The 60,666-nt window shown below is 36.6% G+C and overlaps 2 protein-coding genes across 8 annotated transcripts; both read right to left on the bottom strand.

Moving 5' to 3' along the window:
- Positions 1 to 1,415: 1,415 nt before the first annotated feature.
- Positions 1,416 to 10,138, bottom strand: LOC111144953 (MSS51 mitochondrial translational activator). 2 transcript variants are annotated; one of them, XM_022499575.1, is made up of 7 exons: positions 10,120 to 10,138; positions 5,449 to 5,691; positions 5,016 to 5,171; positions 3,810 to 3,934; positions 3,044 to 3,610; positions 2,632 to 2,725; positions 1,416 to 2,293 (listed from the first exon to the last, which is right to left on the bottom strand). In XM_022499575.1, exons 2-7 carry the CDS (start codon positions 5,667 to 5,669, stop codon positions 2,074 to 2,076), a joined length of 1,383 nt encoding a protein of 460 aa, XP_022355283.1. In that variant the 5' UTR covers positions 5,670 to 5,691; positions 10,120 to 10,138; the 3' UTR covers positions 1,416 to 2,073. The 2 variants fall into 2 exon arrangements, with proteins under 2 accessions (XP_022355283.1, XP_022355282.1); XM_022499574.1 differs by lacking the exon at positions 10,120 to 10,138 and having other exon boundaries at positions 5,449 to 5,858.
- A 2,664-nt stretch (positions 10,139 to 12,802) lies between these two features.
- Positions 12,803 to 60,151, bottom strand: LOC111144797 (protein phosphatase 3 catalytic subunit beta). 6 transcript variants are annotated; one of them, XM_022499269.1, is made up of 15 exons: positions 60,067 to 60,151; positions 50,960 to 51,160; positions 50,149 to 50,273; positions 46,854 to 46,965; positions 44,645 to 44,790; positions 44,235 to 44,374; positions 44,053 to 44,130; positions 43,852 to 43,946; positions 40,783 to 40,908; positions 29,023 to 29,100; positions 24,209 to 24,235; positions 22,074 to 22,158; positions 20,610 to 20,707; positions 15,868 to 15,897; positions 12,803 to 14,423 (listed from the first exon to the last, which is right to left on the bottom strand). In XM_022499269.1, the coding sequence occupies exons 1-15, from the start codon at positions 60,149 to 60,151 to the stop codon at positions 14,245 to 14,247; spliced, it is 1,605 nt and encodes a 534-aa protein (XP_022354977.1). In that variant the 3' UTR covers positions 12,803 to 14,244. The 6 variants fall into 6 exon arrangements, with proteins under 6 accessions (XP_022354977.1, XP_022354979.1, XP_022354978.1 ...); XM_022499271.1 differs by lacking the exon at positions 24,209 to 24,235 and having other exon boundaries at positions 22,074 to 22,155; XM_022499270.1 differs by lacking the exon at positions 24,209 to 24,235.
- Positions 60,152 to 60,666: the final 515 nt, after the last annotated feature.

Below are 60,666 nucleotides of genomic sequence, written 5' to 3' on the forward strand. Positions count from 1 at the left end.
TTGATAAAGTCTAATTTATCTATTTTTATTTTGGTTGCTTATAGGTTTGATATCATATTTAATAAACCATTGCCCAATCCAGCTTTACCATACAGATTTACCCTTATGTTTTCACCTACGAGTTGAATAGTTTTAGGTCTTTGATCCATTTTGAGTTAATTTTTGTGTGCTGTGTGTGTGTTGGGGGGGGGATCCAACTTCAGTTGGACTGGAGTGAGTTAGTTACTGACTAGTTAGTTAGATGCTTAGATGCTTAATGACTGAGCCACCTAGGCACCCCAGGATAAACTTTTTAATATTATAATTTCACTGAATTGAAAACCAACTTCAACTAACCAACTAACTAACTGATGTTAACATCAGTTAGTTGGTTAGTATGCTATAAATTTTTCAGTTGCCATTGAGAGAACTCAGTTCTCTAACTAAGAAGAAATTCTCTTAGTTAGAGCTTAGGGTCCAACTTCCTCCTTTTGCATGTGGAATCCTGTTGTTCCAGCACCAGCTGTTAAAAAGTCTGTTCTTTTCCCATTGAGTTGTTTTATTACTCTTGTCAAAAATTAATTGTGCATAAATGTTATTTCTTGCTTCTCAATTTATTTCTTGCATATCAATTTGATGTCATTGATCTATAGGTCTATCCTAGGCAAGTACCACACTGTCTTGATTACCATCGTTTTGTAGTAAACTTTGCAATTGAAATGTGTGAGTCCTCCAACTTTGCAAACATTTTTACTTAACTCTTTTTTTTTTTTTAAGGTAGGCTCCATGCCCAGTGTAGAACCCAACATGGGGCTCAATCCCACAACCCTGAGATCATGACCTGAGCCGAAATCAACAGTAAGACATTTAACCAATTGAGCCACCCAGGTACCCCAGAACACATGAATTCTAACATTACCCCTATCAGACTGGGCAATAAGAATGTATATGTGTGTGTTAAGGTTAGGGATGGGAGGCTGAGGTCATGGCAAGGCTGTAGGAACAAATACTTAAGGAATATCCTAATTTTGAGAATGTGGTAGGAGAAGGATGGCATGAGATATGATGTGGCAGAGTAGCAGGCCCAAACAGAGAGCTGGTGTTAATCACTCCTTTGGCAAGAGAGAAACCTCCAGTCTTGAGGTATTATGACTAGACAAGTAATACTTGCCAGTGAATAGGACATAGGACAAAACAAGTAACTTAAGAAGCCCCAAACTGAGTTTATTGTGGTATAAACTAGGTAATAACAAATAACTCCAGTTTATTCAACTAAAGTCCAATAGACCCTGGGATATTTATTTTTAATGTTTTGAAAGATTTATTTATTTTAGAGAGTACAAGCGGCAGGGGTAGAGGGAGAGGGAGAGAGAATATCAAGCAGATTCTCCCTGAGCATGGAGCCCAATGCAGGGATCAATCCCATGACCCTGAAATTTTGACCAGAGCAGAGTTTATGCTCAAGAGTGAGAAACTTAACAATGACTGCACACCCAGGTGATCCTACTCTGGAATATTTAAATACAACACAAGGCAAAAAGCTGCTCTAGGGCTAGAAGGCCCCAAGCAAGAAGAAAATAAGATATTTACTTAGAAAAAGCCAGGAAATAGAACAATATGCCAATCCTCACAACCTCTCCCATGTTCCCGGCCACATCTCTATTGCCTATTCTCGTACCACTTCAAGTCATTAACACCTCTCCATTTTTCAGCCCAGATTGCTGGATAAGAAAGTCTTTTTCCAGAAAAAAGAAGGTGCCATTCTTTTCCTTGGCAGCATCTGATTCAAGTCAAAAGGTACAACTTTCTCACAAAGGAAAATGTCAGGAATTCTAGGCTCTGGAGAGTGATACTAGGGCTTCTTGCCACACATTAAATCTAGAATCCTGTCTCTGGAAGCTACTTGTGGCTAATCTCTTAGAAAAGAGTCAAATCATATAGGAACTCCCATTCAGCTTAGACTCTTTACTAGACAAGTTGCCAAGGTTTAAAATATAGTGGATTTCAAGGTTGGCAACAACCTGACGTCAGCAGGGTATTTTCATCACAACCTCCCAATTTTCTAAAAGTCCAGTCAGGATCTGCCTCAGCTATTTAAACCCCACCATCTACTTTCTTTTCCAGTTGCCTCCTATCCAGCTTGCAGGAACTTCCAAGAAACATGATATAGTAGGCACTGCAGTATACTGGTTGCTTGTTGGGGTTGGAATAGACCTGTTCAGGTTTGAGGGACGCGAAAGGATTAGCTCCATAGGCAGTGATGTGTGTATCCAGGTCCACCAGAATCTGCAAAGAAGCCGCCAACTCCTGATGGCTATAGGAGACAGATTTTAAAAAAGAGAGAGAGGAAAAAAGAAATTGCTCTGCTAATTATGAGAGACATAGGAGAGAAATTCCTCAGAACTTGATACTTCTGGACTCAGTAATCCCCCAAATTACCTAAGGCTAGTCAGGCCAGGGTATCCTTCTCTCCCAAATGTCTCACTCAGTAACTGATTAACTAGCATAGGACTTGGTTCCAAGGGGATTAGAAAAGAAGAAAATCCTCACCAGAAGACAGAAGATGAGGAAAGGGGAGAGAAATGAGCTCATCTATACAGAGAGAGGTATGAGTGAGGGAGGGAGGTATCACAAATAGGAAGAGGTTGGAACCTGTAAACAGTGATCAATGTAGGGATCTCATAATCACGAAGTAGCAGGAGGGTAGGCAGCCAAGCCTCCATCAAATCTGGGGAAGCATGGAAACCTATGGGGAAAAAAATAACAGAAATGGATATAGAGAGGAGAAAGGCTGAGGTAGACCCTAAGCAATTTACTTTTTTGTGTCCACCCCTCCCTTCACCTTTCTCACCTCCAGTGCTCATTTACCACCACCATCCACCCCAGGTTCTGCAATGGAAAATTCTGAACCAAGGTATAGCACGTATGGCTAATGATCAACCAAGGTTGTCATCATAGTATGTTTAATCTGACCAAATGAATGGGGTTCCAAATAGAGGAGATATAAGAATCAGGATGGAAAATTCCCTAAAAAGCCACCAGTATTCCCCTGAATGACTCTTACCTGGATGGAATGCCACCACCAAATCTGGATGGGCTATCTGTCCAGTCTCTACCTGTTCCTCCCAGAAGTCATGATAGAGGCCCCTATGGCCACTAAGTTGAACTGTGCCAGGTTCCAGGGGGGAAGTTGAGGTGCTCTGTGTAAAGTCAGCAGATACGTCTATACCCACCATGATCACACGGAGGCCTAGGTGTCCAGGAAACATGTAGCCAAGCTCATCATAGTCCCCAGGGCGTGTGAGGAATGTCTCCACATGGGAAGCACCAACCACATGCACTGTGCTTCCCCCAGTCTTCCCAATATCTATCCCCAAGGCCCGAAGCCCAAGGCCCAGTGTCAAGGGCCGTGATAGGGCATCTGTCAGCAGCCGCTTCAAAGAGCCCTGCAGGACATCTGGGTCTGGCCTTGGCCGTCCTACGTTGGCCCACAGGGTGTTCATGGCATGACTACCTAGTACAGCATCCAGTATAGCTTCTAGCTGTAAATGCCGCATAGAAAACCAGGTATCCCAGCCCTGTACAACTTCAGCCACACATGGCCAAGGTCCTGAAGGTAGGACAAAAGCACCTGTAGAAAGAGGGGATAAGAGTGACCTAATCCTTTCCTGGCTTCAATATTCTTTCCAAAATTTACTCTTCCTACTTGTGACCAGGACTGCCCCACTGAGTTTCTCATGTTTCCCTCATAACAACATGCTTTCATATCTTTTTCCAAGTACAACCAACTATGACTGCTATGGCAGAGTTCTCCAGCACCACCACTTCACCTGTGACTAGAAGCCATTCCATGAGACGGTCCACAGCTACCAGACGCAGCTCTTGACAAACCTTCCTGTGCTCTGGCCAGTCTGACTTCTGGCACTCTGGACCACAGTAATAGACATTTCTGCACCTGAAAGATTAGTCCCAGAAATAGATGTTCCTATACCTCAAAGGTGATTGGGGGATGTCTAGGGAAGGGAATTGACAATTCCTGTATCTAGGAAGAAAGATCACTGAGTAGGAAAGTTATGGAGAGGAGTTAGAGCTGATGCACCAATTTTGGAGATTACATTTGGCAGAGGAGGCATGAGAGACTAGGAATGTAATTATTCTCTTGGGTCAGAGTACACCTCAGTCTGTATCTGGAACAACTAACTTTTTACATCCCTTACAGAAAAAAAAAAAAAACATTAGGAGTTTGCAGCTGCCCTTTTATCACAGGTGTGGCTCAACCCCAACCTCCCCAGAACAGACAGGATCTTACCCATTCAATACTCAAGAGGAAGGAAGTGGAGAAAATTATACAGTAGATTATACAGATTATTCCATTCTCCACAGGGAAAATGTTCTAAGACTCCAGTGGATGCCTGAACTCATGGATAGTACCAAACCCTATATATACTATGTATTTTCCTGCATATACATACCTATGATAAAGTTTACAAATTAGGCACAGTAAAAGATTAATGACAATAACATAATAAAACAATTATACTATAATAAATGTTATATGAATGTGGTCTCTCAAAGTATCTTATTGTACTATACTGACCCTTCTTCTTGTGATGTGAGATGACAAAATGCCTAAAATGCCTTCAACATGGTAAGATGAAGTGAGGTGAATGATATAGGTGCTGTACTCAGCATTACGCTATTAACTTTGTGACAATAGCCAGAGGAGGTCATCTGTTTCCAGACTGTGGTTGACCACGCATAACTGAAACCGTAGATCACAAACGTAGGTCACAACTGTGGGTGGGGTCACTTGAAACTGCACATAAGGGGGACTACTGTACCATTGTCTGACTTCCCCATAATACCCAAAATAAACAGGAGCCCAGTCCTTTTCTAATCTTTCTGTGATCCGGATCCCAAAAAATGAGGAGTGAGCCCAAAGTTATTCTGAAAACTCTTAGACCTTTCCTCCTGCAATGAAGTCTTAGAATAGGATCATTTCTGGATGACTTTCCTATTAGCCCCCAACTAGTCACCTCTTGCACTGCCGCAGGACCTTGGAGTCTGAAAGGCCACTAGGAAGAGCTCTACAGTGAGCACAGAATTGGAATGTGTCCTCCATCTTCTGGAACATTTCTCGAAGGCATCGAAATCCAAAGCCTGATACAGAAGCACCCCCATCTAGCACCAACCTGCAGAAATGGCATGGAGAAGTGGCAATAGGAAAAAGAGTATCTCCAGAATCATTCATGACCTATACCTTGCCTCCTATATATTTCCATCTATTCCCACTATTTCTCACATGAGCATATTATATTTCTTCTATAGTAATAAAACTTGCAAAAGTCAGGATGAGAAACTCCCTCATTGTAAATGCTCCATATTCCCCAAGTTCTATTCCCTTCTTGCTTTCTGAAATCACTTCTCCCAGAGATAATGTATTATTCTTCCACAGAGCTAGAAACTCACTTGTATTCTTCATAGCTTTTCATGTTTAGCTTTTGAAGGATTAGCTGGGATAGGCCAGGAACATTATTCTCCAAGGAGAAGAAGCCAAGTGCATCAATGCTAGGGTCAGGTTTTGAGAGGGTCAGAGGCACAGAGGTCACAACTGTGGGTGGGGTCACAACCATGGGAGTCACCGATGAAGGGGGTTTCTTGTGCCTTCGTTGCCGGGATCTTGGAGCCATGGCTGTCCACTGATACCTGGGACTATATGTAGAACAGATATAGAATGAAATTTTGCAAGCTAGACAAGTACAATGTGTTTTCATATGTTTGACCTTTCAATTTTCATTACAGTCTCTACAGCTATCAGTAAGATTTACTTAGGGTCTACTGATGATTGATCATCACAGGCAGTTATAAAAAACAGGAGGAAAATAATTGTATATCAACATAATTATATATGTATCACATATGAAGTTCTATATGAAAAATAAACTATGTATATAAGTAAATGCATAGAAAAAGGTCTGGCAGGGCTCATAAAAAACCAGTAACAGGGGCGCCTGGGTGGCTCAGTTGGTTAAGCGACTGCTTTCGGCTCAGTTCATGATCCTGGAGTCCTGGGATCAAGTTCCACATCAGGCTCCCTGCTCAGCAGCGAGTCTGCTTCTCCTGCTGACCTCTCTCCTCTCATGCTTTCTCTCTCAAATAAATAAATAAAATCTTAAAAAAAAAAAAAACCAATAACAATGATTAACTCGGAGGGAAAGAAGTAATGGGATAGGAACTGGGTTAATCAAAAGGAACTTTAGACTTATCTGTAATGTTTGACTCTTGAATACTAAGAATATATTCATATATTATTAATGCATTGAAAAAAATCAACTTAAAATAAGGGAGGAAAAAGCAACAGAAATTTTGGTTGTTCAAAACTACCAACTATTTGGAGAATCAGTCAACCTCACCTAGCTAGGGAAATAAAACATTCATTTTAGAAGACCTATCATCACATTTTTTTTTAAAGATTTTATTTATTTATTTGACAGAGAGAGATCACAAGTAGACAGAGAGGCAGGCAGAGAGAGAGAGAGGGAAGCAGGCTCCCTGCTGAGCAGAGAGCCCGATGCGGGACTTGATCCCAGGACCCTGAGATCATGACCTGAGCCGAAGGCAGCGGCTTAACCCACTGAGCCACCTAGGCGCCCCCCTATCATCACATTTTTAAGCACTCAACCCAGAAGTAGAAATTAAATGCAATACAAAATCAGCACCACAATATTAAGATTTATGTAGTCAAAGCAAGTTATGCAAATTATGAGGAAAATTTCCTAAAGAACTGAGCTTTAAAGTAGAACTAATCCCATTATCTACCCACTACCTAGGAGGAACTCTGATATTCTCCTTTCCAGCCTCGTCTTCTCCCATTCCTTCCCAAAGGAATGAGTAAACAAAAGGAACTATATTGGGAAAAATAAAAACATCCATTCATTCAAAAAATATTTATTGCTAAACACATATAATCATTTATAAAATATTATAATGGAAACATATGCAAAATATACTTAATATGTAAATGTCTTAAAGAGGGATCAAATGTAAATTATAATATAAGGCAGTATATAAATCCTTGTAAGAAAAGTGAAACTAAAGCAGATCAGAAGGAAAGAGTCTCCTCAGTTAGTTAGCTGTAGACGACTTTATAAAGCATAGAGCAGTCAGAACAGACCCATTAATGATGGTAATACTTTGAATAAATGGAGACAGAAAAAGGAATTCTAAACACAGAGAAGAGCATGAGCATAGAACTGTAGATGGGAACACTCTAGGAATTAATGAAATAGGATGGTATGAGTTTGGTTATTAAGTATAACATCAATGTAAGAACTAAAACTATAAAGTCTTAGAAGAACACATAGGGAAAAGTGTCATAATATGGATTTGGCAATTTCTCGGATAGGACACCATCAAAAGAAATGAAGTACTGATAATATGCTATAATGTGGGTGAACCTCAAAAACATTATGCTAACTGAAAGCCAGACACAAAAGATCATATGCTACATGATTCCATTTATATGAAATATTGAGAAAAGGTAAATCCAAAGAGAAAGCAGATTCACGGCTGCCAGGGGCTGGATGGAAGAGGGAGCGATGGGGAGTAACTGTTAAATGGTTATAGGTTTTTCTTTTGGGATGGTGAAAATGTTTTGGAACTAGATAGAGGTCGTGGTTGCGTAACAATGTGAATGTATGACATAACATGCTCATTTTAAAAGGATTAATTTTATGTTATGTGAATTTCACCTCAATTAAAAAATAAAAAAAGGTATCTGTAGAGATTGAGAAGCTAAAAAATTATTTTTAAAGAGATTTTATTTGTCAGAGAAAGATAGTGTGCGCGCAAGTGCCTGCCCAAGCAGTGGGAGCGGTAGGCAGAAGAAGCAGGCTCCCCGCTGAGCAAGGAGCCCAATGCAGGACTCAGTCCCAGGACCCTGAAATCATAACCACAAGGCAGACGCTTAACCAACTCAGCCACCCAGGCATCTCGGGGAAGCTAAAAAATTATTAACCCTCAGATTAACTGCCTCTAGGGACAGGAAAATGGCAGAGGATAAAAATGCTAACAGTGATTGGTTTTATTGTGAATAAGGTAACTATTAAAGTACAAATCAGGGATCAGGTTTTGTTCCAAAAATAGTCTGACATTTAATCTTTCTGGATCAGATCCGTTAGGGAAAAAACTCCAAGAATCATCATTCAGCTGAGGTGTAAGTGGCAGAACAAACAAAAACTTCCCAGAATCACCCAGTACACCTGAAACTAATATAACACTGTATGTTAACTAACTGGAATTAAAATGAAAACTTAAAAAAAATCTATTATTTTACAACATGGCTTTTGCAAACTGTTGTCCTTAGTTAATGAGGGAACTAATCTGTATTTTCCTTTGTACTTCTCTCTCATCCTCTCACTGTACCCCTGTAATCTCTCCCCTCATCCCACAGATAAATGGATGTTTTCAGAGTCTACAGAACAGGAATAGCTAAGCTCATCTGCATATATCACCTACATTCTTGCCAATACAGAAGAAATTAGACCTCAAGGTGATAGATTATTTTAAGATTTAAGGGTCATGTCCCTTTACTAAAGGATGCCTTCACACCTGAGTACCCCATTTCCAACTGACCTGACTCTTCCTCCACTTTTAAAAAATATACGCTTTATTTCATTTATCTATCTATCCTATCTATCTATCTATCTATCTATATTTTTAAGAGAGCAAGCCTGTTTGAGCAGCCAGGGAGGGGCAAAGGGAGAGGGAGAGAATTTTGAGCAGACCCCACACTCAGTGCAGAGCCCAACTTGAAGCTCAATCTTGTAACCCCAAGATCATGACCTAAGCTGAAATCAAGAGTTGAATGCTCAACTGACAAAGCCACCCAGGTGACCCTTCTTTCCATTTTTAATCACTACACATTCTCATCCAATTTCCAAAATCACTGCAACTTGAGAAGCATTCCTCTGCTCTAGCTACCCGGCCTCTTTAGGCAAGATACCTTCTTGAAACTTGAAAGAATGGATTCATCTTTCTTGAAAGATATAGAGAAAAATTATCTTTGATTTGAGATAGATCAAGAGTCTAAAATCCCAGGAGTAATAATAAATATATATTCCTGATGTTCAACTAGACTTTGTGCTGCAATGGAAGCCAATTAAGACCAGAAATGTACTTCCTAACTTAATCTGCCTTTCCAAAGACGTCTTTCTCCAATGGAAGATTAACTCTTGGCTCTCTGGGGGTTGGCTGAACTGGCTGGGAAGTGCAGGGATCAGTTTGGGGAGGAGTGGTGGTGATGAATCCTTGATAGTTTCCTCTGTGTCTAGAGAAGGTTAATGATACAAATGAACTAAACTTCTAGGAAGAAGGTAGAGTAAGGTAAGGTAAGAAGGTGCATTTGTATCTACATGAGGTTCATGTCTGAGTTTGTGTACCCTAGGACCAGACCCAGCTTCCCTGGTTCTAACTTTCCTGCAATGAGCCCCAGGATCCTCCAAGTTTGAGGGGAGGGAACAGGACTGAGAGAAATGAAGGCAAAAAAAAAAAAAACAGACAAAACAAGGAGAAGCTGGAAGGAATTATATGTAATAAGCTTTCAGAATTTTCCAGAGATCAGAATCTACTTCACCTACAAGGAATCACTTCAACTTTTTTTCTAGCCATCCCCAATAACTTGGGCTCTAATTTATTCCCGCAAGACAGAAAACACCAACACTAAGGACTAAAGAGGAGACAGTCTGCACGGTCTAGAAAAACTCTTATCTTTCATTTCCAAATTCCCTCCAATATTAGCCTATTCCCAGACCAGGTCTCCCATTTTTGCCCTTCATCACCAAAAGCCTCAAGTTTCACCCAAACCAGTTACCTTCTCACTATCTCCAGACCAGGAAGGACCATCTAATTTTCTCTAATTCACCCTTTGGGGAGGTAGGGAAAGGGGGAAATGATTCTAGTCATTGGGGGATCCTATAAGGAGCTGGGAAAGAGAAAGAGAAAAGGAGGAATATATTAAGAATATTGTTATTATTAAGCACATTTGGCTGCTTAATCAGTGATTAACACTCCCGGGGGTGATAAATGTTTTACTCAACTATAAACTAAGCAAGCAGATGGTTTGATGGAAAAGTAACTTACCCTGCTAAGCCCTCGGCTTCCTTCCTTCTCTCTTTCTTCCAAGTGAAGTAAATGCTTCACCTCCTCCTATCTAGGTTGTGGCTGACTTGCAGCTGTCCCTTCATATCACTTCCCTTTGCAAACTGCTGAAATGCTGAGTCTCTGTGATTCAGTGTGTCCTGCCAACCAGACAGACAACGCTATCCCTAACGAGGTAAGGAGAGACCTGGCCTTCTGCCCGTGGACTTCTCTCCTTCTGACCTTCCTTCTCTGCCAAGAAGGTAAAGAACTCTGTCAACACTCCCAAACTCACCAAAGGCCAGGCATGCTAAGGAAAGATGAAACCTGTTGCTTCCTAAACCTCTCTCACTAAGGCAGCATTTCTGCTCTCAGTCCAGAGAGTCAGAGAAAAAATAAAATTAAAAACAAAACAAAAACAAAAATCCTGTGATTAGTTCAGAATTCATTATTTGGTTGGAAAGGTAGGCACTAGCTCAGATCAAAAGAATTCCTGGAGTTCTGGATGTCAATCCAGACCCAGGATGAGTTAACCCAAGCCCAAAGTCCCTTTGAGTGTAACAAACACTGCTCAAACACAACTCAACAATGATCAATCTGGGCTTAAACAAAATATAATACCTAAGATAGAAGAATACAAATGGTCATTTAATGGTACAGAAGGAAATCAATTGTAGGAGAAACAATTTGTAAAATTCACTTTCTCTGAAAGGAGAGCAAGGTACTTTCTGAGTAAATGTCATCAGGCACACTTCACTTACTTATTTCAAAAGAGGAATAAATAGAGGAATAGAGTAAACAAAACCAAAATATTATTGGCTAAAAATGCACAATTTCTAGGAACAGAAAATATAAAAGAATCAATTCAAACATCTTATTCCTTCCTACAATGAATGCTGATCCAGGGAACCTGATTACACATTCCGAGCTCCTTTTCACTTATCAAGCTCCAGAGTCTACCAGAAATTATCAGGGCAGTGGTCCTACACGACTGCAAGACCTGACTTTCTGGTCTTTATACCTGGTCCTAGCTATGTCACTTACCTGCCTCTGTGAACATCATCAAACTGGGGAACAGAACAACTTACAGTCAATTTGAGGTCCTGGAATGTGGCAAATCAAAAATTTACATATGAATAGATGCAGAGGTTGGATTCTAAAGGAACCCCAAACTGTAGAAATCAACTACACACAGGGAAAGTAAAAGTTAAGTGTTAAGGATACAATGAAACATTACATATTATTCAGAATAGCTGTGAAGGAAAGAAAGTCAGTAGCAATACGCAAAAATCCTGAGTAAAACAGGAGTAATTAATTTTAAGCAAAGATTTCAGGCCTATTTCAAATTTAACTGGCAGTACTTTTAAAGGTTATGAGTTCTGTGAATGATGGCTGAACTGCAGAAGGCACAGGAAGTCAGAGATGGTCTTCTCTAACTCAGAAGTGTCATCTTTGAATATAAAGGGATATAATAAATAGAAAAAATTGATAACTGAATATTAATTTATATATTTTACCATCACTACTACTAGCTTTGGTAGATATTCAAATTTACAATTTAGAAAGATCTAAACTTTTCAGTTTGCTTTCATTGTAAGTTACATTTCTTAAAAGGCCTTAAAATGTTTCTAAGGTTCATAGTGAAACCTTAAAAAACACTTCTATGGTGCACAGTTATGAAGAAGGACTAGAAAGAGGTTCTTATTCAACAGTTAGGAAGTGGTCGGTGAGGCACTGGGTGATTTTTCTACCACTCTTACTGTATACCACTTTTCAGCATTCTGTTCCTTTCTCTCACTTTCTTCTTCTTTTTAATCTTTACCATCAACCCATAATTCTTCTAGTTTGTTAATGATGTTTTATGTTTACCCAAGAATCCCAGTGATGGACCTAAGGTCTTAGGAAGTTCCTGGTACCTGATATACTAGTTAAGCTCTTAATTTAGAGATGCAGAGTTTTCATAAAACAGTAACATCCAAAAGAACCTTTAAAGGTATGCAGTGCACAGTAGCTTTAAGTATAGTTCAAGGACTGCTATGTATGCAAGCTGATAATACAGCAACTGCAAGCTGTAATAATCAACAATTTGAGTTCTGTTTGCTACCTGGAATAAGGCAAGTATACACAGTTCAAATTAAATTAATGCTTTGTAATGTGCATCTTTTATAATTATTGTTGAAAACTGTTAAGTCACTATATGATTATATTATAAAATGTTGAGCAATATCCTAATTTCCCTCAATTTGCAAAATTTCATACTTATTTTGATTATGGAAAAGAAAGGAATGCGATGGCAAGAAAATACAGTATCATGAATATTCTTTCTCTTATTGTTAAAACACCCAATAAATTCCCAATACTACTATAATAAAACTCTACACAGTAACATTTTCTTTCAACTAAAAGTTAAATGAAATAGTGATTTTAAATATTAGATTTAGGAGGCCTATAATAGGCACCCAAAGTACTCTAGTTTTCAGTTATTAATGCTTATGTAAGACAAATGTAACCAAAGTTAAAAAAAAAAAAAGAAAATTTATGAAGACAAGAATTTAATTTATCAAATTACCATGAACCATCCACGAGATAATCTCTGAAGGCTATATCCCAGACCTACTAACAGGATTTTCTGATTTGCATGACATCAAATCAGACTACATGTTCCAAATAAAACCCAACACAGAGATAGGAGCAGCGGCCCATGCATGGAATTTATTGTGTGCTACTGTTTATAAAATACTCGAATAGTCCTGCACATGCATAATATTTCCAACTTAGACAGGAGACCATACAGGGTGCACTTTCTGGCAAACAAAACAATAGATGGTTCCGCTGCCTGGAGCTCTGAGTTGTATTCCAGGGCATGAGGGAAGCAGGCCACCAAAGTAAAGGGAAATACCAAACTACAGTGGCAATCAATACAGGTCAATAATTGTGAAAAATTAGCACATGGTTCCATTTAGTTTAACCAAGCAGTTCTGTAACTATCAAAAGAAAAGGTTCAACATGCAATCTTGACTTTTATGCTTCCACTAACATCTGAATGATTGAACAGAACCATTGCTTCTATGCTGCATTGCTTAATCAAAAACACTTCCAGAACATTTTAAAATTTCCTTTGCATCAAAACATAAAAATGATAGAAAGCCAGCAGCAAATCACCCTGGTGGCTATTTAAGCAACTTGAGTACTCACAATAAACTAAAATTTCTCATAACATCTAGGTAACCTATACATGTCGTACCTGTACATCATAGGTCTATATATTAAATATTTGCAAAATGAAAACATGCATACACAAAATACGTCAAGTTTTACAGACATGATTTGAATTAAAATTTACTTTGACAATGTACAAACTTCTTTTAAAGTACCTTAAATGAGTAATTCTGTAATTCTTCATAATTTTGAAATTTAGAGGTTTTCTTCTTAAATCTCTGGGGTGTAAATTTCAAAAGATCTGGGCAAAAAAGATTCTAAATTAGTTTTTGGATTTGTGTTCAAGTAAGAGTATCTGCCTAGAAATAGGTTATGCATTCATGATTGAAAAATACCAAGACTATATTACAGAATTAGCCACATTTAAGAACTATAGACCTGAGGTCAGCATTTGTATAAATGCCAACTGGTTTTCTCAGCATTTTGCCCATAATTCAAAATACAGCTTAGTAACCTCAGAAATGTATTTTAAGACCATGCTAATTCATCCTTTAAAGACATTTCATGGGGGGGAAAAAAAGTCCACATTAGCTCTTAGGATTGCATTTGAAGTCATGGTTAAAAAACAAAATCTAATTCTACTGAGGGGAAAAGAAATCTCATTTGTAAACTTAAATGTGTGAACCACAAGCATAAATGGAGGTATAGCTGCCCTCCACTGGAAATTGCCCCAAGCCCCTTGCTCACTGCTCTCCACCTTGGCAGCGATGACTCAATCTTATCAGATATTACCACATGTCCCAGGGCCCTCAAGCCTCCATCCAGGAAGGGGGCTGGGGTCTCAAAAAGCACAATGGTTTCTCCAGAGGGACTGTGACATTTACAGTCAGCTTGGCCGACCCCTCCAGATCCTGGGGGTGATCTGTCCATTTGGGGCCCGAGATGTGAGAGTCCCTGGGAAGCCGTGGGTCACTGGGCACTATGGTTGCCAGTCCCGTGGTTCTCAGTGGCATGTGCGGTGTTCAGGGAATTGAAACCATCTTGCTGTACAGCATCTTTCCGGGGTGGCATTCTCTCATTGATCCTATCCAAACCCTTTGCCTCTTCAAAACTGCAGATTCTATGTGGTGGAGAGAATCCTCGTATTGCTTAACAAAATGCAAATTTGAAAGTCAGTAATAGAAAAACATTTCTGAGATTTCAAAAACATAATTAATGATTTTTAAGAAGAAAGAAATTAGCTGTATGTAGCAATATTTAAATCTTATTTTAACTGAATCCTACCCCCATTCCAGACTTCCCCTTAAAATGTGAAATCTTTAAATCTAAATACAAACACGATAGCTTCATAGATGACAAGTGTTAGCATAGCTTTTAAAAGAGAACTCACAAAAATAACCCTTCCCTGACCCCCAAATTAACTTACAGGCAATGGTCTCAGGGTCTCAGTCTGACTTCTACTATACCAAGTTTCTCCTACCTCAGACCTTAAAATCACCAGTGACTATCACAGTAAGGCAGCAACAAGAGTAAGGGCAAGTGAGGAGGCTAAACAAGGTTAACCTTGACATACAAATCTGTACCAAGGGCTTGGGAGGAGAAAGAGGCAAAGTATGTTAAAATTTAGCAGATCAGAACTATCTTGGAGGTCAAGGTATCATCACCCCAACACTACCAGAATGAAATGAAAAAGGTGGGAAATGCCTCCAGGAATTAGATCTGTATTTGGCTGATAGTAAAAAGAATTCAGTTTCATATTTTTAAGAAATGTCTTCCTTAATTCAATGGCCATTCACTGCATGTTCTTTGGAAACCCAAATCAAAATAAATGACAATCCTTCTCCAATTGTTTTAATTTCTCATTCACTTCATCTGGAATGATGCTTTTTCTACTATTAAACTGTATATACAAAAGATTTCCATACCACTAGTTATAATCTGGTTGCTTTATAATATGTGCAATTCCTGGGACTCAAAGTCTGTGCATGTGAACCAAATAAATGGTTGGGGCAGCAAAGCATTTAGCGATGTTATATCAAGCCAACATATGATATATATGAATAAATATTATCAGCAAACTCTAGGCCAAACAGCAAAAAAATAAATAAAAATCATAGTGACAGCTCCTGTACTCTCAGGTGAATTACTGAAAACGAGTAAAAACCAACTCAAACCTATACCTAGAGGGGGTTTCATTTGGGAAAAAAAATTATCTAAATAGCATAGAAACATGCAAAATGTAGAATAGACCTTTCTTTGCAACTTCAAATGCTATAATAATATAGCATAACATGCTGCACTCTAAAGAATTCAGGAATGGTAAATGCTGGTTGTACAAAATACTAGAAAAGGGAAAAACCAGATTATCACTATGGAAATTGGTCCTTGTAATTTAAAAAAAAAAAAAAGGGAAAAGAAAAGAAAGGAAAAGAAAAGAAAAAAAAGAGGAATGTGACTATTAAACTTGATGAGTCAGTGAGTCTGATTCATCTTGGGCTGTGCAAACTAGGAGTAAAACACACCCAAAGGACATTCTCTGATGCCCACCCACACACCACAGATCTCTGCCCAGCGCAAGGACTCTGATCATACCTTTTTCAGCCTCAATAGCCTCAACTGTGGCTGTACAGAAGTGAGCAGAGGCATGCAAAATGAATGAGAGAGATGAGAAGGGTCATATTGTACAGCAGAAAAGGCAATGATCACGTAAAATATCACAGTATCCCATACTACATCATCATTTACAATTTAACATAAATAGTAACCATATTAGAGAGCCCCATCCAATCCCCCAATTCCTGACACAGCAGTTTACACACAGCACTATGACAACACCGCTCAGAGCACAGAACACATGGACCTAATATAAACACAGACACCTCAGCACCCATGCAAATGCACTCCAGTATTAATTACCTATTGTGAATTCAGTATTTTGATGGCCTTAGAACTTTTCAACATATTTATTATATAACATCCATCACAATCACAAGGAAATTCTCTATGGTTAAATTATGATGGCAGAATTGTAGCAGAAGAACAAACAGAAGATTCTCCCCTCTCCCCCATCTAACTGAAACAATTCTCCTTATCAATTGTTCCACAAGATATAAAGTAGAAGGGTCAGTAATGCTTTTCCTTTTGCTTCTAATTCATAAGGCATAGCAAAAGCTGCAGTATGGCCACAATGAAACCTAAGGGCTATAAACCTGGTGAATTACTCTAAGCAGAACAGTTCTGTAGCTCTGTTGATTGTGGATAACCTAAAAAGACCTTTTTTGTCTTCCAGGAACTTCTTTTCTATTCTAACATTGGTGTCCCAAATATCTAAAGCTATCAATATCTATAGCCTTTTTTAAAAAGCTATTTATGTTCAGTTTATCATGAACTCAAATTTGCCTCAGGTACTAATAGCATGCATTCTCAAATGAAGATAAAAAGGACAACATATATCTTTTCAAGCCCATCTACCAACTAGAGAGGAATCAAGATAGAAGTGAGGTCTTACAGGCAATAAATCCTAATTACTGTATGATATGGACATACATGTAGGTCATATAAGGGAGAAATGCATTCTTAGTAGTATAGCTTGTCTCTGGCTCATTTAAAGAATCACAACATTATTTAGTCAAACATTTTGTAGTGAAACATTCTTTTGGCTCATTTCTGGGTTCAAACTGTACAAAGCACTCACGCTGAGGACCAGGATCAAAGATTGCAGAGGACAATGTTGCCTGACAATATTGCAAATTCTCCATTTTTTACCCAAAGTGCACACACTCAGAATATTCATAACAATAAGCCCCTCCTTTCTATTTTGCTTCTTCTACAAGGCCAATTAGATTTAGAAATAATAAATTTTGTCCAAAGCAGTTACTAATGTAAAGAAAAGTGATTAATCTAGGGAATTAAAGTAGATCTAAATTAGAAATTCATTAATCTTAACCAGATAGTAAAGTGAGTTGGGGACCCAAAAAAAGTAGGATGAACACTGAATAAAAAAGAATTAACTTTCCTTAACTGTTAAATTGTATCACAAATCCAAGCAGACATACTTATTGTATACCCACTGTACAAATCACCATTTTAAAAAAACCTAGCTCTGTACACCTGGAGTATATTCTTTGTATCTTCCCACACAGAAAACTGGGATAAATGACCCACCTCTTCTTGATCAGCCCTACAATTTCTATTCTTCAAAATATGGACTATTTTCTTTATAATTTAGACATTGAATGGGGAAAAAAAAATAAATGCCTATCAGAATGTTTTAAAGAGCTGACGGTAACAGAAGTGATTTTATATGAAATACTTCATAACTTGTATTATATATGGTAATAAAAATAAAACCTGATATTACTGTAAGAATTAGTATCTGAGTGCATCAGTAGTTTAAAAGTCTATTAATAAATTTTTCAAATTATGAAATGTAACAACATACTTCTGAAACCATCCTATTATATGTAAAAGCATGTTCTAGGTCAAATGATATTCTCTGCTCTTTCTAGAAGCTTCTAAATGCTCCTAATCCTTTTGAGGACACAAAATACATATCACACTCAAAATTGCATACCATGTCAAGCTTGAATGTTTAGAATTGAATAAAAAGTCATTTGAAGCTTAAACATTAAGCTGGAAAGAGATTTGATAATTGTAAAGTTCAATCTTTTGAAAGACACTGTTTTTCCTCTATTTGTTTTCAGTTTTATAGGGCATCCTGACAGGGCCTTAGTAAGTTTATGTACAGTGCTGTCACAAACTGTGTTCCTCAATACTACATGGGATAAATAATGAAGAAGAACTTGGCATTACTTAAAGAGATGGCCACATATTTCCCCATATATGTCCTGGTGAAGGTAGCATTATAGGGCTAGCTCCCAAATAAATTTCCTTGAAGAAAATGTACATAAAATATATCAATTCCTATTCCAAAAGAGTTGTGTAGTTTGTGAAAACACTCAAGAAGTATAAATTAAGGTTATTGAGAAGGCAATCGGACTATTTTCTGAAGACAGGACTGAGGTATTAGAATTTTAAAACCTTCTTTTTGCAATACTTAACTCTTAGTTATTCATATCAGGGAACATGTCTACTAAGATATTAGAAAAAAAATTTAAATCACACAGATGCAGCTTCTGTATGAGTCTTGTTATGTGCTTCAAAATGGGTTTATCTTATTATGCTAGGAAAATTAATCCACACTATGAAGAGCCATCGCTGGCACAGCTAGGGAGCTATCTAGTTTCCCAAATTAGACCTCTTAAACTCACCACCATCCTGTAACTCACTCTTTGTGGGAATACAATCCCTATAGTAAAGCTGTCCTTCAAACCTTTCCTGCAATTGGAGGTAAGGTCAAAGTTGGAAGACTGAGCTTCAGGCTGCATGCAAATTAAGAATGAGAAGTGCTGAGCTGCCAACAAAGCATGTAATTAGCAGGTACTAATTGTGACATCTGAAAGAAAGGTTTGCTATAGATACAACGTCAAAGTAATAATATATCCAAGGATAATGGAGATGACTGTACTGGAGATTTATTAAAGCATAAGGCCTTTCATTTTTTTCTTTTATGAGCAAAAAAGAGAAAGAATATAACATATTTCAAGCTACTAAAGTTCATCCTTTTCTATTAACACTTATTTTTGCTAGTTTTATTGAATGTTTAAGGGCTTAGTTTTAGCGAAATTCTTTTTAGCTCACTTTGCTAATGTCTATAATATAGTAAGAAAAATGGAGAGCAAGGAATATAAAGGAAATCAAAGCAGGTTTTCTTTTAATTAAAAAAAAAGGAAACCTCACTCAGAATGAAAATTTGAAACTACCATTTTAAAACATAGCTGTACTTCTCACATATACCAGTGGTGGTAGCAGACAACACACTAACATATAAAATAGAACATGTATAGGCTAGAAGGAGAAATTATTTACTACAGGAAAAATCTGCTTATTTATTTAGGCATTTATTATGAGACTGAGTGAAATGAGACTGTGAAAAATCAATCTACTTTAAATTTATTCAAAAATTTGAATTATTGATTTTTTGCTTTAAAAAAAATCACTAATTATAACACCAGGAAGAAAGTTAGTCATGACTAAAGAAAACATCAGATCTGTTCCTATCTGTTTCAATAGAGCAATGACCCCTGGAGGGCTGTCAAAAGTGGCTATAATAAAACAGATTAAAGCTATTCCATATCACATTTTTTGCTTTCCAACCACAAGGGAAAGAAATCTAGACTTTGAGTTTTTGTGTATACTCTAAAACATTCACATCACTCTTCTATTTAATATGTAATGGGCTTTCAAAAGATAACCCAGTATTTACACAAATATTTACGCCAAAAAAATAAGTTTTTTTTTTAAATATAAAATATTCAATGAGCCAGATTACAGGAATGCTTTACGTATAATTCTTTTTATTTTCATGCAAAATAAAGGCACACTTAATAACACCCTTTCAATTTTGACTTACAGGATTTAAGTTCAACCCCTTATAACAATGACTTAATATCTAATGTTACATTCATGTTCAGAATGCACAAAGTACAGCAACAAATGCAGCAAACCTCAAAACAAGGTGCTACAAAGTTGCTTCTACATCAAAAGACAGACAAGCGTCTGGTAGAGTAATTTAATTTAACATACTTTTACAGACATACAGCTAACCTAAAGAAAGACAGACAGATTTAGGAAAGCAGCTACATCTGCAGAGGAAGAAAACAGCATGTTACAGACAGTCAATTATACATAGAACATTTGACAAACACCACAGAAAACAAACTTTGGCATCATTTACCAGGGTACAAAACCTTGCACAAATCTTTTGGCAAGTGAAGTGCATAAGTAATGTTCGGGGCCCAAGCAGATTGTTAATTCTAAAATTAAGTATCTGAAAATTTAAGCATAGTCTAATACAATTACATAAATTAAAAAAATAAAAAATAAGAAACTTGGAATTACATTTCCATTTTAGTAATATGGATATCCTTGATTGACATTCTGAAACTGGGGCTTTTAAAAGAAAAGGGTGCATTAGACAAACAAAAATAAATATTTAGACATTATGATATGAGCCGTTCCCATATCATTTCACTGAAAGCTGAGAGACTGACCATTATTTTCAGTTGAAAGTAATACCCATTCTATCAATTTTCTGCCCTGGTCAGGTTATTAAGCAGACACTCCCTATCATATAGTATTCTGCCTGTGTCAGCTGCTGAGACAGGAACTAAAAAGCAGAAGGAATTCCCTGCATGCATTATGTGTATTGTTAGCAAAAGAGTGAGGTGTGCCCCAGTCCATCTGAGGCACAGCAAGTTGCATAACATCATTACCACTTTGCAGGGTCTGTCGTCCTCCAGCCAACACTCCACTAGGCAACATCCCTGTGGGAGTCAGGCCCTTGAGTGTCAGCACACTTTCACTCTCCTCCCTATAGCAAAGAGACATAACAAACATCAGAGACTTCCAACAAGGGGACTTGGGTGGCTCATTGAGTTAAAGCCTCTGCCTTCAGCTCAGGTCATGACCCCAGGGTCCTGGGATCGAGCCCCACATCGGGTGCTCTGCTTGGCAGGGAGCCTGCTTCCCCCTCTCTCTCTGCTTGCCTCTCTGTGTGCCTGCCTCTACTTGTGATCTCTGTCAAATAATAAAATCTTAAGAAAAAAAAAAAAGTACATAGTTTAAAAGAGGAAATGGGGCCCAGAGGTTAGGCCATGTAAATAATTTATGACATTCAATGTTATTACCAAAAGTATTTTCCTCAAGTCCAAGATATTCTCTTCCTTATTTTAAATGTTTCAGATAAAAAGGTACACCTTACAAGTGAGGCGTATATTGTTTTTCCTAAGAAGCTTTATTAAATATATGATGAGATTGATCATCAATGAGAATAATACAATTGAGAAAATACTTTTTTTTTTTTAATTTAAAGATTTTTGGGGCACCTGGGTGGCTCAGTTGGTTAAGCGACTGCCTTCTGCTCAGGTTATGATCCTGGAGTTCCAGGATCAAGTCCCACATCAGACTCCCTGCTCAGCAGGAAGTCTGCTGCTCCCTTTGACCCTCCCCATTCCCATGCTCGCTCGCTCTCTCTCTCTCTCTCTCTCTCTCTCTCAAATAAATAAAATCTCAAAGATTATTTATTTATTTGACACAGAGAGACAGAGAGAGAGAGAGAGGGAACACAAGCAGGGCGCGTGGGAGAAGGAGAAGCAGGCTTCCCACTGAACAGGGAGCCCAATGCAGGGCTCGATCCCAGGACCCTGGGATCATGGCCTGAGCCAAAGGCAGATGCTTAATGATTGAGCCACCCAGGCACCCCAAGAAAATATGGTTATTTCTATGGCATAAAGTTCAAATGTCTGATATAACCAGTTTTGCAAATACATTTTTAAGAACTGACCCATTTACGTGCGCCTTTAAACCTAGTCTTCCTGAATTGACCCTAAGAAGATTGTTTGTGGCTCCAACAAAAGGAACTTCCTCTATGGACGAGTAAGTCCATCAGGCATACTCTAAAAGGTACCCTCTCGTTATCCTACTCTAATTTTCAAGGAGTCGAACTAGTGCTTTCATCACATAAAGGTAACACATACTCAAAGTGAGCAATAGTAATCGCAAGGGTCAAAAACCTTAGTTTCAAAGGGAATTGTGTTCCCCTCTTCACTCACTATGTAAATGTAAAACTAACTTCTTTATAGGAAGAATGTTACTAAATTGCTTTTGGGTGTCTGCTTATAGCAAAGTACAATAAAAGAATTTCTGTAAAGCAAATAATCAGGAAAATATATCATTACCTGAGAACAGAGAAGACCCTTGCCATCTTGCCAATTGCTCGAATTTTGTTTCTTATGATTTCTTTCCGGGCTGCAGCTGAACCTACTTTCAATGGAATAAATAGAAAAAAAGACTCAAGTTTAGGGCATCCACACTTGCCTCATTCTATTAACCTATACCACGCTCATCTTAACCCATCAAACCCTCTGCCACCAGCTCACATGAAGGAGACTAGGTGAACTCATGCCAGAAAGCCTCTCACTCCTTCAATGTTTAACTTAGCACTGGTCTAATACTGGGGTCTGATACAGATACAAATGAAAAGTAATCCACAAACATAACTCTCACACTACTGCTAGTCATTAAAACAGCAATGGGAAAGAAACTAGAACCCAACTTGTACCACAAACCAGAGGGGGAAAAAAAGGGTAACAATCCTATAGTCTTTAATTCTCATGAGGGCCTATGCATGCAGACTAACAGACAAGAATTGGTAATAATTCTGTATAGGCTTCTGTTGTAAAAGCCTCTGACATGCAGGCTGGAAATATCCCATCTTACTAAGACAGAGTAAGTTCCTTGTTCAAAGTGGGTTTAAAAACAATGGTATGAGATAACTACTGTGCAGACGACGATGAACTAAGGACCATACCAGCATATCAATTATAATGCACATCTTAACCTCATGGACTAAATGTCCTCAAGATCATGCAAATATATATGTTCCTACATCCCTAGATGAGTATGACAAAAGGAGAGTGAACAATGACAAAAGATTCCCTAAAAAACATGGCCAAAGGATCACTCATGTTTCCTCTTTATAGGGTTAGCTGTACTGCCTATCACCAACACAGAAGAGAATAGAACATAATAACTTGATCTTCAGCAAAAACTCAAAAGTTGTATCTTCCTTCCCCTGGCCTCCAGAAAGAACAACAATCCCAGTCCTGTTATCTCATATACAGCAACTAGAATCACTCTGGACCCAAGAGTGTGGTTCCTTAGAGCTGTGCTTCAGCATGATGAAAACACATATAGAAGCACCATGGTTGAGGAGAAAGTTAAGGAAAGGCTAAAAAGACTAGACTAAAAGGGGCCGTAGATATACAGAGGTCTGAACAACCGTAAGTTTTCTGGCGTAGAGCATCTCATTTAAAATTCAAGCAGCCCACAAATACCATATAATTAAAAACTAAGATGATGACTGGACCTTACTGCAAGGAAACAGAAAAGAAATCCAATTTCAAAGACGAAAACAAAAGACATATTTTAGAGAAAATAGGCTCCATGACCATGTTTATGATGCTCCAAAGGGTAATATTATGAGCACTGAAGCTACAGCTCTTGCAAGTTCAAAACTGCGTAGGTACTATGGTACTATGCAGCTATTTTTAAGATGCAAAAAAAAAATTACTAAAAGTCCCAGCATCATAGAACATTAGAATTTGAAGAGACATTAGGAATAATGCAAAGTTTAATCTCATTTTAGAGATGGCAAAACTAAGTTTATTAATGGTTTTGTCCAAGGACATAAGGTAAGTCTGATTTCTTTGAATTAATTAACATAAACATTGTTTTAAAATTGATGGAATTTTAAAAATAGCTAGACTGGGGGAGAGGAGTATGGGGATAGGAGAGGATGGCTGCAATGAGGTACATTCATATTTTCAGCCTTAATTTATATATCTGTAAAACTGAATAATATGTAAACTGTACTGATTTCAAATTTAAAAAATCACTGGAATATAAAAACACTATACAAGTCAGGATTTTAAATCAGTCTACAAACATATCATGCATAATAGTAAAGTAAATGTCCACAGTAAAATTACTCTGGGGAATAAGACAGACAATCAAACACCCCTAATCATGCAGGGAAAAGTACAAAACATTACAAATAAGCAAAAGAATGAAATTTTAAAACAAGAGGAATGAAAAAGAGGGAAAAATATTTCCATGCACAGAAAGACAGATATCTTGGAATATGACTTCTAAAAACATCAAATTCTATCTCAGATAGCACTTACACTAAATTTGCACAAGGCCCAAAAGGACTCTGCATAAATGGTACTCAATGAATGTGCTAACTTACATGGACATGAGGATAACTTATGAAGTCATATTTCAAAACAATGTTACTCTGTCTGGTCTGTACCTTTTTTATTGCCATATATGAGCCGTTCTTCAGATGGAGAGTCCAGAAAAAAGGAAGTGAATGATGGAGAAAAGGTGGTTGAGACAAATAAAAAGATAGAGATTTAACTTGGCAGTGGTACTGAAGAATGAATGTAGAAAGAAAGGGAGAAAAATGAAGGCCCTCATATTCGAAATTTGAAAAATGTAGTACTGTAGGATCTGGTGAATAAAAGAGGGATGCCACTGGGTAGGACTCTAAAGGAAAGATTTCTTAAAAGATATGTGGTCAGAAGAAATTATGGACAGAATGACTATAATATTTGATGAAAGTAGACAAATTAGGGACAGAAAAAAAAAAACACGTGAAAACACATAAGACTGATAAAAGACTGTGCAAACAACAATCGCACATTTATATTGATACCCCTAAGGAAATGTGTCACCCATGGGAGTATGTTAAGTGAAGTGTAATGACACAAATGATATACAAATTCATGTGGTTCTTCAAGGACACCAACATCTGCAAAATCTGTAGTATATACAGAGAAATGTAGGTAACTTTATAAACTACCTCAATGGAAAATCTTACCCACTTAGAATAACGGAAAGGCTAAGCCTCCCACAATCCATAATAACAAGAACACATAATTTCTTGAATCTGAATTGTAGAACTTTTGCACATATTCAGGATCAACAGTATGTGCGTTCGTTCCCAATCCAATGTGGGAGCTGGAGGGACATCTTTTTGCAGAAATAGCAACAGACTGCTTCAAAGCAAGTAATAGCTCTAAGAGTAGGCAGCAGAAATGTTTCATTTAAGCTTTCCATATCTTCCATTCTAATGCAGAGATACATGATTCCATTACAGGAAATGCAAAGTTTTAGTTTAGTAAAACTGTAACACATGTGGATTCTGTATTTCCTTTACCAAACTCAAGACAAAAGATAAATATCTGAAAGAAACAGTATGCATTCTAAATATCACAGAAATCAGTGTTCAGAAATTATCTTTAATGATTAAATAATACCTCTAAAAGGAATGCTCTGTGCACTTACACATACAATGTTTATGCAAATCTTTGCCTTTAAAAATAACTCCACGTATATACATTAAACACCGCAGAATACCAAGGATCATCACGTAAGAAGAGAGTCTTACTACTTTACCCAATTTCACCTTAAATATGCAAAAACTATTCTTTCCTTCCTGCCACTGGGATATCTCCATTCCTGCTCTCTCCCTTTCCCCACAGAAAAGCTAAACTCTTATTCTGCCTCCACAGCAATACCTACACCACCAAGTTTTCTTTCTAAGTCAGATTTCTCCCTGTGCCCAGCTCATTGGATGGTTCTACTGCAGAACAGGAAAAAAGGAAGGAGAGGACGAAAGGCATGCTATCGTAGTGAGAGGAAAGGAGAAAAGATGTACAGAGTTAAGGGAAAGAAGTATGGGAATGTGGCTAAGGAAGGGAAATAAACCCAGTTCCAGCAGCTCTTTTCCCTATCCCATCCTAGTATCTACCCTAATCTCCTCCCATTTCCTCCATTCCTCAATGGTCTCCCCCAAGCCATTCTCATTCCTCCATACAAACTCCCAGATTCATATTCTTAAAGTTTTCTTGGAGTATCTACTTCTAATATTTGGTATGGAAGGGTGAAGAAATGAGGAGTAATTATACCTGCTATGTTGGCAGTGAAGGGAGATCTATTTCTAGTATTCAAAGCTGGAACTCAGTGTATTTTCACATAGAAACACTGTCATAAATGACAGCTTACCAAATTTTAAAATTAATTCCTTTCTACTCCTTCAATCCATGGATGAAAAGACCCTGGGAAGTTAAGTTAACTTCTCCAAGATTACACAGCTACAAAAATCTCTTTAATGATCAAACTTAATTCATCTTTGGAGTGCAAGAATGATATAACAAGTGGATAAATAAGCATAATTTATCATTGAGAGGAAAATGTTAATTAGATACATAAAATCTCATTTGGAATGTAGTAAAATTTTATACATATTCCTGGTTGAATCCCAAAAGTGATTCAGCCCCTGTCCTTATATAAATCGTAAGTATCTAAACCAAATGTAACAGACTTAACAAGGAAATTTTTTTTTTTATAGGAAGAGGACTAAAGCATTACCTGTCATTACTACTCAAAATACATTTTTAAAAAATCACTATTAATGATATTGATACAAATTTTTAAAAATTAAAAAATAACAGTAAAATGTAGAAAAATAAATAACAGTATCAGCCTTATGCAAATGACATTTTTAAAAGTTAAGGAAAACTAAATAAAAATTACTGTAGGAAATAATTCTGCTGATCCAAGTTGTTATAAGATAAACCCACAAAGGGACGCCTAGGTGGCTCAGTTGGTTAAGCGGCTGCCTTCGGCTCAGGTCATGATCCCAGCGTCCTGGGATCGAGTCCCACATCGGGCTCCTAGCTCGGCAGGGAGCCTGCTTCTCCCTCTGCCTCTGCCTGCCATTCTGTCTGCCTGTGCTTGCTCTCTCTCCCTCTCTCTCTCTCTCTGACAAATAAATAAATAAAATCTTTAAAAAAAAAAAAAAGATAAACCCACAAATATATAATATATACCTTACACACAGAATATATATTAAGAGACACCAGTTGTAATAATATAAGGATATAAAATCCTATAGTATTAATTTAACTTGACAATAACAGATTTTTTCAGAGAAAAACTATGTGATTTTTAAATGGAATAACTGTACATTAAATATATTAAATGTAGTAATTATAGTAGATGAACTAATTATATAGAGCAAGAGATCTTGGTCTCAGTTTAGAGGAGTAAATATTAAAACAAAACTTCCTAATGCTCGCTTCGGCAGCACATATACTAAAAACTGGAACAATAAAACAAAACTTCCTAGATGCAGATATGGATTTAATGAGATACCAATTAAAACTACTACTTGATATTTCACAGAATTTGACATATAACAGAAAACTTTATCTGAAGAAATAAGTAAACTATGAACCAAAAATTATTTCAGTCATTATATCAACACCTGTAAGATTATGAAGTAGGTACTATTATCTTCATTTTGAAGATAAAAAAAATAAGACTCAGAAGCTAAAAAATTTGCCTGAGGTCATATAACAACTATGAGAAACTAGAGTCTGAACCCAGACCTAGTCTAACAAGAGAAAAGGGAAAAGGTGGCAGAATAGGGAAAAAGTATTTAACTGCAACTACTTAAAAATTTTATGTAAAAGACAAATACAATGAAATATGGTAGAGCTAAAACTTCCACACAAACAAAAGGAGAACGAAAATAAAAAAATATTATTCATTAAGGCCTATTATCGAAACAAAAAACGAATGGATATAATTTATTTCAGTTAACAAAACTGTAAGCCAGAGTAAAAGCATATCTTTGCTTGCCACCAACAGATGGCACACTTGTACAGTCACTTTGTACTTTTAACAAATGGGCTTACAGAAGTGTTTAAGAATTAAACCTGTTTGCAAGGAGAGAAATTTCTAAATAGCTTTTACTCAGATTGTACTTAATTAAGTAGTCAAATAAGATATACAGTTTATACACTTGAAAAAGTAGACAGTAATTTTTTTAAATTAAAAATCATTATAAAATCAAAGAAATCTTAAGTTAAACCAAGTGTAGTTCACTACTATGTAGCTACCAAGCAAAATAAGTAAAAATGACCAAAACCCAATGAGATAGGACTGTGGAGAAAGAGGTCAATGGATTCATTGCTAAAAGTACTTCGTATTGGTCCAATTCTTCTACAAAGTAATCTGGCAGTTCATAGCTAAAATAAGGAAGCTAAAACACATATTTAAGTCCATAATTCTCTTCAAGAAATTTATCCCAAGAAAAAAACTATTGTACAAACATATGCATTGCATGCTATTCATAATAAGGACAACTGAAAGCAACGCAAATGCCAAAAACATGAGATTAACTATGAAAATTATGGTATATTAATATACTTAGAAATATGTAGCTATTAAGTTGTACCAAAATGTAGACCATGTTTAATATATGGAAACAAGTACATACTGATTACAACTATGAAAAGAATGCTGCAACAAAGATGTGAGTGACATATAGAAGGAAATAAATAGTTCTCAGCTTTAAGATGTTTACATTTTTGTTTCTCAATGACATTTAAAAGTTTAAAGTTTAAAAAATATTTAAAAAGTTTTAAATTAAAGTTTTAAATAAAAATTTCAAGACATAAAAATAAAAGGAATTTTGTTTTTATGGTATTAAATTATACTATAAATGTACATCAGTGCACTGGTTGGCTTACAGAAGAGCAAACAGCCATATCTAACCTTGTTTCTATGGAAAAGATGCTTCTGAAAATCAAATTAAACCAGTAAGTGGTCTTGTAGAACACAACCACTCATAGGTTGGGAACAGCCTACTTTAGTTTTTGGGAAAAAACAGTGAAAACAACACTGGGGGTTCTGGTATATTTCTGATGCACTAAGAAGACTGCACCAATGAAACAAAAAGCATTTTTATTCTCCCTCTAAGCAGTGTCCATATTCATGAAGAACCACATTCTTTAGTACTTTCAATTTTCCTTTCCTTCTGTTCTTCCAAACTTCCATTTTCCCAAAATTCATCTTCCCCATACCAACAGAAAAAAGGTAAAATCGCTAAGAAAAAATCTTAAACAGTATCTAAAAAAGTGTCTTGACTCTTATCAATTGGCATAGCCATTTGAGAACAATGACTACATTTCATCACAAAAGAGTGTGTATTGAAGCTGGGCAGTTAAAAGATACCATTTCACAATAAAAAAAGAGTAAAATGAAAAATCATACCATCAAACTGGTCTTCACCTTCAGTCATCAGTTCATCATCAGAGCAAATACTCAGAACATTTACCAACATTTCTGTCACTATTCAAAAATGAAAAAAGAAAAAAGAACAGTTACAAGTTAGTGGACCAAATTCAACTGTCTCTAAGTACACATACCAATTCATACAATGGTCAATGATTTTTAATCCAAGAAGACATACATTCTCGATAGCAAGAATGAAGAAACTAAAAAAAAAAACAAGGTTTGGGACATGTGGGTGGCTGAAGTCAGTTAAGCATCCAACTCTGTTTTGGCTCACATCATGATCTCAGGGTCTCTCTTTTTTTTTTTTTTTTTTTAAAGATTTTATTTATTTATTTGACAGAGAAAGAGACAGATCACAAGCAGTCAGACAGGCAGGCAGAGGGGGAGAGGGAAGCAGGCTCCACGCTGAGCAGAGAGCCCGATAGGGGGCTTGATCGTAGGACCCTGAGATCATGACCTGAGCCAAAGGCAGAGGCTTAACCCACTGAGCCACCCAGGCACTCCTCGGGGTCTTGACACTGAGCCTCAAGTTGGGCTCCAAGCTCAGCATGGAGTCTACTTGGGATTCTTTCCCTCTTCCTCTCCCTCCCTCTCTGCCCTTCCCTCTGTGCTCACATGCTCTCTTTCTCTCTCAAATAAAATCTTTAAAAAAAAACACAAAAAAACAAGGTCTTAAAAATGAAAGAAATTCAATGGATTACAAGTCTTAGAGAGATTCTACACAAAAAATGAAGCCCCCCCAGACATGAATAACATCAAAATGTATACATTTAAATTCTTCATCTATGGATACAGCATTTCCTTACAGAGTAAGAAAAAAGTCACAGCACAGTTTCACTGTTTCAAAAAAGCCCTAGAATTATTATTATTACTATTTTTTTAAGAGCGAGAGCATGGGTGGGGAGGGTCAGAGGGAGAAGGAGAGACGAATTCTAAGCAGGCTCCACTTTTGGTGTGAAGCCAGATATGGGGCTCAGATCTCACAATCCTGGGATCATGACCCATCAGATGATTCATCAACCGAGCCACCCAGGAGTACCCAGAATTCAATTTTTTAAAAACTGACTCTAGCAGGTCCCCTAAAACTTAATTCTTAAGATTACTAATGACTAACAACCTGAACCCGTGGTTCTTTCTTAGGCTTACTCCTTTACCATTCTATGTATTTTTCCCTTCTGTTTTCCCTTAGCTTGCAGGGTTCTACTCTTGGTTTTCCTACATTTCAGACTATTTCCCCCCTAAATTTAGATATTCTCAAGACTCTCTCTCCACAGTCTTTTGGCGATTTTATATGCTCATTCTCCTGGCCATTCCATCTGTAACTATACAGTTTCAAGTATCACCTTTGTGAAGATGATTCCGAAGTCTATATCACTAGTGTTGACCTCTCCTTCAGTCTCCGGATTTCCCTGATGGTTTTATTGCTAACCATCTTCAGCCATTTTATATTCCTTGTTTCTCCTACTAAAATGAAAGCTTCATAAATGCAGTATGATGTTTTGTTTACTATTGTACCTCAGAGTCTAATATAGTGATTGATAGACAACAGGCATCCAATAAATATTTGACAAATGAGTATTTTAAAAAAGAAAGGTATAAGCAAGTTTCATTTAATAAATAAAAATGCCTATTAAATATTAGCCCCTGGATGTCCTAATGATACCTAGAAATGAACACATCCAAAACAAAATTCAAGACTGCTCCTATTATTCCTCCTATAAATATATTAATAGCACACCACATGCCAGGCACTGTACTAAAGCTCTGGAAATCAGATACAGAAGGTCCTGTCTCTACCTTGCAGAACTTTACTAACTACTAAAGGAGTTATTTATATGCAGATATATATATGCACACACATACCACAGTAAAGTGATAAACCCTATACTATAAAGATGCAGTTATACAAAAAGACCTATAGGGAAAAGGAAGGCTTCTCGTAGAGGAATCATGCAATAGGAATTTGTCAGGTGGAGAGGGCAGATAAGGCTTTCTAATCATAAGTTAGAAAAAGTATGAAGTAGTCATTATAGATCAATGGAACAGAACTATTAGAAAAAGTATGAAGTGGTCATTATAGATCAATGGAACAGAACTAAGAGTCCAAAAATAAAACCTCACGTTTTAATTCAACTGATTTTCAACAAGGGTTCCAAAACAATTCAGTGTGGGAAAAAACAGTCTTTTCAACAATTGGTGCTGGGACAACTGAATATTCACATGCAAAAGGATGAAGCTGAACCCCTCACTATACACCATATACAAAAATTAACTAAAAATGAATCAAAGACCAGAGAACCTGAGCGGTTTAGTCGATTAAGTGTCCAACTCTTGTTTTCAGATTAGCTCAGGTCAAGATCTCAGGGTTGTGAGGCTGAGCCTCACATCTGGCTCTGTACTGGATATGGAGCCTGCTTGGGATTCTCTCTCTCCCTCTCCATCTGCCCCTCAGCCTCACCCTCCCAACTGTCTCTCTTTCCCTCAAAAACAAAAGCAAAAACAAAAAAGATCAAAGTCCTACATATAAAAGTTAAAACTATAAAAGTCTTAGAAGATATCATAAAGGAAAATCATTAGTTTGGATTGGGCAACAGTTTATTAAACATGACCCCCCAAAACACATGCAACAACAACAAAAAATAAATTCATCAAATTCTGAATGTGGAATTCATCAAAATTTAAAACTCTTATGCTTCAAAGGACACCATCAAGAAAGTAAAAAGACAACTCAAGGAACAAGGAGAAATACTTACAAATGATATATCTTATAAGGAACTTGCATCTAGAATACACAAGGAACTCTTACAACTCAGTGATTAAAAAAAAAAAAGGTGAGATAAAAAGAAAACCACTTTAAAAATAAACACAAGATTTAAAAGAATGTTTTTTCAAAGAAAATAAACAAATGGCCCATATACTTCAAGGCTATGATAATCAAACAGAATGGTACTGGCACAAAAAAGACATACAGACCAATGAAACAGCATAGAAAGCCTAGGAATAAATCCATGCTTATACTGTCAATTAATCTATAAAAAAATGAGACAAGAATACATAATAGAGAAGACAGTCTCTTGAATAAACGATGTTGGGAAAACTGGAAAGCTACATGCAAAAAAAAAGAAGAAAGAAAGAAACTGGACCTCTTTTTTATACCATATACAAAAAATAAGCTCAAAATGGATTAAAGACCTAAAAGACCTGAAACCATAAAGCTCAAAGAAAATAGCCGGCAAACTCTTAGAGATTGGCCTTAGCAATATATTTCTGGTTCTTTCCTCAAGCAACAGAAACAAAAGCAAAAATAAACAATCAGGACTGTAGCAAACTAAAAAGCTTTTGCACAGTGAAGGAAACCATCAACAAAATGAAAAGGCAACTGGAACGCCTGCGTGGCTCAGTCATTTGGGCATCTGCCTTCAGCTCAGATCATGATCTCAGGATCCTGGGATCAAGTCCCACATGGCGGGGGGAGGGGGGGGGCGGCGGCTGCCCAGCAGGGAGCCTGCTTCTCCCTCTCTAGCTCCCCCTGCTTATGCTCTCTCTCTCTGACAAACAAACAAAATCTTTAACAAAAAATGAAAAAGCAACCTACTGAATGGAGAAGATATTTGCAAATGATATATCCAATGAGAGGTTAATATCTAAAATATATAAAGAACTCATACAACTCAACACCAAAACCCCAAACAATCCTATTAAAAAATGGGCAGAGGACTTGAATAAATATTTTTCCAAAAAAGACATACAGATGGCCAACAGACACTTGAAAAGATGTTCACAATCACTAACCATCAGGGAAATACAAATCAAAACCACAATGAAATATTACTTCACACTAGTCAGAAAGGCTTGTATCAAAAAGATAAGCAGCAAGTATTGGCAAAAATGTAGAAAAAAGGGAACTCATGCACTACTGGAAGGAATGCAAACTGGTGCAGTCACTATGGAAAACAGTATGGAGATTCCTCAAAAAATTAAAAATAGAAATACTATATGATCCAGTAATTCTACTTCTGAGGACTTACCTGAAGAAAACAAAAACACAAATTCAAAAAAATATATGTACTCTTATGTTTATTGCAGCATTATTTTAAATAGCCAATATATAGAAACAATCTAAGTGTCCACTGATAGATGAATGTTTAAAGAAGATGTGGTATGTATACCCAGTGAAATATTACTCAGCCATAAAAAAAGAATGAAATCTTGCCAACATGGAAATCTTCTCCAACATGGATAAATGTATGGGATGTTATGCTAACTGAAATAAGTCAGACAGAAAAGACAAATATCATGCTATTTCACTTGTGCATAGAATCTAAAAAACAGAAAGAGACTCATAAATACAGAGAAGAAACTCATCACTGGCAGAGAGGGATGGGGCATAGGTAAGATAGGTGAAAGGGATTAAGTACAAACTGCCAGTTATAAAAGAAATAAGTCATAGGGATGAAAAGTACAGCATAGGGAATATACTCAATAATACTGTAATAGCTTTGTATGGTGACAGGTAGTTAACTATATTTATGATAAGCTTTTCATAATGTATATAATTGTCAAATTGTCAAATCACTATGCTGTACACCTGAAACTAATATAATATTGTATGCCAACTATACTTCAATTAAAAATTATTTTTCTAAAAAAAAATTCTTTTTCTAATAAACACATTATTTAAATAAACATTTCTTCAAAGAAGATAAGCAAATGGCCAATAAGCACATACAAATATACTCAATGCCATTATTCATTACGGAAATGCAAATCAAAACCATGAGATACAACTTCACATCTAATATGATGGCTATAATAAAAAATACACAATTACAAATGTTGGCAAGAATTTGAAAAAAATGGCACTGTTGTGCAATGCCAGTGGGACTATACAGCTGCTCTGAAAAACAGACCTCAAAAGGTTAAACATAGAGTTACCATGTGACTCCCAGTTCTACACATAAGAAAATAAACACATGTTCAAACAAAAACTTGTACACGAATGTTCATTGCAGCATTATTGATAATAGTTAAAAAGTGGAAGTAATCAAATGTTTTGCAGATAATGAATGGATAAACAAAATGTGGTAAACAATATCACTCATCATCAGAGAAATGCAGAATCCTACTGAGAGAAGATATATGCAAATGACATATCTGATAAAGGGCTAGTATATATAAAGAACTTATATAACTCAACACCCAAAAAATCCAATTAAAAAATGGGCAGAAGATATAAACAGGTATTTCTCCAAAGAAGACATCCAGATGGCCAACAGACACATGAAAAGATGCTCAACATCATTCATCATCAGGGAAATGCAAATCAAAACCACAGGAGATATCACCTCATATAACTGTCAGAATAGCTAATATCAAAAACACAAGAAATGACATGCGTTGGTGAAGACACACAGAAAAAGGAACCCTCTTACATTGCTAATGGGAATTGCAAACTGGTGCAGCCACAGTGGAAGGCAGTATGGAGGTTCCTCAAAAAGTTAAAAATTGAACTACCCTACAATCTAGTAATCACACTACTGAGTACCCCCAAAATGCAAAAACACTAATACAAAGGGATACCTGCCCCCCTATGTTTACAGCAACATTATTTACAACAGCCAAATTATGGAAGCAGCCCAAGTGTCCCTCGACAGATGAATGGATAAATAAGTATAAATACACAAACACACACAAATATACACAATGGAATATTATCCAGTTATAAAAAAGAATGACATCTTGCCATTTGCAACAACATGGATGGATTTAGAGACTATAATGCTAAGCGAAATAAGCCAGAGAAAGACCCGTATGTGGAGTTTAAGAAATAAAACAAATGAACAAAGGAAAAAAAGTGAAAAACCAAAACACAGACTCTTAACTATAGAAAACAAATTAATGGTTACCGGACAGAAGGTAGCTGGTGGGGGCGGGGGGGGGGGGTGCGTGACAGGTAAAACTGGTGAAGAGGATTAAGACCACACTTATCTTGATGAGCACTGAATACTAAATGGAACTGTTGATCACTATACTGTACACCTGAAACTAATGTAGCACTGATTATTAACTACACTGCAATTAAACTTTACCCTCCTCACCCAAAATAAATTTTCTTTTCTTTTTTTTTTCTTTTAAGATTTTATTTATTTGACAGAGAGAGATCACAAGTAGAGAGAGAGAGAGAGAGGGGAGGAAGCAGGCTCCCTGCCTAGCAGAGAGCCCGATGTGGGACTCAATCCCAGGACCCTAAGATCATGACCTGAGCTGAAGGCAGAGGCTTAACCAGGCATCCCCAAAATAAAATTTTAAAAGTGGTATATCCAGGAACACCTGGGTGGCTCAGTGGGTTAAGCCTCTGCCTTCAGCTCTCAGTAAAACTGTTTTGAAAAAATAAAGATAAATTAGGAAGGCATGAAACTTAATTGAACATAACATATTCAGGAATCAGTTATGCTGTGTTATGGCTAGAAAACAGAGACTAAGACAAGGAGAGAAATGAGACTAAAGAGAAAGTAGGGAAGATCCAAAGACCTTGTGTGACAGGTTAAGGTTTATCTTCAAAACTACCAGAAGTCATTTATGAATAATTAATAGTAGCTTTTAGGCATATAGCACTTTTCATCCTCTAAAGGAAAGGCAAGAAAGTAATAGCATAGTGGTAGACAAGGAAAAATAACAAATGGGGGAAATGTTATTTATCTTTAAAATAAAGATTGGATGGATTTGAACAATTTAAAGAAGAACTTAGTAGATAGAGTTTGAAGACACAGAAGACCTAACAGATGAAGCAAAGTTCCTAAAAAAGTAGAAGCATAATGGAATCCAGAGTCAAGTTAGAAGTTCTAGCCCCCATGGGGTGCCTGGATGGCTCAGTGGGTTAAGCCTCTGCCTTTGGCTTGGATCATGATCTCAGGGTGCTGGGATCAAGCCCGGCATCGGGCTCTCTGCTCAGCAGGGAGCCTGCTTCCTCTTCTATCTCTGCTGCCTCTCTGCCTACTTGTGATCTCTCTGTCAAATAAATAAATAAAATCTTTTTAAAAAAAGAAGAAGAAGAAGAAGAAGAAGAAGAAGAAGAAGTAGTTCTAGCTCTAAATGGAAGGGTCACCTCTTCAACAAGACCAGAATTAAAGATGAGTGCAGTTTATAAAGCAAGGGAACAGTAAATGGAGAAAACTCCCACTAGTGGTATATGTTTCTTCTGAGAGTAAGAGAAATGGCTACAGAAAGAATGTTTAAGAGGAAAAAAAATTAAATTGAGAATATATCCTAAGGGTAAAGGAAGAAGACTAGTGACATAAAGAATTTTGGGGTACTGTCAAGAGCTCAGCCAATGTTAGCAATCAAAGGGTGATACCACTGCATAAGGCTGTGTAAGTATCTCTAGCAGTGCTCTATATTCTGGCTGTGAGAATGGAGAAAATGGATGGTTGCATTTACTGGGGCTAAGATTTATAAGATAAGTGAAGTAGAAAAAAAAAGGGAAAGGAATCTGAAGGTATGTTGAGAGGCGAGGAGGGATCTGACTAATAAGAAAATGATATGGTCAAAGGCCAACCCAACCAATCCCAGTGAAGATCAAGAGCAGCTACAACTGAAGTGAGGGATTGCTAAAATAGCAGGTTTTCATCAGAGAGTGTTAATGGCGGTATCACCACCAGACTCAAAATATCCAAGTCATCTTCAACCATTCCCTCCCCTGCAGCATGCAATCTTGTTAAGTCTTACTGATTTTACCTCTTTAGTTCTCCCTTGCTCTCTACTTCTCATGCTACCAGGGCTTCATTATATACCCACTTGAGTCTTAATGGAGCTTTGTAACAGGTCTCCCAATTTCGAGTCTTTCTTCCAGTCCATTTCACCAATTTTTCTGAATGACTATCATGGTCATATTCTGTTTCAGTTGCTTCCCACCAACTATCAAAGCTCCAAACTCTGCGTGGTCATCAAGATCCTCATCATCTAGTCCTGATTTAACTTTTCATTCTTTTTCTACTATTGTCCTTCATACATCTTAACTGTAAATCAATCTAAACCCCTCAACACTTGTTAGTGGCCTTACGCTCTCTTGCTTTCTGACTCAGGCTTAGAAAGTTCTCTCACCTAGAATTCTCTTGCCCATATCTACCAGCATGATTCCAATTCCACCATTCTTCAAGCCTTGGTTCAAATGCTACTTTGATCCCTTCAACAAATATAATCAACCCCTCCTCTCAATTCCGATAAAACTATGTTTCTCTAGGAGCACTTACCTAATATTATATTTTTGTTATTATTTATGTATCTTAAGTCCTCTATTAACCTGTAAAGACCTATATCTTACTTGTGTTTTTGTATCCTTAGTAACTTGAATAAAACAGACTTCCCCCCAAAAAATCTACTAAATGAATAAATCTTACATGTATGACCTTCTATGGAAGATCACACTATATTGGATCCTCTAGAACAGAGTTCTTAAATTGGGGTCAGTAAACCTGAGGGAGGTTACCAATTCACTTCAGATCTACAACCACCCTGACAATGTTATGTTTATGTACAAATATACATGTATTTGTATATGAATTTTTCTGGGACAAAAGTCCATAACTTTAATCAGATTCTCAAAAAGGTATGTGTTAAGAAATTAATAAAAGTTTTTTGTGTAGTTACTTTAATAATAAGAAAGAGTCCTTAACTTTTAGAAATTCATTCTAAAATATTTATAGCTACAAAAGAAATAGCTGAAATATGACCCAAAATAATTAAAGTGTAGGGTGGGGAGTAGTGAATGGAGATATAAATGACACAACGTTGGCCATGATTTGATAAATGTTGAAGCTGAGTAACTGGTACACAGCAATTCACCATATTATTCACTCAGCCTTTGTGCATGTTGGAAATTTTCCAACATAGGATTTTTTTTTAAAAGAAAAAGAAAAAGAAATAAAAAGCCCCAGGTGCGCCTGGGTGGCTCAATCAGTTAAGTCGGTTAAGTTAAGCATCAAGTTCAGCTCAGGTCATGATCTCAGGGTTATGAGATCCAGCCCCACAACATGCTCCATGCTAGCAGTCTGCTTGAGGATTCTCTCCCTCTCCCCATCCCTGAACTTGCGCACATGCACCCTCACACACACTCTTTCTCTCAAATAAATAAATAAATCTTTTAAAAAAAGCAAAGCCTCTAAAAGGTTAAAAACTACAGATTCATCTAACTTTAGGATTAAATCAGCCTCTAAGGAAGCCTCTGGCTTAGGTCAGTTGCTTCTCAGAAACTAGATCAGAGTCAAACTGGCTTTTTCAAAGTGGAACAAATGAGATGTCATTTGCTATTCACAACAAAAGGAAATTTTCATTAGAATCAACTAGTTAGGCTGTATAAACAACTAACAGATATTAAAATGGAAAAATATGCAAAGAGTGAAAAAAATCTTACTGTGCTCAACATTGGTTAGGATTCTATTTGTGTACATATTCAAATCCGAGCTTCACATTTTTAGAAAGACATGAATAATTTGGAGAAGATCCACAGGAAAAAAACAAAACTGGTCAAAAGGTCTGAATACTTCCTCATCTTATAAGATGATTTAGAGTGGCAAAAAAAGAACAAAAGATTACGTAGTAGCAGATTTCAAATATAGGAGCATACAGAAACCTGATTCACAATCTTCACTTATGAGATATCCACAGAAACTAGATTAAATTTTCTCATCTCTCAAAAGGAGCCAGACTGCATGATTATTAAGTTCACTATTAGTTCTAAAATTCTATTATGTCCTGGTTTTTGATAGGTGCATTAGTTAGGAGAAGCTATTATCTCTATTTCTTTCTTTTTAAAAAGATTTTATTTGGGGCGCCTGGGTGGCTCAGTGGGTTAAAGCCTCTGCCTTCAACTCAGGTCATGATCCCAGGGTCCTGGGATCGAGCCCCACATTGGGCTCTCTGGGCAGCGGGGAGCCTGCTTCCCCTTCTCTCTCTCTCTGCCTGCCTCTCTGCCTACTTGTGATCTCTGTCTGTCAAATAAATAAATAAAATCTTTAAAAAAAAAAAGATTTTATTTATTTATTTGACAGAGAGAGAGAAAGAGAGATCACAAGATCACAGAGAGGCAGGCAGTGAGAGTGGGGGGAAGCAGGCTCCCTGCTGAACAGAGAGCCCAATGCGGGGCTTGATCCCAGAACCCTAAGATCATAACCTGAGCCAAAGGCAGAGAGGCCTACCCACTGAGCCACCCAGGTGCCCCTATTATCTCTATTTCTTTCCTTGTTTAAATACCGATAGCACTAATATTTAGACTAGTAATAACTGAAGTATTTCCTTATTGTGGAGGCATTAGAGAATCAAATCAGAATTTATGAAATGTCCATTTTCCTCCTATGCTCCCTATTCTTACCACCCCCCACCCTACTTATATTACATTAAAATAGTTGAGTTGCAGTCTAGCCTGAAGGCAGGAGAATGAGCAAGATGAATTCTTAAATTCCCTTTAGCCCGATGATGCTATGATTGAACTATTTCTCATACACCAAAGATAGAAGGTTATAAGTGTAATGCATCCCTTGCACCTAAGCCCTTTACTGGCCCCCTTCTCAAATGCTAAAGTGGGTAATTCTATCTCCATATTAGCTTAATGTTGACCTACTGAGTAACTGATGAAGACCAAAGGCAATCTTCAAAAAATCTGTTTAATATACAGAGTTTAAGTATTAACTCTGTATTTTAGAACCCAAAATTGCATTGGCAGAAGTAACATATCCCAAACAGAAAGGAACATTTGTAACATGGAAGAGGTGAGGAAAAAAAAAGGGATCTAGAACAAAATGTTTTATAATCCTGTCTATATTCTCATAATCTTATTTTCCAGATATGGAAACTGAGGCATTGCCTTGTGGAAAAATCAGCACTAAAATGGAAAAGAAGAATGTGATGAAATAAGGAAATCCTAAAAATTCTATACAACTAGAAAAAAAATTTTCTTTTTTTTTTTAAGATTTTATTTATTTATTTGACAGAGCAAGAGATCACAAGTAGGCAGAGAGGCAGACAAAGAAAGAGAGGGAAGCAGGCTCCCCGCTGAGCAGAGAGCTGGATGCGGGGCTTGATCCCAGGACCCTGAGATCATAACCTGAGCCAAAGACAGAGGCTTAATCCATTGAGCCACCCAGGTACCCCCCCCACAAATTTCTTAAATAGCATTTCTCTTAAAAAGCCATTTAAATATGTACTAATACATTATTAATAGAAATTATCAGAAAGCATTACCACTAAATTTGTATACATATTTTTTACATGGGAGAAGAAGTATTAGATTTGAACCTGAACTTCTCATCATTTTTCTCAGAGTATAGAACCGCTATGACTAACACTGCCCAAAACTAGGGTTATTAAATTCTTCTATCAATTACTCTGACATCCCCAAAAGTGGTGTTAAAGTGTGCAAAAGTGTCCATTCTAAAGTAAAGCCATCCTTCCATTCTTTCATAAAAGATGTAAGCTAAAGAAAAACAGAAAGAAAACCCAACAGCTGAAGACAACATCAGGCTATTTATAAGTCTTCTTCCAGTCCCCCAGACACCCTCACATGGGGGCTATAAACAGCTAACCAAAATATCTTTGAGGCTCTCATATCCACACCCACTGACACAAGTAGAGCTGAACCCACAGTAAAACCAGACTTCAGTTTCCTTTATCAAGTATGTGCCTCCAATAGTAAACTGGAGTAAATGTGACAGTAATAAAGCATTAAAAAAAAAAAAATCATACCTTTTTCTCCAACAAATGGTAACGACCATGTGAAGACATCCATAAAATTGGGCAACCAGTAAGGATGTGGAGAACAGTTAAACTGTCGAATATTCATCACATTATTTTCATACTTTAATACAGCAGCTGTAAGATAAGTTTGAATGTGAATGTAACAACTTGTCTTTAGCTCCAAAACTCTATAACACATAAAAGCAAAAAAAAAAAAAAAAAAAAAAATACTGTTTTTAAAGGGGTGGGGAATCAAGGTGTGAGTTGAATGAGGACTAGTAGAGGGAGACAGGTAGTAATTTTTAGTAATAACACGTTTTTAACACACTTTTATGTAGAGCACAGTCAGATCTATATTTATTATTAATGGAATTTCCAGATTTCTAAGCTGTTTGCTTTACATTACAATTCAGTGATGAACATGCACTTTTACTATATCCAAAATTGTGAAAACTCAATTTTTAGAGGAAACACAGAATGGCAATGAGCAATTTTCTAGGTTTAAAAGTTCCTACAAGCTGGAGGAATTTAAGAGGATCTTTTTAGTTACAGGCAACCTGAGAAGCACTGCTGATGGGAATGAAGCAAAAAACAAAAACAAACCCAGAAAAAAAGCAGTTTTTTACGACTGTATGAATGTATTTATTTCATTTAATATGGGAAATGAAGTGAAACTACTACAAAGAAATGTTTTATTTCATTTAGAAAAAATTCCACTGGGGCTGCCTGGGTGGCTCAGTTGATTAAGCAATTGCCTTTGGCTCGGGTCATGATCCCTGAGTCCCGGGATTGAGCCCCACATTGGGCTCCCAGCTCCATGGGGAGTCTGCTTCTCCCTCTGACCTTCTCCCCTCTCATTCTCTCTCACACTCTCTCTCTCAAATAAATAAATAAAATCTTAAAAAAAAAAATTCTACTAAAATGCCAAAAAGAAAATATTATAACCAAATAACACAAAGGTAACATACTCATCTCAATTTCAAGTATCTTTCTAATGTTTCAATACATTAAAAGAAATAATATCTTAAATTAACTACAGAGATTTCAGTCACTGGTTATATTATTTTATGGAATACTGGGTTAGATAGGCTAGATTCCAATCTAAGCTGCAACACATACTAGCTTTGCAATGCTTGGTAACTTATTTAACTAATCTGTTTCTCATTTATAAAACAGGACTAATATGTCCACCTTGACTACCTCAGATGTTTGTTATACGATCAAAGGATCTATTTCACATGAAGGTATATAAAAGTATAAAATGCTTTGTAGATATTATAATAATTATGTGGTTACTTTTTTTTCCATTTTAATGAAAAGCACAAAAATGCAGATATTAAATTCCAAGATTTGGGATTCTGGCTAATACAAAGGCACAAGTAATATGCTTGTTTCCCTTATGAAATAAAAGTATTTTAAATTTAGTATCAGAAATTAAGGAATGATACCAAGTTTTAAGCTTTAAAGCAAAATAGAGAATCTAGAAAATTGCCTTCCAGGTGAAATGAAACATTACAAACATATCCATACCATGTAAGCACTCAAATCATTAACACTATATACAGACTTAATCACTACTAAGAGACATTTGATTTTGACAAGACAGATTCAATGGTTTGAGTTTCTTTTCTGAATACTCAGAAAAGTGATTCCCTTAACCCCCTAAATCAAACTAATAGAGGACAACCAATTAGATAATAATCAACTGAGCACTGAACACTAGGTCCTGTAATACTGACAAGGGGAGGTTACAGATGAGGCATTAGAGCACTGGTACAAAGTTAAATGTAGCCCTCTATTCTATTCTTAAGAATGGGGTCAAAACTTAGATGATTTGCCTCAAAAATGAAGCCATACATCATTAGGTAACTTCTCTAGAAGTTCTGAAATTTATACTTTGAAATTCTGTAATTTAAAAGAATATTTTAGCACTGGCATAATCCTTAAAGGCTGCATTGACAGTAGTTTCTGAAGATGAGCAACTCAGTCAAGGTATAGGGTTTTTTGGGTAATTAACATAGTATTGAGTTTTTGTAACATATTCTATATCAAAGTTATATAGCATGCTACCATTTGATATCAGGCAAATGTTTTAATCTTTTAACCATCATCTCTAATAATTTAAAAAAAACCTCTTCTGTTCCTCTTTTGAACTCCATGACCCATATTTAGCAATGACCTCATTATCTCTCAAACACTTTTAAAAGTCTTTAACCTTCTGTTCTTTCCTCCTGGCACATCTGCTCCAGTGACCCTGGAAACTATGGCATAGTCAACTGAATTCCAGACATGTCAAGACAGAATAGGAGATGGCTTCTTAATTTCCTCTTCTGAAAATGTGTACTACATAAACATACCCAAGCTCATCTTCAATTTCCTTGGCACACACTTAACTAAATTAAGATCCTTTGGCATCATCTGTCAATAAGCTATGTTCAAAGTTAAATGAAACCAAATTATTATAAACAGATCAAATCTGGACAGAAGGAAAGGGAATGGAAACTGGTGGAACAGCAGGTAAAGAAAAAAGATGCAAGAAAAAAGGGAGGAATATATCCGAGAGGTCAGAGTGAACTGATCAAAGATGGTTCAACTATTAATCTTCAGGGGGCAATGATAAGAGGTGAAAGTAGGGAATAAGAAAGGGAAAGAGAACCTAGATCAGTGAACATAAAACAAGAAACATGATAAACTAAATTAACTATACAGTGTAAATACACGAAATGGTCAAAGCAGCAACAGCTTTATGTAAATAAGAAAACATTCTCTTGATTATAAGGGGAAAGATTTAAGAAAGGGGAGTCTGAGAAAATCATGTTTGGTTTCTTGACTTAATTCAGAACATTTTTTTGTAAGATAGCTTCTATGAGTACCAAGTTGTGGAATGGTTACATATGATTTAAGTTTCACATTTTGGACTTTTATTTCTTGTTTTCTCCCCTCCCTTATATCTTATACTTTTTTATAACAAGATTTGGATAGTTACAGTTTCAAACAATGCCTCTTTTCTATTATTTTTTTTAAAAAGTCAATTAAAATGCTAAGTTGTTTAACAATTTTTTATCAACAATATCTTACCTTTATTATTGTAGACATCTAAGTAATTAGGTGCCGAAAAAATTGTTATTAATGAAGGGAACCCTGTAGTTTGACTTTTTCTGTACATTCTATAGCTGTAAAACAAATAGCTTAATATGCATCGTAAAGCATCAATCATGAGTTACTAAGTTTGATTTGTACATAAGGTGTTAATTTGGGTCAGGGAAACAGAATTCTTACCCTGCATCTTGAGCTTCATGAGCTCTAATAATCGATAACAAATTATTGTTTTGCAAAAATTCACACACTGCTGGATAGCTGTGGGGGGAAAAAAGTAAATTAAGTAAAATAATGGTTTTCTATATGAAACATATGCTATTTTAACAACTAAAATGTGTTTAATCTTGGATATTTTTCCTTACTTATAAAAATAAGAACATCCTCGAACTGTATTGTGACTAAAATGTTCCTGTGATTTTTCATTTCCAAAATCTTCAGAAGGATCGGACCATAGCAAGTCACACATTGGTCCAAATGCAGGTGGCTCTTTGAATCTATCTAACTGTGAAAGAAAGAAAAGAAAGAAACAAAGAACAGAAATAACTTGTCAAAAAGTGAGAATAGAATGGACACAGGAAAGTGGTACCAACTTTGAATACTGTCCATACTACATTGTTCTGAATGGTTAGAAGATATTTCCTTAAAATATAAGTATATTAATTTTTTTACCATTACCTAATCTTGGCAGTGAAGAGAAGTTTGAAGCTTCTACTGTCTACCCAACAAAGTACTATAAATAGGAATCAACCTTGGAACTGCAATATATACTCACTCTCCTAATATCATCCAGTGTGTGTATTTCTGGTGAAAGTCCACCATGAACACAAAGAAATTGTTGATTTAAAAGTGCAGCAAGAGGCAGGCTATCAAAAGCTTCCATACAAGCTTCATAGACTCTTTCTGAATATTTAATTTTGCCTAGAAAAAGAAAAAATAATTGATAATCACATTACTATTATTTTGAAGATAGATACATAAATTGACTATTAAAACCAAGGCAAGAAAACTACAGACACAGAAAACAGCCAAGTGGTAGCTTGGGGTTGACAATGGGTATGGGGGTGATTATGAAAAGGGAGCAAGAAGGAATTTATGAGATGATGAAACTTTTCTGTATCATGACTGTGGGGATGGGCATTTTATGCATTTGTCAAAACTGAGAACTCAACACCAGAAAGAGTGAATTTTATTGTATACAATCATTTTTTAAAAAGGCAAGCATCTTGCCCTATGAGAATCAGTAAAATAGGCAGTATTGGTCTTCCAAAACAAAATATTAGCTGCCTCTAAATTTGGACATGCAGCAGATCATAAAATATTACTTAAAATAAATTAAGTCAAATCTCTAAAATCAGCTCAACCCTTTACCTTTACAGGCCAAGTAAGGCTAAATTAGAAGTATACTTAAAGCTTAGTTTTAATACTTTATTTTATTCTAAGAGTCAGTGACTACTTTGTTATAGGCAGGACTACTAGAACATCACAACAAAACTCAAGGTCCACCCAATTAAAAAAAAAAAAGATAATTTATTCATACATTGGAAGAACAGAGGGGTTCCTCTAGTCTACAATGAATGCTTAAAATGGACAGTAAAGCATGAAGCCAAAATAACACCAGAGAGACAAAACTAAATCCAACTGTCATTTACTTTTAAGAAGATTATCATACACATCCCTTTGCTCCTTTCTATCATTAAAATTCCTGGCTATTTTACGTTTTTGCTGTAATTTTGGTGGGTAGTTTGTTTTATTAATTATCTAAAGAAAAAAGAGCTTAGTTCCTTTTCCCCTTTTGAATACAGTAACATTCAAATATGAGAAAATCTGGGGCGGCTGGGTGGCTCAGTTCATTAAGCGTCTGCCTTCGGCTCAGGTCACCTGGGATCCAGTCCCATACTGGGGTCCCCGCTCAGTGGGGAGTCTACTTCTCCCTCTCCTTCTGCCCCTCCCCACCTGCTCATGTTCTCTCTTACTCACTCACTCTCAAATAAATAAATAAAATAAAAAATTAAATTAAATTAAAAAAAAAAAAACAGAAAAATACGAGAAAAACCTATAAACAGCAGCCAGAGGTTCTAAACTGGTAGTCTGTTACCTGTTTTCCAGCACTGGGGTTTAATAAAAATTTTAAATTAATTGCTTTTAGGTCAAGTATGCACTTTCCAGGTCTCATCTTTTATTCATTTATTACTTCATTTTTTACTATTTTATTATTTCATTACTTTTATTGTTGTTATTCATAACCTATTCATTTAGGTTACCTACCTAATCCTGAAGTTATATGACTTTGTGTTCTCTGCCATTACTCACCACTATATTTTTCTCTTTTTACTGGAAGTCTCTAGTAATATGATCTTTACTGGATCATGTTTGAGTCTCTATAATTCTGAAATTATTTCTATTTTTAGAACTTAACTCTAAGAATTATTGTAGTCATGAATATTAACTTAAAAAGCAACAGTTAAGAGGTGTGAAAAAAGGTCAAATACTGCTCTATATAATATTCTTGCTTCTGGTTATTAGATTGCCATTGCCACAATAATTTAAGAGAGAAATAGGGTAAACACTATAGGTTAAGAATTTCAATTCATCAATAGCATGTTTGAAACAATCTGAAATGAGGACAGGATGAATAATTTAAGAATCTTCATGGGAGAGCTTCAATATTGGGGGACAAAAATCTCCAATGCAACAACTATTTTTTTCCTTTTGGTTTTTATTCTTCCTGTTAGAAAAAAAAAATCACTTAAACATTAAAGCTATATAACCCAAAGCCATTTCTAAATATATTTATAAAACCCTGAAATGAAAACATCTGAATAAAACACCATTAAAAACTAAAGAACTCTCTAAACAATAATCTTCAAAGCTTTGTATGTTTGGACACAAAATTCTTATATGTTATACTGTAAAGTCTTACTAGCCATATCACTCCACAGGAATACTGAGGAAATGAAAATATTTCTCATGACAGTACTCACATTCCTGCTTAAAGGTAAAATATTCAGTAAGGTGCCTGCATTCATGATTGCCTCGCAGAAGAAATAATGTGCTTGGGTACAGAATCTTCAGGACCCATAAATATAAGACACACTGCAAAAGAAAATGTTTTGAGTGAATTTATCTTTTATTTTTATTTAACTAAGTTGTTTGATATTTGCTCATTTTCCTCTAACCCTATTGTCCTTACAATCTCTATTACTCTTTACTACCTTTTTCTCTTTGTCCTTTACTAAACTATAAGCTCCATGAAATCGGGGACTTTGTCATCTTATTCACTTCTCACCCTCCACTCCTAGAAAAGTACCTAGCAAACAGCAGAAGAGTAACAAATATCTGTTGAATGAATGACTTAAACTATCTATGTAATTACTTAGATTTATAGATTGTTTGCTATTAAAAACAAAGCAGACTGGTGTCCTTCTTAGGTATACCAATAAATAATAATAATGTCAAAAATAATAGCATTGACCATTTATTGAGTACTTACAATGTATCAAGTGACATGTATTTAATACTCCTCGTTTATTCCTCAAACAACCCTATAAAGTATGTAATATAATCTCTATTTTACAAATAAGGAAACTGAAGCAAAGAGTTCAAGTTATTTGTCTGAAATCACAAAACTTTTAAATAATAGAGACGGGATTCCGACCCTCTGATCTTAAGTATTATGCCATGCAGCCCTCTGAAGGCAATAACCTTGTCTTATGTTATTTTGTTGGTTATGCTTGCTGCCTTACCTGAAGTAGGTACGTATTACCTAAACTGATCCAAATAAATAAGAAGAATATTAAAGCAAACAGTATAGCAGACACTTTTCTCTAAATAGATTTTTATATATTTATATATATATATGTGTGTGTGTGTGTGTATATATATATATATATATATATATATATATATATATATTTTAAGACTTATTTTTAAGCAATCTCTACACCCAACACGGGGTTCAAACTCACAACCTCAAGATCAAGAGCCACACTCTCTACCAACTGAGCCAGCCAGGCACCCCTCTAAATAGATTTAACATAAGAAACTCACATTTTACTTATTTGGTTAAAAAAAAAAGGAACTCAGGGCACCTAGGTGACTCAGTCAGTTAAGCGTTGGACTCCTGATTTCAGCTCAGGTGGAGACCTCAAGGTCATGGGATCGAAAAACTCCAAGTTGGGCTCCATGCCCGGCATGGAGTCTGTTTGGGATTTTGTCTCCCTCTGTCTCTGGCCTTCCCTCCTCCCCCTACTCCTGCTTGTGCTCTCTCAATAAATAAAATCTTAAAAAAAAGGAAAGATATTTCATACAGAAATTGGCCTGGTTTATAGAATTATAAACAAAAAGGAAACAAACTTTATTTTTAACCAGTTAAGGTATATTAAAATGTGTAATTATTCACACCTACATTTTTTTCACAAGGAAAAAAAGAAATTAAGCCAGAGAAATACTAAATTCTACCTCTCTTTTTTGCTTATTTTGATTCTTTATTATTTTCCTTTTCAAAAATAAAATCTATTAAAAGAGTCAGCCACAAAACACCTGAATACAAGGACATAAACACCAATATGCTTAGTTACCAAAAAACTTTCTAAAATTGTTCATCTTTTTGTTTCTGTCAAAGGCCCTTATCTTTTTCATTAAGAAGGGCCATTTTCTGGTTTCCTTGAAGCTTTGAGGAAAGTTTAAGGTACAGTGGTGATGGAACTATGAATAAAGGAAGAAGAACTCAGAGATAACAAAATTCCTTCGGGAATTTGAGCAGACAGAACACTGAACTCTTTTCCTCACCATGAATCCTAGTATACCTGAGAAAGGAGGTTAAAAATACTGGAGAAGATATAAACAACAGGAACCAGCATGGAAATTCACCAGGTAAAATTCAATTATCTACTGGGAAAGGTGGTTAAGAGTACAGGCTTAGGAGGTGCCTGGATGGCTTAGTTGGTTAAATGATTGATTTCTGATTTCAGCTTAGGTCATGATCTCAAGGTCATGAGATGGAGCCCCGGATGGGGCTGCAAGCTTCCTGTGGAGTGTGCTGGAGATCCTCTCTCTCCATCTCCCTCTGCCCTCTTCCCTGCTTGCTCTCTCTTTAAAAATAAAAATAAAATCTTAAAAAAAAAAAAAAGTGTACAGCCTTAGAATAAGACTAGCTGCACTGCTTACTAACAATGTGTCCTTGGGGAAGCTATTTAACTTCTCCAAGCCTCAGTTTCCTCATCTATAAAATGGATAAAGTAACAGTACTTATGTCATAGTGTTGTGAGGATTAATGTGTGTTAAGTGCTTAGGATATACTTGGAACACAGTAAATACTCAACACCACAGAAATATCTATTAGTAGAGCTTTCATCCAGCAATTTTACCGCCAAGAATCTGCCCCACAGAAATAATTCAGCAAGTGTGCAAAAATGTATAAATAATCAGGCTCACTGAAGCATCATTTGTAATGGCAAAAAATTAAGAACACCTTAAGTGTCTAACAATATTTAACTGTGGTTTGTTTATTCAATAGAATACAATGTGGCTATTAAAAATTCTATAAATTTATATATACTGACCTGGAAAGACATCACAGTATAGGATAATATGAAAAAAGCAAGTTACAGAACAACATTACAATATGGCCACATTTTCATTTAAAAAAAAGAAAGAGAAATGCATATATTAAAAAATGCAAATAGTTCTACATTTACTTTTTATTTTTTTTATATAATTAGAGAAATAAATGGAGCAAAAAGAACCATGAGCTGTTAAGTAATGATCAACAGGTCATTTTAATGCCTCTTGTCTTTTAAAAGAAATGAATACTTTCACAACACACAAAAGACTTGGGTCTTAATAGCTATAGAAGGTGGAATAGAAGCACTAGGGTTTAAGCAATAAAAGCATTATAGTATGTTTTATTTAATCAGAAAAAATTCAATTAATCTTTTTTCACATGGGATGAATGCCTTTAGGGGCAAGAGAGATAAATAGCACTAGTTCCTCAGGGCCACTAGATTAACAGGACAATAAAGAACCTTCAGTTTACATATAATTTCTGCTGGGAAAAATGGCAATTATAATTGCATAAACAGAGTAATACAAAGAAAATAAAAGAGTTTGAAAAGCAGAAGAGAATAAGTAGTAGTTTTACCTAAAAACTTCAGAATAGCAGAGGTATTAAAAAGAACCCAATATAAGTAATTTAAGTAACTTATTTTACTAGGAATTAATGGAAATCATCTACGGTAACACTTAAAAGCAAATCAAATGATAGTATATGATTATTACCTCTATACTAAAATAACCTCTGTCCACATAATCACCAAGAAAAAGGTATCGTGTATTAGCAGGTGATCCTCCTACTTCAAAAAGTTTCATCAGATCAAAAAATTGGCCATGGATGTCACCACACACTGAAACAAGAAGATTATTAGATATGAAAAAAAAACCTCTGAAATAACAAATTTTACTTAAATTCTAATTTCTTTTACATAAGAAATAATGTAAATTCTATCAAGAAAAGGTCTCAGAAGGAAGTCTTAGTATCTATGAAGAGTCCTAATAGGGATGACGTGTACCCAAGTGTTTATGTGCTCAAGATCTAGAACAAGATATAATCAAAATAATGAAATTTGTAGTCAGTGACAGAATTTTCACCTAAATTTATAAAGCTCCTCTTTAAGAAGCCAAGCGTAGGTCTTAGGATTACAAAATTTATAATGGTGGTAGTAAAATCTCCATCCTAATGCAATACTTTCTATTGACTGCTATGTTACACTGAGGTATTTGCCCCTAATAATTGAAAGCAAAGTAAATAAGAATTTGTTGAATCAAATTGAATTATGGCCAACACAACTGATGAAACCTTCACAAAAGCGAGTTAGACCAACTTCTGCACCCAGGTTACTTAAGATCATGTTTATTCACTGAAAATAGGCAAAAACCAAAAAAATTACAAAAAATTATCTCAAAATTCAAGATAATGTCCTTGTAATATTATTTTAGTATACCATAGATTAAAAAGTAAACAGCCTTAGATCCGAGCAACTAAATAACAGTATAATTAAAAAAATAATATCCAAAACATAAACAAGTGTACCTGTAATTGGAGCCTCTACTTCTATCATGGTTTTCTCTCTCCGAAGGATGGCAGCACCCTCATTGATAATTCTAAGTGCAATTTCTTCATCTACCCGACCTTCTTTTACTAAGTGGTTCTTCAGAACATCAACCCTGGGTATCCCATCCATATCAAATACTTCTTCAGATGTCAAGCGATGTGTTGGGGGAAAGGGTACAGCTGCAATTTTTTTTAATTAATAAAAAATAAATCACTGTTAATACAGTAACATAAAAACTATCAATGGACCTAGGTAAATAAAAGTAAAACCTGAAAAGCTGGAGTTTTTATTTCTTCTTTATTTACTGGACAGAGGTGTTAATATTTTTAAGGGTTTTTTAAAAAGAGTAATCAAATTATACTTTTATTAATCTATGTATAATAACATGTTCTTTGTTGAGAATTATTAGAGAATGAACTGCCTCAAAAATTAAAAGCTCTTTCAGGATAACTAAAGTTTTCTTTAAGCCATAACATTTTTTGGCAGAACTCACGTATCATATTACACACTCTTTACCCTAATGAAGTACAATAAATGTAAATTTATTACCAAATAAGCCTGAATAGAAAGAAATCCCAAATATAAGGTGAACTACCATGTTTCCTAGAAAGTTAAAAGCACTATTTTCTGGCCAACTTGAAAAGAAACTTTTAGAGCTATAGATAAAAGTCAAATACTTATACAATTTAATTTAGATGCACATATGCATTTAAAACAACATTAATAAATCATGATAATTTTGAAATACTGCTTTTCCTCCTACTCCATGAATCACAAACCTCCTACATTCAAAATCTTTATGCACATCTTTGACATCAGGGTATTCCTTATCATTGGAGTCATTTTTGAGTCATCTAACATTCTTTTCAAAGGCAAATCTTCACTTCCATTTGTTTGATACACACTTTTTAAATATACATAAAATGCCATCACTGCAAATTTATCCCAAGCCACAGTTCCCATATATATTAATTACCAACTGTACTCTTTCAAACTGATAGTTGTTAAATGGAATGGAAAACTATAAGGTCTATTTTCAATAGTATCTAGCACAATTTTGAGGTCATATACCTAGGAAAAATTACTATATTAAATTTATTAGATTCCTTTTTCACTGACTCCACCACGTGACTTTATCATACATTCAAAATCAGTTTGAAGCAGTTTTAGGCTCTTTACCAAAAAGTACTTTGTTTTTCAAAATAAAGAAAAAAATAGAGAAATTTATAGTAAAAGTCTATATACAGACTCAAATTAAGGCAGCTCTCTCCTTTCTGAAATAGAAATTGTTTTAAAAAAAAAACTCACTTTATATTCAGGCATTCAGTATATAGTATTTTCCTGATGTTTCAGAATCATCACTGTAATGGTCAATTATTATATAGAAGACTGCAAATGTATAGGACCAACTGCTTCTTCACATTTCAACTTAAACAACAACAACAAAAAAAAACTAAAAACAGGAGCTTGAGTTAGAATTATATCGATGACTTTGGGGCACCTGGGTGGCTCAGTGGGTTAAGCCTTTGCTTTCGGCTCAGGTCATGATCTCAGTGTCCTGGGATCGAGCCCCCGGCTCTCTGCTCAGCGGGAAGCCTGCTTTTTCTCCCTCTCTCTCTACCTGCCTCTCTGTCTACTTGTGATCTCTCTCTGTCAAATGAGTAAATAAAATCTTTACAAAAAAAAAAAGAATTATATCAATGACCTGAGAAAGAATAATAAATAACTATGTTCTAGTTTACCAGGAAAACAAATTAGGAAGAACTTAATACTTCTTTTTTTTTTTTTTTTTTAAGATTTTATTCATCTACTTGACAGAGAGAGACCTCGAGAGGGAACACAAGCAGGGGGAGTGGTAGAGGGAGAAGCAGATTTCCCAACCAGCAGGGAGCCTGATGTGGTGTTAGATTCCAGGACCCTGGGATCATGACCTGAGCCAAGGGCAGCCACTTAACGACTAAGCCACCCAGGCACCCCAAGAACTCAATACTTTAGAAGTGGGGCACCTGGGTGGCTCAGTCAGTTAAGCGGCTGCCTTTGGCTCAGGTCATGATCCCAGAGTCCTGGGATCGAGCCCACATTAGGCTCTCTGTTCAGAGGGTAGCCTGCAAACCTCTCCCTCTGCCTGCTGCTCCCCCTACTTGTGCTCTCTCTCTGTGTCAAATAAATAAATAAATAAATAATCTTTAAAAAATATTTTAGAAGTGAAATAAGAATTAAGGCAGAAGGATGTCAACCAATTCTAAAAGGCTTTGAAATCACCAATCCCTCTTGCTTTCTTTGACACTTAGTAAATAAAATTTGAACTTCCTTATTCTCTTATTAGAACATATTAATTTCCACTACTTTTCACCACATTTGGAAGAAAGCATTAAAATACATTTTGTTCCCCCAAATATAGTATGTCTACATTCTAATTTAAAAAAAAAAAAAAAACCCTGGGGATAAAAATATATGTTTATAAAAAATAAAAAATAAATAAAAATAAATAAAAATAAAATAAAAATAAGAATTAAAAAAAAAACCTCTGTTAAAGTTATTTTTTCCTCTAGCCAGAGATTAAATAAACCAAATTTGACCCTATCAATAAATCAACTGTTTAAAAACTACAGATTTTAATAACTGATTACTAAAGAAATCACAAGTTACTTTGGGACATTATAAAAATGAAAAGGTTAAATATCTCAAGTATGAATTTTTGAGATTAAGATGGAATCATATTTTTCTCAACAGGCCAAAAGAATTTTTTTATCACTCTATTCAGGAAAACAGATACCGTTTAAGATGATGCATTCAACATTATGTACACTTTCTAATAACAACATAATTTTACTACTGTCTGAATTCTATTCAAAATATACAACTTTCTAAAAACCCAACTGGGACACCATTCCCCATCCTCTCAACTCAACCAGTCACCAATGTTACTGAATGTTTTCATACAATTTGTGAATGTCCCACTGCAATTCACACTGAGGTGTTGCCACTTTTTAACCAACAACCAGAATGTCTTTATTCACCTGAAAAAAAGTATACGTTGCCTTCATGCTTATGGGTAAATCATCTATAGACCTATGCTTTTCCACTTCTTCAACTCAAGGCATGCTTTTTTTCTTTTTAAAATATGTTATTTATCCATTTGAGGGAGACAGCATGAGTGGGGGAGGGGCACAAGGAGAGTGAGCAGCAGACTCCCCACTGAGCAGGAAGCCCAGAGATCATGACCTCAGGAGAAGGCAGAGGGTAAATCATTCAAACAACTGAGCAACCCAGGCATCCCAAGGCATACTTTTACATTTCAAAACTAGCTGGGATACATTTTAAGGAATGGATACATTGTGGAAGGGTAAAGAACTGCCACCATAAATGAAAGATGAAAACTACAGATCTGTGTTGTTCTAACAACACAGCACTGAAAGTAGAAAATGAAGTTTCTAAATGATGTGGGAAACAGAGGCAGAAGAAAAATTATTGTATTTCCTTACCCACTGACAAGCCCTTAAGACAGGCAGAGAGACATTCCTCTAGGGACACAATTGCTTCCACCTGGAGCTTTGCTAAGGGCAAAGGGCAATCCTAGCCCATAGGCCCCTATCCCCAACCAGGATCCTATTAAGTCTACTTTAACAATTCCTTTGAAAACTTTATCTCTACACCCTTTAAGATAGTGTTGACGAACATTCCCAAGCTTCTAGCCCACTGATATGTATCTAAAGGGTCTCACAAAAAGGTTTTTTATTACCGGTAATGAATAACCTTTTTCCCAAACAATGCCTAGCCCCTCAAGGTCCAAGAAACCTTGCTTCCAAAATTCCTTAGAGACTTCTGCCATCCCTAACCCCCTTCCCAACTTACAAGTATATAATGGACCACTCCTCACAAACCCAGGGCAGCAGCTCTTTCTGCCCACGCGTCCTGTCCCTGTGCTTTAATAAACCACCATTTTGCACCAAAGACATCTCAATAATTCCTTCTTGTCCATCAGCTCCAAACTCTATGTTATTGAACCTCATCTATATTCTAAGACTTCATCATTAAGAGTACATTTTGGTATGTCAGTACATAAGAAAAGTCATGTGGAAAGATATAAGAGGGAAAAGGGATGTCCTCTCTGGAATTAGGAGAAAGGAGCTGTGGCAGGTGATCTGACCAGGCAAAAGAAAGCCAACCAAATAGGATTTAGCTAATGGATGTTAATTATTAACCCTGCTGGCCTAGAGAATTAAAACCTTTTTTTTTTTTTTCGGGCACCCGTGGGGCTGGGTCTGTTCAACGTCTGTCTTTGACTCAGGTCAGGATCCCAGCACAGAGTCCTGGAATCGAGTCCCCTATCAGGCTCCCCGCTTAGTGGGGAGTCTGTTTCTCCTTCTCCCTCTGCCTCTGCCTCCTGCTTGTGCTCTCCCTCTCTCAAATAAATAAATAAAATCTTTAAAAAAAAAGTTTTTTCATTAAAAATTAATATTCTCAACTATTACTTTGTTTTGTAATTCCTAAGGCATTTTAAAGTATTCCCATCTATTTTCAGGCTTTTAAATGGTTTTTCTTTTTATTTCTAATTCATCTTCAGTCAATTATTCCTGCTTTTCTAGGATTTTCTTCCTGTATATTTTTTTCTCCTTTTCTTTTTTAAAAGATTTTATTTATTTTTGCATGCACACATGCATGAGAGGTTGACATGAGGTGAAGGCAGAGGGAGAAGCACACTCCCTGCTGAGCAGGGAGCCCAATGTAAGACTTGATCCCATGACCCTGCGATCACGACCTGAGCGGAAGGTAGACAAAACAAACAGAGCCACCCAGGGGCCCTCTCCTTGTTTTCAGACTACTTTTCCTACTCTTCTATATTTGTGATAGGGAAAAAGGAGAACATAAATATATGTAAATATAATGTAAACAGTCAAAAACTAACGTGGCCTAAAAGAAGGATTAGCTGGAATAAGCTAAAGAGCTACAAGATAATCACAAATCACCAAGTTTCCAACACCAGAAAACTTGATTTAGTAGTATTCATTTTGATATAACTGTTCTGTTGGAAAATTTTGGAATGAAGCGCATATTTGTACAGTAATCAATAACATCCACAAGCTAGTTTCATCCAGATTTAATGTAAAGTGACTTAAAAAAATGTCTATAGGAAGTTTTAATTTAGGCAATTGGAAAAATAAATCAGGGATACATATTGATCAGGGATGGGGGAAGGCCACAGATACTTCTTTTTCTACTACTGGGCAAGGGATCCTAGAAATTAACCTGTACCCCAACTCTAAGCAAAGGCTACAAATTATTAGTCCCATGAGGCCCCCAACACCAAGTGGAGTGCCTGCAACCTACGCCAACTGAAAAACTTTACTATAAAGTATCAATCAGAAATGTGGGCCTCTCATCATTACCATTATTGGTAACTATCCAAATAAAGTCCCTCCTATCATCTATGTTTCTGAATTTTTCTCTGTATTTCTTTTACACCAGGCCATCTCTGGCAGTTCTCCTTCCCCTCAATCCTTTTCATTTTGAATACCCATTTTATGTTTTTTAACTCACCGCTCTCTCCCTACACACACACACACACACACACACACACACACACACACACACACTCTTCAGCATTTTGGTTTAATCTGAAAGTCTGATAATTTAAGAGATAAGGTTAATATAACCTAGGAAATAAAGAAAATATACTGAATGCAAAGGAAAGTCACAGTGTGCATACTAAATTGAACATACACGATATAGACAATGCTCTCTAAATGATAAATGTGGATTCTTTTACCAAGACTAACAGATTCAATGATCTCAAGAGACAAGAGTTTTACAAATCTGGGACCACATCTATATAGAAAGTACATTTTTAAAATATCTGGAAATAAAAGGTAGGGTAGTATCTGGATAATTCAAATCAACTAAATTGGGGAGGGAGGGGAGGGAGAGCAATATACATAAATTCAGGGTTTTATGCTTTAATTACCCATAGCAATTTTGCTGATGTGGCAGTTAAGGCACTCGTGCAGATACAATTAGCCCTTTTTCTTAGCTTGTTTGCATTTTCTTATTTCCAACTTATCTTAGCGGAAGAAAAGAAAAATGTATAATGGGAAATACTTAAGAGGGCATACTATCTCATCTAAACCACTGGGCTACAGCAACTTTCAAACACAAGAATTTGACCTAAGCCAGCAGCAGCTGGAGTAGGCTCAGAAATAAAACTGGTGGAGAGCCTGGGTGGTTCTGCCTTCCGCTCAGGTCATGATCCTGGGGTCCTGGGATCAAACCCAGCATCGGTTCCATTTTCAGCAGGGAGTCTGCTCATCCCCCTCCTTCTGTCCCTACCCTCACATGCTTTCTTGCTCTCTAATAAATACAATCTGGAAAAAAAAAAAAAAAAAAGAAAGAAAGAAATTGCTTTCACTAGCCAGGAAACCTAATCACCCATAATCAGCAATATGGAATCACCATTAATAATTTTAATGTCAGTGAAAAGCTAATTAAATTAATACATGAATCACCTACAATATTCCAAGATTTCAAACTTCATATGAACTTTAGACACATGATATTAAACACAGAAAGATCTACAGCCCTTTTGAAACCATCATGACCATAAAATATAGGCCTCCTGACTAAAAAGTATAAAAGTATAAAATTTAGAAACAAGGAAAAGGTTCAGGGAATAAAAGACTACTTGTATTCAATGCCAACAATGGTCTCCATGATATTACTACTATGAAATGATACAGATACAAAATTAGCACATACTAAACTTACAAGATTTTAATAAGTTGAACTTAAGTTTAAGGAGCACTGTGGTCATGTATGTTCTGACAAGGGTGTTCTCTATCATCAAATATAACATGATGGTACAATTATTCAAAGAAGGTAGGCAAGAACCCTGAAGATGAAATCCAAAACCAGATTTCTGTATAAAAGGTGTATTTCCCAGTAATTTCTGAGGAAGCCAGAACGGAGACTCCATGAGCAGTGGAAACCAGTCTGTTGCCACCATCTCTAAACATGTGATCCTTATCAGGCACTCCAGCTGCTAACAAATTCCATAAAGAAATGAAAGTTGTCTTGGTGAAGAATATAATAAGCACATGAGATGTTACACCTATGAGCTCTATTTAACTATAATTTTCTACACCAACAAGTTCCTTTCCTATTTACCTAAATCAAATGACTTTTATTCCATATCAATAATCTACAAATGTGACCATCTAGGATTCACAACTCACCCTTAAGGGAATATGCCTTATGTTTGGAATCTTATTTTTATTGTATTAAAGCAGTACAATACAGGAAAACATTATCATATATATAACAAAAAACAAGAAGATTCACAAGCATAAGAAGAGCACAAAGTCATTGCTCGGGAATGTGACTAGTTGTCCTATCTAATAGTAAGGTGAAAAGTGCCTCCAGGAATGAAAATACAACATGGATACAGTCAGAAAATGAAGAGGCAGACCATGTCTCTGTTCCCCAAACCCCACAGAACTTCAGGGATTTCATGTTAGGACAACCAGCCTGAACTACGAATCTTTTTTTTTTTTTCCTCCCCCCTTCTCTTTTTATAAAGATTTCTCAGGACAAGGATTCCATAAACTCTTTATTCAGCTCATTCCAAGGCCTGGCCCAACTGGATATACTACTAACTTTTAAAAATTGTCTACACAAGCCTGGATACACATCAGTGTTATTATTAAAGGAGGCTCAAATTGAAAAATTAAAATAGGGGCGCCTGGGTGGCTCAGTGTGTTAAAGCCTCTGCCTTTGGCTCAGGTCATGATCCCAGGGTCCTGGGATGGAGCTCCACATAGGGCTCTCTGCTCGGCAGGGAACCTGCTTCCCTTCCTCTCTCTCTCTGCCTTCTTGTGATCTCTGTCTAATAAATAAATAAAATCTTTTTTAAATAATTAATTAATTAAAAAAGAAATGTTAAAATAAAAAAACACAAAGGAAAAGGCTTTCTTGTTTTTAAGTATTTTAATAGAAACATATCTGGTCAAATTTCAAAAACTGGACTAACAGTGTTTAAACATTGTGCCAGTATATTCGAGAAGCTGAATGAAAACAAGAAGTATCTGGCCTTCCAAAAGAAACGTAATACAACAAAGAAAACTTTATTCTAAAATGATGTCAATTTATTAACCAAGCTACACAGTAAAGAAAAACCATTTCAGATTGTTTTTCACCTCCACATCGGTGTTTGAAGTTGATGGCTCTGTGAGAGCATGAAAATCTTAAGCAACAATTTCCCCTCAGTATTCTATTTTAAATTAATCTGCTGATCTGTTCTGGGTAAACATAAATTCTGTCCCAGCTGAGAAATATTTAATTTTTTCTTCTATGGGTGTTTGTTCGCAAGGTGAGGGGTAACCCCTTTTGGCCTTTGACCAGTGTTGGCCGGTTTTCTAAGTAAATGGTTTTTTCTATCCACAAGCCGCTTTTTTTCCTTTTATGCTGCCTTATTTCCATCTATTCGGCACTTAAGGCCGGGCCCCCCATATCCTGCCTGTCTCTTCACCCTTGTCCAATCCCACATGGTTCCCCCAGTTTCCGCGTGGAGTGACACCTGAGGGCCAAGCGCGAACCCCTGAGGCTGGCGCTAACTAGGCGCGAATCGGGATGACGGCTGTCACTGGGGAGCAGGCGTGGGCCAAAGCCGAGGTGATTTCTGACTGCTCATCGCCCGACCCCGCGTGGCTGAAGGTCTCCAAGCCCCTCGGTCCGCCCAGGGAAGCCAGGCTTGCAGCTGTCGCGGGGCAGGAAGCTAATCGCGGCCTCTGGGCCGTTTTGATAGGCCCAGGAGAAAAAAGAAAAGGGCTCAATGCGGCTAGGAGACTCACCCCTAAGGCTAGGAGACCACAAGAGCGAAACCCCGGTCTCGGGCCTGAAGGCATGAGAGACCGTGGAGCCACCGCTACCGATTCAGCCCAGCCCAGCAGGGGCCCGCCCAGGGGCCACTCCCCAAGGGAGACAGCCAGTCACTCGCCCGCCCTTCCGGGCCCGCTCCGGAGGGGACGGTCTCCCGCCCGCCCTCACACACAGCTCCTCAGGCCAGGCCCCCAGGGCTTCGTCCACCTCTCACCTTTGACGACGCGGTCAGCCCCGGGAGGGGGCGGCGGGGGCGGGGGTGGGGGCGGTGCAGCCCGGGCCGGCTCCGGGGCGGCCATGCTGGGCCCGGGGCTCGGCTAGGCGCTGGGCCGGGCGGGGTTGGGGGCGGGGGCGGCGGCTACCAAAGCCAAGCGGCGGCGCCGCCGGGGAACATGGCGGACCCTTTCCCTACAGAGGGGCTAAGACCGGCATGCACCGCGCTTTGCGGGGGCGGGGGCGGGGCAGACTCTAGGGACCTGGGCAAAATTACTGAGGCTGGGAGAGAAACAGGACGAGGCCAAGGGATCAGGTTAAAATTCTGGGCAGGCAGAAACAATAGAGAGTGAAGAGGGCGGGCTATCTATTGCTAGTAGCTGCAGTGAATAAGTGCTAGGAAACATAACACTGGTTCTCTTGGAGCTCCCGATACGATGGGGAGACTTAAACCTCAGAATCTACTAGTAGAGAAAAAAATGTATAACAGTTTGGCTACCAAATCTGGGTACTTGGTTGGTAAAGGACAGGAAAATAGACGAGGCATTGCAGGTTCTAGAGAGAAGTGACTGTTCAAAATGGAGTTTGAGAAGCTGGCCCT

Source organism: Enhydra lutris, unplaced genomic scaffold (genome assembly GCF_002288905.1).
Source record: "Enhydra lutris kenyoni isolate GAN:26980312 unplaced genomic scaffold, ASM228890v2 scaffoldscaffold12, whole genome shotgun sequence".
Classification (NCBI taxonomy): Eukaryota; Metazoa; Chordata; class Mammalia; order Carnivora; family Mustelidae; genus Enhydra; species Enhydra lutris.

Bases quoted from the DNA above. Each gene is read 5' to 3' on its own strand.
- LOC111144797 (XM_022499269.1), bottom strand. From the start codon at position 60,151: ATGGCCGCCCCGGAGCCGGCCCGGGCTGCACCGCCCCCACCCCCGCCC. The intron at 51,161-60,066 runs GTGAGAGGTGGA...AAAAAATTGCAG, and splicing joins GGCTGACCGCGTCGTCAAAG to CTGTACCCTTTCCCCCAACA. The intron at 29,101-40,782 runs GTATGATTTTTT...ATTTTTGAATAG, and splicing joins ACCATTTGTTGGAGAAAAAG to TGACAGAAATGTTGGTAAAT.
- LOC111144953 (XM_022499574.1), bottom strand. From the start codon at position 5,753: ATGAAAACACATTGTACTTGTCTAGCTTGCAAAATTTCATTCTATATC. The intron at 3,935-5,015 runs GTGACTAGTTGG...CTAATCTTTCAG, and splicing joins GTCCTGCGGCAGTGCAAGAG to GTGCAGAAATGTCTATTACT. The intron at 2,726-3,043 runs GTAAGAGTCATT...TTTTCCCCATAG, and splicing joins GGTGGTGGCATTCCATCCAG to GTTTCCATGCTTCCCCAGAT.